This window comes from Bos mutus, chromosome 15 (genome assembly GCF_027580195.1).
Source record: "Bos mutus isolate GX-2022 chromosome 15, NWIPB_WYAK_1.1, whole genome shotgun sequence".
NCBI classification, from domain to species: Eukaryota; Metazoa; Chordata; class Mammalia; order Artiodactyla; family Bovidae; genus Bos; species Bos mutus.
Window position 1 is genome coordinate 64,516,105 of NC_091631.1, and position 72,089 is coordinate 64,588,193.

Genomic DNA, 72,089 nt, shown 5'->3' on the forward strand with positions numbered 1-72,089 from the left:
CCTCTAACACAAAGGCAATTATTGAGCTTTTCTCAGTCTTTTATGAGCCTTTGCATATGTTCACACAATATGATCATACCATGCATAATATTTTCATTTACTTTTCTAATTATTCTTTATATTATAAATATATTAGTAGAACTTAATCTTTCATTTTCCTGGAAATTAAAAAAGCCTTTCATAATATAAAGGCAATATACATATTTGTTCTAGTTAAATAAAACAGTACACGTGAAAAATTCTCCATTTTTCCTGGAAATTAAAAAAGCTTTTCATAATACAAAGGCAATATACATATTTGTTCTAGTTAAATAAAACAGTACAGGTAAAAATACACGGATTATTCAAAATGACGAAAATTTAAAATGTGGAAGTTTAAAACAGAATGTTCTGCTTTCTCCCATTTACAGTTGAATACATTTTAAAAAGGAATATGTACTCAGCAAGAAACGAAAATCCAGGGAAGCTCCTTTTGATCCCCTGTTTAAATATATAAAATTCACTCATGTCTGTGTGTCTGTCATCTGAATAAACTCCTTTTGTAGCCCATACATTGAACTGAATTAAGGTTCTGTAATCAATTTAGGGGACTTTCCTGGTGGCTCAGTGATGAAGGATCTGCCTGCCAATGGAAGAGATGTGGGTTCAATCCCTGGGTTGGGAAATCCCCTGGCAACCCATTACAGTGGCCATTCTTACCTGGGGAATTTCAGGGACAGAGAAACCTGTCAGGTTATAGTCCATGGGGTCACCAAAGAGTCGGACACGGCTTAGTGACTAAACAACAAAAGCAACTTAGGAGACTGGTTGCTTATAGAACCAGTCTCCAGGGTTCATTAGAGCATCACTGGAAATTTGATGATATTTTTTAAAAAAATGTGTAGTGAATCTTCTCTTTGATATAGTGTAGTCTGTGACTGGAAAGCAAGACTCCTGGGGAAGTGTAACCCAATAGTCACTGTCCTCCTAAGAAGGGTGGTTGGTTAACCTAGGGTGTTAGATTTGTTCCCTGGTGTATGCAGGCTCGGGATGAGAACTGGATTTCTGAGCTTCATCATCAGAGATCCTATTTCTCTGCTATGTCCAGGGCAGCACTCTCTCTAATAAAGGAGTAGGAGAAGAATATCCATCTAAAGAGGCATCAAATTTTTAGCCTGCCCAAGGTACCCACATCTCAGTGGGTCTCAGTAATATCACCTTTCTGATCTTGGGTAAGATAAAGGGAAGGGTACCAGATGCCTCTTCCAACTCCAAGTCTGGTATTAAGAGCAGCTTCTGTCTTTTCTTGGAAATGGGTCAGTCATGTTACTATTTGCCATTGCTATTTGAACATTTTTTAAAAATGAGCTTAATGTTGGCATTGATGAGGTCAGAAGAGCTATATACGCATTTTATCTCTATATCATCTAGTAAATATTAATTTAGTACTGTCCATGTGTATGTATTCGGAGAAGGCAATGGCACCCCACTCCAGTACTTTTGCCTGGAAAATCCCATGGACGGAGAAGCCTGGTAGGCTGCAGTCCATGGGGTCGCTAGAGTTGGACACGACTGAGCGATTTCACTTTAACTTTTCATTTTCATGCATTGGAGAAGGAAATGGCAATCCACTCCAGTGTTCTTGCCTGGAGAATCCCAGGGACGGGAGCCTGGTGGGCTGCCATCTATGGGGTTGCACAGAATCGGACACGACTGAAGCGACTTAGCAGCAGCAGCAGCACGTGTATGTATATTCCTAGGTTGTTTGTATCCTTCATGTTCATCACATTTAACATGTCACTGACTATAAGATGCACCATTATTTTTCACACCACTGAAGTAATGATACTATGCCACGCTATCAACAGTAAATTGCACCTCAATTTCAGAGATGTTAAAATGTGAAAAATACATGTCTTAGGATCAATGAAACATAGTATATAAACACATTTCATACTTAAACAACTCTAGGAGGTAGGTTCTATCATTATCCTCATTTTGTAGATGAGGAAACTGAAGCATAAAGAGTTCCCACAATTTGTTCAAGATCACTCTGCCTTGGCCGGCAGACAGTCCAACTCCAGGGTTGAAGTTCATAACCATTACACTTTTCTCTCTGCAGATATAAAAAGTCAAAAAAGAAGAGGAGGTTTCAGAAATGTTATTTAAATATTTCTCTTCATGAGGTTCTCAAAGTTATTTCTGTCTGGAGTTGTCCCCTAACAGTCTATTAGTTCAATTCAGTCTCTCAGTTGTGTCTGACTCTTTGTGACCCCATGGACTGTAGCACCCCAGGCCTCCTTGTCCATCACCAACTCCTGGAGCTTACTCAAACTCACCTCCACAGAGTTGGTGATGCCATCCAACCATCTCATCCTCTTTTGTCCCCTTCTCCTCCCACCTTCAATCTTTCCCAGCATCAGGATCTTTTCAATTGAGTCAGTTCTTCACATCAGGTGGCCAAACTGTTGGACTTTCAGCTTCAGTATCGGTCCTTCCAATGAATACTCAGGACTGATTTCCTTTAGGATGGACTGGTTGGATCTCCTTGCTGTTCAAGGGACTCTCAAGAGTCTTCTCCAACACCACAGTTCAAAAGCATCAATACTTCAGCGCTCAGCTTTCTTTACAGTCCAACTCTTATATCCATACATGACTACTGGAAAATCATAGCTTTGACTAGATGGACCTTTTTTGGTAAAGTAATGTCTCTGCTTTTTAATATGCTGTCTAGGTTGGTCATAACTTTTCTTCCAAGGAGCATGTGTCTTTTAATTTCATGGTTGCAATCACCATCTGCAGTGATTTGGGAGCCCCAAAAAATAAAGTCTCTCACTGTTTCCATTGTTTCCCCATCTATTTGCCATGAAGTGATGGGACCAGATGCCATGACCATAGTTTTTTGAATGTTGAGTTTTAAGCCAACTTTTTCACTCTCCTCTTTCACTTTCATCAAGAAGCTCTTTAGTTCTTTCAGTTCAGTTCAGTTCAGTTGCTCAGTCATGTCCGACTTTTTGCAACCCCATGAATGGCAGCACACCAGGCCTCCCTGTCCATCACCAACTCCCGGAGTTTACTCAAACTCATGTCCATCGAGTCAGTGAAGCCATCCAGCCATCTCATCCTCTGTCGGCCCCTTCTCCTCCTGCCCCCAATCCCTCCAGCATCAGAGTTTTTCCAATGAGTCAACTCTTCACATGAGGTGGCCAAAGTACTGGAGTTTCAGCTTTAGCATCAGTCCTTCCAATGAACACCCAGGACTGATCTCCTTTAGAATGGACTGGTTGGATCTCCTTGCAGTCCAAGGGACTCTCAAGAGTCTTCTCCAACACCACAGTTCAAAAGCAGCAATTCTTTAGCACTGAGCTTTCTTCACAGTCCAACTCTCACATCCATACATGACCACAGGAAAAACCATAGCCTTGACTAGACAGACCTGTGTTGGCAAAGTAATGTCTCTGCTTTTGAATATGCTGTCTAGGTTGGTCATAACTTTCCTTCCAAGGTGTAAGCGTCTTTTAATTTCATGGCTGCAGTCACCATCTGCAGTGATTTTGGAGCTCCAAAAAATAAAGTCTGACACTGTTTCCACTGTTTACCCATCTATTTGCCATGAAATGATGGGACCAGATGCCATGATCTTCGTTTTCTGAACATTGAGCTTTAAGCCAACTTTTTCACTCTCCTCTTTCACTTTCATCAAGAGGCTTTTGAGTTCCTCTTCACTTTCTGCCATAAGGGTGGTGTCATCTGCATATCTGAGGTTATTGATATTTCTCCCAGCAATCTTGATTCCAGCTTGTGCTTCTTCCAGCCCAGCATTTTGCATGATGTACTCTGCATACAAGTTAAATAAGCAGGGTGACAGTATATAGCTTTGATGTACTCCTTTCCCAATTTGGAAACAATCTGTTGTTCCATGTCCAGTTCTAACTGTTGCTTCTTGACCTGCATACAGATTTCTCAAGAGGCAGGTCAGGTGGTCTGGTATTTCCGTCTCTTTAAGAATTTTCCACAGTTTATTGTGATCCACACAGTCCAAGGCTTTGGCATAGTCAATAAAGCAAAAGTAGGTATTTTTCTGAAACTCTCTTGCTTTTTCCATGATCCATCAGATGTTGGCAATTTGATCTCTTGTTCCTCTGCCTTTTCTAAATCCAGCTTGAACATCTGGAAGTTCATGGTTCACATACTGTTGAAACCTCGCTTGGAGAATTTTGAGCGTTACTTTGCTGGCATGTGAGATGCATTCAATTGTGTGGTAGTTTGAGCATTCTTTGGCATTGCCTTTCTTTGGGATTGGAATGAAAACTGACCTTTTTCAGTCTTGTGGCCACTGCTGAGTTTTCCAAATTTGCTGGCATATTGAGTGCAGCACTTTCACAGCACCATCTTTTAGGATTTGAAGTAGTTCAACTGGAATTCCATCCCCTCCACGAGCTTTGTTTGTAGTGAAGCTTCCTAAGGCCCACTTGACTTCGCACTCCAAGATATCTGGCTCTAGGTGAGTGATCACACTATCATGATTATCTGGGTCGTGAAGATGTTTTTTGTATAGTTCTTCTATGTATTTTTTCCACCTCTTCTTAATATCTTCCATACCATCTCTGCTATAGGTCCATAAATGGTCCATACCATTTCTGTCCTTTATTGTGCTCATCTTTGCATGAAGTGTTCCCTTGGTATCTCTAATTTTCTATTCCAGTATCCAAAAGATGGCTAAGCAATCTGGAAGTGCTCAGAGTTCTATGGACCATGTGTCTTTTTTTTACTTCAGGCTCATGGGGTGAGAGCATGCATGTGGACACATGGCTTCTTCCTTAAGGTTGTCTAGTGTTATTTCAAACCTCATCCAAGGTTTAACTTTGCTAGAAAGAAGACTGTCGGCCCACAGTTTCAGGAGAGCATGACTCAGCCTCTGACTGGCTTGGGTGTTAACCGCTTTTGACTCTGAGTCCTTTTAACTCTCAACTTGAGGGTTGAGCGGGGAATGCTTTCTTACATTTAGTGATGATTAGGAAAATAACTCATGCATTCTCACCCAAATAGGAGCTACACCTCAGCCTCATCACTTCTCTTTGCAATCCAAATGGGATTAAATTTCTTATTACTTGTCAATTTCATACATGTGTTGGACAATCAGCAGAGACGAGAGTTGAAGAAGTAGCTTCAGGGAACCAGAAATTTAGTTATTATTCTAATTTATGAGCCATGGCTTCAACACATCTCCTCAAGTAAGATTTTATACCGTTGCTACTGTCTTTACGGAGGTGCTTCTCCCAGATTAGCTTCAGTGACCCTTCTCTGCCCTCATAGCACACAGCTCTCTTAAAGAGCACCTCTCACACTGTATTGTAATTGCTTGTCTGTCTTTCTGTCTTCCCTACCTACTTTGAGTTCTGTGGTGCAAAGATCTGTGTCAGTCTTGCCCTGGACTTGAGCTGACCCAGCGTGGAGTCTACATTACAGAACTCATTAGTGGCATGAAAGGTCCCCAGCACTGCCTTCCCTGTCTAAAGCAGAGCATCACTTACCTTCTGCCTTCTGCTCTGGTTACCCATGGAGCCCTGTGTGGTGCTAGTGTGAGAGGAGGGACCAAGGTTAAGTTTGTTCCTCCATGAATTCTCGTCATCTAGCCAGTTCTCATAGCAGATTTTTTAAAAATTAATTATTTTACTTGGAGGATAATTACTTTACAGTATTGTGATGGCTTTTGCCATACATCAATATGAACTGGATGTAGGTAGACATGTGTCCCCTCCTCCTGACCCCTCCTCCCAGCTCCCTCCCCGCCTTACCCCTCCAGGCTGTCACAGAGCACCAGCTTTGCGTGCCCCGCCTCATAGATCATGCTCACACTGCTCATCTATTTTACATATGGCAGTATATACGTTTCAGTGCTATTCTCTCAAATCATCCCACCCTCTCCTTCTCCCACTGAGTCCAGAAGCCTGTGTCTTCTTTACATCTGTGTTTCCTTTGCTGCCTTGCACTTAGGATAGTCAGCACCATCTTCCTAGATTCCATTTGTATGTGTTAATATACGGTGTTTGTCTTCTCTTTCTGACTTACTTCATTCTGTATAATAGTCTCTAATAGGTTCATCCACCTCATTAGAACTGACTCAAATGTGTTCCTTTTTACAGCTGAGTAATATTCCATTGTGTGTATGTACCACAACTTCCTTATCCATTCATCTTAATGACAGATATTTTAAAAACCGTTTGAAAATGAATGAATGAATTAGAGCCACGAGACTTCAAATGGAATTTCATGGAGGGATTTTTCCTCTTTCATTTACTCACTTATTGTATTGAATACCTACTGTATAGCAGGCACTGTATTTATGGCTGAGTGGGGAGGTAGCAGTTAGAGACAGGGGGAAAAACTAGATTTAAGAGGCACAATCAGGGAATTTCCTGGTGGTCCAGTCGTTAGGATTCTGAGCTTCCACTGCAGGGTTCAGTCCCTGGTTGGGAACTAAGATTCTGCAAGCTGTGTGGTGTGGCCAAAAAAGAAAAGGCACGATCAGAAAAGGCCTGTAACTGGGCATAGTGCAGGAGGAGGGCAAGGGGTGAGGACACGCATGTTAGAAAGATGGATGACTTGAGGAACTAATGTTTAGCTGGGCTGTGTTAAAAAAAAAAAAAAAAGCTGAATGAAAGAGATGAAGGGATGGGAATATAAGGTGAGAATTCCAGACCAAGGGAAGTATTTTATGATGCAAAGTCTCAGGGAGAAGAGAGAGGAACTCTGCTGTGGGAACTGCAAGAAGCTGAATTGTACTGCTCCCAGCACAGAGGGCCAGGTGGCTACTGTCAGAGGTGAGACCTAAGGGGGGCAGATCTCAGTGGTCTAAGTTGTCAGGTAGGGAGTCAGGCTTTACCCCAAGGCAGATGGAGAGTGATTGATGGGCTGTGAGAGTGGGATAACATCATCAGGTTTATTTTTAGGAAGCCACTCCAGCTGCAGAATGAATTAGGGGAGGTGAAGAGATTAAAGACTGGGTATGAGAGGTAAGGTGGTAGGGGCTGCAAAGTTGGAGAAGGGTCTAGTGTGGCTTATGGTTTCAGACAGTCTGGAACAGAATCGACCGAGCCACTGAAGTCCAAGTAGCATGTCGTTTTATTTCACATCAATCATTATTCTTCCTCTTTGGGCATTTCTGGAGGATATTGACAGGGCTTCCCTCGTGACTCACGTGGTAAAGAACCTGCCTGCAATGCAGGAGACCCAGGTTCAATCCCTGGATTGGGAAGATCCCCTGGAGAAGGGCATGGCAACCCACTCCAGTACTCTTGCCTGGAGAATTCCATGGACAAAAGAGCCTGATGGGCTACAGTCCATGGAGTTGTAAAAAGTCGGACATGACTGAGCAACTAACACGCATTGACAGATGCTGGATTGGCACGGGTGTGAGTGCTGAGGTCTAAGACGGTCTGCTGTGAAACCTCATGCCAGTGAGAAGAGTCAGTGGCAAAGAAAAGGGACCTCCAGTGGAGAGAATGAATTATCACTCATAAAGATGCTGTGAAAGACAGTCTTCCCTTGGAATGTGCTGTCAGCAAAACCTTTGATTAGACCAAGGTACTCCCACGATGTAGTATGTTCCAGAATCTTGGCATGTGGACATTTGTAATTTGCAAAAGTAAATTTAATATCATAGTATACTTTATCTTTGGAAAGCAGGCAAACAAAAAGAAGCTCTCTTGTTTATACTATAAAAGTAAAAGATACTAAAGTAGACAGAATTACCCCAGCTATGGGATATGCAAATATTCTGTGTATATGTGTGTTGGTTCCTGACCGGGGCCTGGAGGAAAACTAGAATCTTCTGTAGGGTGTGGAGGAGTAGTGGTAGAGACAGTTATGCTTGGGGGGGGGGGGTAGGGGGAAGGATCAAGAAAGTTTGAGAAACAGTGAATTAAGGTCATATATATGCCTTAGTCATAAAACTGAGAATTTATTTTTATATTCTGCATTTATTCAAATACAACAAAATCACATATAACATCTATTATTCCAGACTCTCTGGTAGCCAGTGAGACCCAAAGACTAAGAAGGGACAAGCCTGTCCCCAGGAGTACCTGACTAGTAGAGAAGACAGACTCGGGAATGATTAATACCCTAACATCTGGGGTCCCCAACCTCTGGGATCTAATCCCTGATGATCAGAGGTGGAGCTGATGTAATGATAATAGAACCCGTCTGCCAATGCAGGAGATGTAAGAGATGCGGGTTTGATCCCTGGGTCAGGAAGATCCCATGGAGAGGGCATGGCAACCCAATCCAGTATTCTCGCCTGGAGAATCCCATGAACAGAGGGGCCTAATGGACTACGGTCCATAGGGTCACAAAGAGTCGCACGTGGCTGAAGTGACTTCGGAGGCATGCATGCATGCACAATAAAAGTAACGCACTTGAATCATCCTGAAACTAATGCCCCAACCCCATGGAAAATTTGTCTTCCGCAAAACCGGTCCCTGGTGCCAAAAGTTGGGGACAGCTGGTCTAATGTGATAAGTAGCATAGTGAGCAGGTACAGAGGACACAGAGAGGAGAGGGACTGATTTCTAGTTGTTTAATTGTGTTTAGAGTTGACAACACGAATCGCCATTGGGGAACATGTATAATCCTATATACTAATATAAATATTAAAAAATCCCACGAAGCCTATTATCCTCACAGCCTCCCGTGGAGGGCATGGTAGAGGTGTACAAGGACAAGACGACCTGGCTGAGGGACAAGCCCCATTTGACCAGAGTCATCAACTCCGTATCAAAGGGGATTTTGAGTCTAGCCATTTCTGCGACATCACATTATAGGCGTTTGTCTTTTTTTTTTTTTTAAAGTAAGAAACAAGTTTAGGTTTCATTTCAGGGACCACCCCTAGTTAACATTTTGAGATATTGAAGCCCATAAGGAATTTGTTAAGAACAACAGCTTAAGAAGCTTCAAAATGTGTTCTCCTGACAATCTGTCTCCTATTTTACAGGCTCACTTTACCAATGTGCTGAGGAAAGGCCAGGCTTAGGAAGCAAACAGGCCTGGATCAAACCTGTCTCCACACTCACTGAGTCATAGGCAAGCATTAGAACACTCTGGTCCAGTTCCCCATGTGTCACACTTAGGAACTAAGATTAAACAGTAAGATGTGACTGAAGGCGCCCTAGTAGGCATTCTGACTCTGTCTCTAGAAGCACCCCAGTCCCAGCTACCGTCTCTCATCTGTGTGCTTAGTCACTCAGTCATGTCCGACTCTTTGCTACCCCATGGACTGCAGCACGCCAGCCTCTGCTGTCCATGGGGATTCTCCAGCCAAGGATACTGGAGCAGGTTACCATGCCTTCCTCCAGGAGATCTTCTTGACCCAGAGATCGAACCCAGGTCTCCTGCACTGGAAGCACATTCTTTACCATCTGAGCCACCAGGGAAGTCCCAGCTTTTTTTTTCTCAATATGAGTCCTGTCGGAAAACAGTTGACAGCCTCCAGCCTATGACACTCTGAATGCTATGTCCCCTGCCTCCTTTAACCCTATTTCTCATAATCTAGTTCACTGTTCTCTATGCACACCTGCCGTCCTTAAATCCCTCCAACATATCCCTTCTGCTGGGAGACTCCCTTAGCACATGGTACTTTCATCTTTGCCTAGCTCCTAACAACCTCTTTGCCAACAAAGGTCCGGCTAGTCAAGGCTATGGTTTTTCCAGTGGTCATGTATGGATGTGAGAGTTGGACTGTGAAGAAGGTTGAGCGCCGAAGAATTGATGCTTTTGAACTGTGGTGTTGGAGAAGACTCTTGAGAGTCCCTTGGACTGCAAGGAGATCCAACCAGTCCATTCTGAAGGAGATCAGCCCTGGGATTTCTTTGGAAGGAATGATGCTAAAGCTGAAACTCCAGTAATTTGGCCACCTCATGTGAAGAGTTGACTCATTGGAAAAGACTCTGATGCTGGGAGGGATTGGGGGCAGGAGGAGAAGGGGACCACAAAGGATGAGATGGCTGGATGGCATCACTGACTCGATGGACGTGAGTCTCAGTGAACTCCGGGAGTTGGTGATGGACAGGGAGGCCTGGCGTGCTGGGATTCATGGGGTCGCAAAGAGTCGGACACGACTGAGCGACTGAACTGAACTGAACTGAACATCCTCTTGATCTCACTTCAGACAACACTCTTCAGGCAAACACACCCTCACTCCCAGAGGGGCAGTTTCTCACAGCTCCACGCTCTGTGTTTCATTATTCCTTTAATAGACTGCTTCTTTGATTAACGACAAGCTTTCCCACTAGGTTTCGTCATCCGGACCGCAGGGATCCTATTCTTGTTTACCATTGTACGCTGTCACCGAACCCAGCTTAGCACATAGACACTCAAAAGAGAATAATGAACCAACCGACCTACCAACCGGTGAAATCAGCCGGTCTTGTTCCTTTCTTGGTTTTGGTTTTGATTCCAAGTAAACCACAGAGCTGAACTGTCTACCTAGGTTAGGAATTTCCTACAACAAGATTCCTTAACTTGGGTATCCCCGCTTCTGACCTGCTAAAACTTCATCTCTGAGTTATGTCCATGTGCGGGCGGATGGGAAGACTTCCACTGGGAAGGCGGGAGACTGATTTGCATCGGATTTCACCGGGGGGCTCTCTGCCCATTCGCCCCGAAGAGCCACAGTTGCTGTGGGCATCTCACGCCGCCTCTTGGCATCCTTGAGGATCCCTGGGGCGCGCTGTCTCCGGAGGCTTCAGGCTCGCGCCCCGGGGACGGTCCCCGCTTCCCCGGATGAAGCCGACCTGGTTCAGCCCTTTCCGCCGGGGCAGCGCGCGTCCCGGAGCCTGTGAACTCGGACGGCAGAGTCCAGGCGGTGCCAGGTGCGGGGCCGCCCCGGGGGAACAGGGCTGGCATCCCCGCACCCGCGCGCCCAGCCCGAGGCGGGCTGGAGCCGGCGTCTTCGGAGAGGCGGGCACGAGGGGGGCGCGGCCTCGGGACGCGGGCCCGCCCCCGCCGCCGGGGCCGCCCACCCCGGTCGGCCGAGCTCGCCCCACCCGCGCCGCGCCCGGCTTCCGACTTCCCGGCTGCGAAGCTGTGCGGCCTCGCGCTCCGCCCGCCCGGCCCGCAGACGCGCCATGGGCCCCGAGCGCTGCCTGGCGCTGGGCGGCCTCCTCGCCCTGGCCGGGCTGCTGGAGGGCCGGCTGGTGCGCCAGGAAGAGGCCGGCTTCGGCGAGTGCGACCGCTTCTTCTACGCAGGGACCCCGCCTGCGGGGCCGGCGGCCGCTGCCCACGTGAGGATCTGTCAGCGTTCCGAGGGCGCCGAGCGCTTCGCCACCCTGTACAGCACCCAGCACCGCATCCCGGTGTACTCGGCGTTCCGCGCCGCGCGCCCGGCGCCCCTGGGCGCGGAGCCGCGCGGGCTGGTGGAGCCGCAGGTAAGCCAGGCGCTTCCCGAGCCGGGTCGCCGGACTGGCCTCGCAGGGTGCTTGGCAGCTCTCGCGAGCGGTCGGGGGCGTGGGGGGAACGGCGGCCCCGGGCTTCGATGCCGGGATCTGGAGACCCGGGTTTCCGACCTTCCCCGCCGCGCCCCCGGAATTACAGCCTGCTTAGTCCCCTGTCAACACCGCGGGCCGGAGCTCGGCCATCTGCGAGCCTGAGATGAAGCTACAAGGGTCCGAGGTTCCCAGTAGGCAGTGGTTCTACAGCGTAGACATCTGCAGTGTCTCATTCATTTCCTGAACTGTGAGGAGCGTGAGACGGTGACCCAGGAGGTCAGTCGGATCTGCAGGACGCGGGGGCTGGGAGCTCACAAGTTGTTGCCACGATTCTGCGGGATGGGTGGGTAGATGAAGGCTCAGAGAGGCCGCCAAACTGGCGGAAAGATGGGGTCCGTCTTCCTTCTAGGGAAAAGCTTTTCTTCTGCAGAAGCCACCTGAGCCGGAAAAGCCTTCCGTTCTGCACAAGACATTGAGTAAATCCCATCTGAAGTTGTGTTGGCTTGTGCCATGCGCTCAGTCCTGTCCGACCCGCCAGGCTCCTCTGTCCATGAAATTTTCCCAGGCAAGAATACTGGAGTGGGTTGTCATTTCCTTCGCCAGGGGATCTTCCCGACCCAGGGATGGAACCCGCGTCACCTGTGCCGCCTGCAATGCAGGCGGATTCTTCACCCTCTGAGCTTAGGACAGTGAAATAAAGATACAGATGTTTTAGAAATGGGATGTGATAGTTACAAGTAGTAGGCAACCATTGACTGCCTCCAGCTAATGGGAGGGACAAACCAGTTTTTCCTGACTCTTTTTATTTATATCTACTGATATATTATCAGACTGCTTGGAAAATCAGGTGGTCTCTCAGGGGGTTTGGGTTCTGTCTGATGAGAGTGACCCAACATTCCCAGAGGTCCCCAGAGGTCCTGCTGAACCTGCCTTAACACATTCTGCCCTAGTCAGCTCAGCCAGCCTCTGTCTAGAAGTCCGGGTCAGGCTCCCCTGCCCAGCAACCAAGGGCACTTCATCCATGGAGGGAGGGGGTAGCTGAACACGCGGCCCACCCTTTTTTTTTTTTCTTTTAAAGAAATGGCTGACCTTGATCTTTTTCTTTTTTCCAATGTTTTCATTGAAGTACAGTTGATTTACATCAGCCTACCCCTTCTTGATGGCCACAGCTGCCCAGGACCACACCATGAGCAGGGGACTGGCTTTCTGTTGTTTTATTCAGAGCCCTGGGTTGTAATTTCTATCATCTCACTCAGCTATTTCTAGCTCTAAGACCTTGACCAGATCTCAGGCCATCTGCACCTCTGTCCTCTTTACATTCTCCACATCCAGCTGATGAACTCAGGCTTGTGAAAAAGCCTTGGTAAATTAGATACTCTAAGGCATACACTGGGGCTTCCCTGATGGCTCAGATGGTAAAGAATCTGCCTGCAAGGCCGGAGACCTGGGTTCGGGAAGATCCCCTGGAGAAGGGAATAGCTACCCATTGCAATATTCTTGCCTGGAGAATTCCATGCACAGAGGAGCCTGGCAGGCTCCAGTCCATGGGTCACAAAGAGTCAGACACGATTGAGTGACTAACACTTTCACTCTTCAAGGCATACCTTAGTCCAAAGTTAGTTTGCCCCCATCTTCACCCCTAGAGCTCTCTGAGGATCCCCCAACTCCCCATTACGCTTCTGATGGCAGGCCTGTGAAGAAAATAGATGACCTGGTCCTGTCTCCCTAAGGATCTTGTGGATGGCCCGTCCTGTCTCCCTAAGGATCTTGTGGATGGCTTGGGGGGCCAGAACATACATGCGAGGAAGGTACCAGGATGCATGCTGAACAAATTTCAGTTAAACCCAGAACTCTCACATTTAGTAGTCACCCACTGTGTGCCAGGGGAACAGAGTGAGACTCCAAGATTCAAAGGCTTCCTGGGTGGGAGAGGTGGCTTTGCTTCTCATTAGAGCCTCAGTTTAAGCCTCAGTTCTCCCACTGGCTCACTATAAACTTGGGCAGGTTGACTTAGAGGTAATAACAGGGTGATTCTGAGAATTAAATGAGTTACTCTGTACAAGGTTCTCTGAGGAGTGCCTGATACATCAGCCCTAGCTGTTATTATAAGATAAGCCAAACACCCTCTGTTTAAAAAAGTAAGCAAAGTCCTATTAGATTTAATCTGTCTTGGAGGTGAGAGGAGAGAGCCTTTGGGTCAGGGTGACATTTGCGCTGTGCCCAAAAGGATGTTCGGAAGGGAGACAGTGATGAGGACATTCCCAGCAGAGGGAATATGCTTAGTGGGAAGTTTGTGGCTGATTCAGGGATTCGTGTGGAGGGAGTGGTCGGAGCAGCTGAACCAGTACCAGGGGGCAGATGACGGTCAACTTGTGCTCAGACTGAAGGGGAGTGGTGGAAGGGAGGGGTTGGGAATGGAGTGATCAAGGAAGTTTGAGGGGTGGGGGGCATTTAGGCACTAATTGAAGGAGCCCAAAGGAGCATGACTCATTCAGGAGAGAAGAGATGGACAGGATTTTCAGGGAGGCAGTGGAGACTCTGGGCCCTGGGTAGTGAGGAATAGGTCTGGGGGATAAAATAGGATGGGGAAAGAGGAAGGAGCTGGTGGGGTGGGAGGTTTTTGTTGTTTAGTCATGAAGTCGTGTCCAACTCTTAGCAGCTCCGTGAACTGGAGCCCATTAGGCTCCTCTGTCCTTGGGATTTCACAGGCAAGAATATTGGAGTAGGTTGCCATTCCCTTCTCCAGGGGAATCTGCCTGACTCAGGGATGGAACTCACATCTCCTGCATTGGCAGGCAGATTCTTTACCTGCAGAGACATCGGGAAGCCCAGGGTTGGGGAGGGGGCAGCTTGAGAGGTAGGAGGTGCAGCAGTTCAGAAAAGCCCAGGAGGCCAGTGTCCCCTCCTGGGGAGATGGGAGTGGTCTGGTGGCTGATCCAGCCAAAAGGATGCTTTCATCTACAAGGCGGGCTTGTGCTGCCCGACCCTTCCCAACGGTGTCTGGCCAAGTCAGCCAGCAGCCAGTGGGTATTAAGTAGAAGGCAAGGAAGGCGAGAGGGGGGAGAAGCTGCCAGATCACAAGGCTGGCGGGCCCTGAAGCTCACTGCAGCAAACCTGCCTCCCCGCCAGCGTGCCTGCTGCAGAAAGATGCTCAGGGTTCAACGTGGACTTCGGCCGCTTCCAAGCCCTCTGTAACGCTGAGTCACCTAGTGCCCATGTCACTTTTTTGTGAGGTCAGCATTACCAACAGGCCCAGGAGACAGAAGAGGAAGAGGCAGGGACCAAAGGAACTGGGTGTTTGCCTTCGGTGGTGAGTCAAGAGGGCTGTTCTGACCCTGGGGCTCCCGGAGTTCAAGGCAGCAGTTCTCAAAGCTGTCCTGCAGTCTCCCTTTGGGAAAAGAAAAGAAAACCTCCTAAATCCAAGGTGATGGAAATTCAGTCACCTGTGTACTTAGAACCTTTAGGGTGTTGGCTGCCCATTGCCTCCAGGACAAAGTTCATGCTGCAGAATGCAGGTTACAAGGCCCGCATTCCCCAGGTTCCTGTCTGCAGCTCCAGCCTGTCTCCCACCCTCCCCACTCCTGTGGACTGTTCTAGCATTATCCAGCTGCCTGGAGGACCTCCCCTACACCATTCTGTTGGTCACGGTTGTTCCTTTGCTCACGCTCAGTCCTTTTGCCCTGAACACCCGTCCTATACTGCCCCCATCTCGCCCTCCACTGCTTCCCCTACTCCATCCTTTAACACTATCCAGTGTCATCTCCTCCAGAAAGAACAGCCCACCTGAGTGAGGGCCACCTCCTGAGTTAGACCACCCCGCAGCATTCCCTATAATTTCTCTATTTTTGTACTTACCACATTGTTTTATAAAGGGCTTCCTAGGTGGCTCGGGCTTCCTTTGTGGCTCAACTGGTAAAAATCACCTGCAATGCAGGAGACCTGGGCTTGATCTCTGGGTTGGGAAGATCCCCTGGAGAAGGGAAAGGCTATCCACTCCAGTATTCTGGCCTGGAGAATTCCAGGGACTTTATAGTCCATGGGGTCTCAAAGAGTAGGACATGACTGAGGGACTTTCACTTTCCCTGGTGGCTCGGTGGGAAAGAATTCACCTGCTAATGTAGGAGACACAGGTTCGATCCCTGGGTTGAGAAGATCCCCTGGAGAAGGAAATGACAACCCACTCAGTATTCTTGCCTAGAGAATCCCATGGACAGAGGAGCCTGAGGGGCTACAGTCCTTAGGGTTGCAAAGAGTTGGACATGGCTGAGCGTGCGTGTGTGCACACACACGCACATACACATGCTTTATAACTACCTGCTCATGAGTTTGTCTCTCCAGTGTGAGCTTTTGAGAGCTGAGGGCCGCATTTTACTCATACTTGCATTTCTAATGCCTAGGACATTAGAAAGCACTCAGTAAGTTCTGGATGAAATCATGTGATGTTCGGGGGTTCAGTCAAGCAGCAGGAGGTGAGATATCCTGCTGAGCTTTTTTGGTGGAGAGCTGCCTGGTTTAGAAGCTTGCCTCCCAGCTGGCCAGCCGCCACTGTTCCAAGCATATTCCATACGCAGAGCTGGAACCTTCCTCTAAATCCACCCCACCAGTTCTAGCTCTGGTGTTTGGAACTACCTCAAATGATTTAGCTCTCTTTAGCATCATGTAACTGGCGAAGGAAATGGCAACCCACTCCAGTATTCTTGCCTGGGATAAGAGGAGCCTGGCGGACTACAGTTGACGGGGTCCCAGTGACTGGGACAAGATTTAGTGACTAAATTACCACGACCACTGGTGTCATATAACAGGGCCCCACATTTGAGGGGCCTTCTGAGGGACATAATGAGAACTTCAAAAGGAAGCAGAGACGACATAGGGGTGTTGCGGGTATTATGTGAAATATGGTCCCCTTTAAATTGAGAATGGGGAGAAGGCAAGAAAGAGATGGGATAGCGTGTGTGCCTATTAGCAGGATGGAAATGATCTGAAGGGTTTGCAGTCAGAACTGAGGACTGGGTTCTGGTTTAGTACAGGGAACCTCGACCTTTTAGCCGCTCAACTTATTTCCATTTAATGGAAGAATTTTTGTATAACGTACTAGTGATGTCTTTGCAAAGGATCTTGTCAATTTACACTAGAAGCCAATGTATAAGATCCTGTCATTTTCTTTTTAAAACATTTTTTTTTTGGACATGAGACATGTGGGATCTTAGTTCCCTGACCAGGGATTGAACCCATGAACCACTGGACCATCAGGGAAGTCCCCAAGCCCTTGACATTTTACAAATGTGACTGTTGGAAGGAATTGGCTTTATAGTCTGCCTAAACTTATTTAGTCTTACAAAAATACTGTGAGGTAGATATTATTCTCTTCATTGTAGATATGAAGCACTGGCTCAGAGGGGTTAATTAATTGTTGTGCCCAAGGTCACATAGCTTGGATTTGAACTCATGACTAGTTGCTCCTAGTCCGGAGCTCTTTTGTTTTACTGTGGAGATTTTTGACCTCCCGTGGTTTCCACTGCTTTAGTGGTCATAGGACTTTAATTCTCATCTTTCATGAAAAGTGGAAGTGTGGTTGCTCAGTTGTGTCTGACTCTTGCGACTCCGTGGACTGTAACCCGCCAGGCCCCTCTGTCCGTGGGATTGTCCAGGCAAGAATACTGGAGTGGGTAGCCATCCCTTCTCCAGGGGATCTTCCTGGCGCAGGGATCGAACCTGGGTCTCCTGCATTGCAGGCAGATTCTTTATTGTCTTGAGCCGCCAGTACCTCTTTCACATGGGAATCTTAATTTCTACCCCATTTCTCTTTCCCCACTGTCACAGAACAAGTGGAGCACATATCTGGCCATGTGAATGTTGTTTAGGTGTCAGTGACTCCAGAGTAAAGCAGATATTTTGGTCAGTGGCAAAAGTATTTTCCTAAAGGGCCCAGTGAAGTCATGTTTCAGATCTTAGTAAATGTACGTGAACAGTCGTCACAGCTAGAACCTCAGTTAAGTCTTTAATCTTTCACTTCCATCAGTACCTTTTTGCTGGTATCTTCTGAAGCTGTTAGATGCACTGTTTCATTCATTCTAACACCAGCCCTCTTTTTATTGTGTCAGAGAACAGATACAAAGAAGATATCATGCACTGACATCTCTGGGTAAGGGGCTCAGCAAACGGGATGTTGCTGATTCTTTCTTCCTCCTTACGAAACCTGACTTTGGATCCTTGCTCTGCCATTTACAAGCTGTGTAATCAAATTCTTCCAGTCCTATTTTTCTGATCTGTCCATTAAAGATAATAACAATGTTGACTTCATAAAGTAGTTGTGACAAACAAGATAACACATAAAAGCGTGTAGCATGGAACCTGTAATATGGTGAGGTCTTAATAGTAATGTGTACACTGTTAACGTCTTCCTCTAATAGGTGTTAGACTGACAGGCATATGCACACGCACACGAATGGAATGCTGGAGTAACTCCTGCAACCCTGCATGTCTGTCCTAAAACATCTATCTGTGTATCTTCTCAAATGCTTGGTGTGTGTCCCACAGTCACATAATAGGCGCTCAGAAGGTATCTGGTGAGAGACAGTGAATGGAAGATAGATGGATGGGTGGATGGATATAGGTGATTGGAAAAACCAAAACAAAACAGAGGCCAGAGATACCTCCACCCTCCCTGTCCTGAGCAACCAGAAGATGTATTGTCATAAAGCAAACAGTGAGCAATTGCATTCCAGGCTCCTGTGCCGAGCCCGAGGTGCCGGGCAGCGCCTGACTCACAGGGCTGGTTCCACAGTCAGGTGCTCACAATTTCTTCTTAGCAGGTAGTAAAAACAGGAGTCACACATTCTCCCCTTTGCTGCCTTTTTCTCCTTTTCTGGCTTTTTCTTCATCTTTGAATCTAGTGTCTTCATCGGATTCGTGGTCACTCTCAGGAGCAAGTTAGGGTACTTGCCCTGAACTGGCAGAACACTTGAGTGACTGTTTGTCCTGGAATTGTCCAGTGTGATGGATATGTACACCATTCTTTCAGTCCAGACTTAAATTTGGGCAGTTTAGGGAAAGGAACTATCATTTATTAATCCCTTACTGTGTGCAAGGATCTTCACAAATTAGCTCATTCATAGAACAACTCTAGGTCTTATGATCCATGGTTTGTGGTTTAGGAAACTGACGTTCAGAAGCATTAAATAGCTTATCCAAGGTTAAATTTGCCAGCTGCTTATGCTGCCTCACTCCAAAGCTCTTAGCTCTCTTTTTGCTATGTCATGCTGCTTTCCAATGACAATGTCAGTATTTTCTCTCCAGATTCTCAACGGACAGATGTGTTATTTTCATTTTACTGAATTAATCCACTTCTTTGGGTGTTGTCTGGCTGGGCTTCTAACACACTGTTCTGGAAATCTCAGTTACAATTCATGGTCATTGAATGGAGCTTGCCTTGAGGAATAAAGATTTTGTTTGTTGGGTTTCAAATTCCTCTTCCTTTCAAACTGACAACTCTACAAGTGGAAATATGAGAAGATAAATACTCCCACTTGCCAGTAGTATTCATTGCCAGGGATCTGGTCTTGCTCCCAGAATTCCTGTTTGGTCAACAGTGTCTTTTCCTTCAAGTTGCATATCATATCTTCTGAGTGGTCCCGTAGCCTGTTGGTTCCATAGAACCTGACACATATGAAGCAGTAATTCATTGCCTACTGACATAGCTATTTGGCCATTGAGAGGAAGGAGACATAAGAAAGAAACCAACTCTTCGAGTGAACCCAAAATAGAAGCACCATTTAGTATTCCAGTCATGCTTTTATTGACCCAGTGCCTGACAGACGTGTGGCTCATTTCAAAGGAGGTCAAATGAGGGCATTTTATATTTTTAATCAAAATTGAAAAATGAGTACTTCTCCTTTTTCAGAGTAAATAGATGACTGAACTAGGGCTTGAAGACATAAATTGCATGTTCCAGTTGACTTGCACCTTCATTTTAGGGGTGATTGAATTGACCAGGAGGCATGATGGAATAGGGACCATGTGAGGAAATGGCCACTATTTATGCATCTGAAAGACTCGGCATCTACCACAGTCTCAGAACACACAGGAAGCACAGAGAAAGGAAAACTTGGCTTATGAACCATAGAAAGATCTTTTCTCATTATTGAGTATTTCTGTTGTATCTGAAACCATGGAACCGTGATGACCTCGGATGCCTCCTTCACGGCCAGGTGGGACCATTTGGGATGGTTGATGGTCTTGCTTCTGCACCTCACTAGACAGACTTCACCCTTCTAAGTCCTACCATCTGTACCCCGAGGTTCAAGCTGCCACATCTTCATCCAGGTCTCTGTAAAACAGCTTCCCAACTGGCTGACCCATCCCGCCTGGGTCTCCTTTAGCCTTCCTCCATCTGGAAGTCAAAGTCTTTCAAAACATTCATCCTGTCTCCATTGACCTCACTGGAAACCTTTCAAGGTTTCCCCATTTCTCTTCAGATACAGTCCTTATCGAGGTCTCCAGAGTCCTGTGTGGTCGGCCTCCCAGTCCCCTCCCAGCCCCCTCCCAGCCTTATCTGCTGTCACACGTTGCCAGGCCTTAACCTCTGTCTGCTTTGGCTTCTTCCTGTTTTGTTTTTGTTGTTGTTTTTAATTTCTGTATTCCCTTGCATCATAGGGTCTTTGTACCTACTGGACATTTTTGTCTTCCATGACGTTCCCAACTACGTCAGCCGCCAATGAGATGCTAGTCACTCAGTCGTGTCCAATTCTTTGTGACCACATGGACTGTAGCCCGCCAGGCTTCTCTGTCCATGGGATTCTCCAGGCAAGAATACTGGAGTGGGTTGCCATTTCCTTCTCCAGGGGAATCTTCCCAACCCAGGGATCGAACCCAGATCTGCATTGCAGGCAGATTCTTTACCATCTGAGCCACCAGCGAAGCTGTCAGCTGTCAATAATACTCTCTAAAGGCACCAAACACAGCTTTCTTTGCTAGCGTGGCACAAATGTACATTTATTTGTATGACTGGGTGCCCCTGACTAGACTCTGAGTTCCATGCGTGCAGGATATGGGCCTGTTGCACTCACCATCCTAACACAGAGGCTGGTAATCTTTAATGTAAAGGGCCACAGAGTAAATAGTTTAGACTTTGGGGCCATTTGGTCTCTATTGCAACTATTCAACTCGGCTTTTCTAGCACAAAGCAGCCACAGACAATGCATAAATGAGTAAGCGTGGCTATGTTCCAAGAAAATTTTATTTATGAAACAGGTGGTGGGCTGGATTTGGTGCACAGGCTGTGGCTGGCCAACTCCTGGTCTAGCACGATGCCAGCCCCAAGTATGTGCTTATTAGTCAATGTTGGTGAATATTGAGCACTCAGCAGGTATGGATTGAGCGTTGGCAGTGAAATCTGAAAACTGTGCAGTCTTCTTCCTCTTAGGGCATGGCAGCCCCAGATTGAGACCTACAGTCAATTTCCAGGAACTTTTTTAATGTGTTGGTGGTGGTTCTTTATATTTAGGCCTTTTTAGGCCTGAGTGACTTCACTTTCACTTTTCACTTTCATGCATTGGAGAAGGAAATGGCAACCCACTCCAGTGTTCTTGCCTGGAGAATCCCAGGGACGGGGGAGCCTGGTGGGCTGCCGTCTATGGGGTCGCACAGAGTTGGACACGACTGAAGCGACTTAGCAGCAGCAGCAGCAGCAGCAGCAGGATGATAAAAGTAATCATGTGCTTATGGTTAAAAAAAAAAAAATTTCTGAGCATTTTGGAAGTATATAAAGAAAAAGACCCTGCTTCTAACAGATAGCCAGTCTTCACAGTTTGTGTGTATGGGTGTGTGTATGAGTGTGTGTGTAACATTCCAGAAATTTCCATCACATACAGAGAGACTGTGCAGTCTCACATCCTTTCTTCTGGTCAAGCATTAGCATCCATCCACAGAATCCATGTGGATTCTGTGAAGCCACGTCTAACCAGTCTCTCAAACAATCAGCACCCTCATGGAGTGGGAGAGGAAAGGGATTTTTGATGAGCAGATGTGCACAGAAGCATAAACAGTTTGTCTCATGAAGCATTTGCACGTAATAAATATTTAGAAGGCCTGGGGACTCGAAATGCAAAGTCTATTTTATCGCCTTCTTCTTTCACAACTTTAAAGTCATGTATAACTGACAGGTGGCCTGAAATACCTTCTTTGCCCTTCTGAGTAGAGGAAGTGTTATCCTCTACATTAAGAAGAGAGTGGGCCTGGGGCGACCCTGGGCTGCCTGAAGTCACAAGCTCTAAGTGACAGAGCTGAAGGGATCTCGTTTCCAACCTGGTGTTCTGTCACTGCTGCCGAACAGTCTCACCTTTAGAGGAGCTTGAAGAAAAGCACATTCACAAAAGCCTGGAAAGAAAAGAAAGTGAAGTCGCTCAGTCGTGTCGGACTCTTTGCAACCCCATGGACTGTAGCCCACCAGGCTCTTCCATCCATGGAATTTTCTACGCAAGAGTACTGGAGTGGGTTGCCATTTCCTTCTCCAGGGGATCTTCCCAACCCAGGGATTGAACCCAGGTCTCGCACATTGTGGGCAGACGCTTTACTGCCTGAGCCACCAGTTCAGTTCAGTTCAGTTCAGTTGCTCAGTCATGTCCGATTCTTTGCGACCCCATGAATTGCAGCACGCCAGGCCTCCCTGTCCATCACCAACTCCCGGAGTTCACCCAGACTCACGTCCATCAAGTCAGTGATGCCATCCAGCCATCTCATCCTCTGTCGTCCCCTTCTCCTTCTGCCCCCAATCCCTCCAAGCATCAGAGTCTTTTCCAATGAGTCAACTCTTTGCATGAGATGGCCAAAGTACTGGAGTTTCAGCTTTAGCATCATTCCTTCCAAAGAAATCCCAGGGCTGATCTCCTTCAGAATGGACTGGTTGGATCTCCTTGCAGTCCAAGGGACTCTCAAGAGTCTTCTCCAACATCACAGTTCAAAATCATCAATTCTTTGGCGCTCAGCCTTCTTCACAGTCCAACTCTCACATCCATACATGACCACAGGAAAAACCATAGCCTTGACTAGCCGGACCTTTGTTGGCAAAGTAATGTCTCTGCTTTTGAATATGCTATCTAGGTTGGACATAACTTTCCTTCCAAGGAGTAAGCGTCTTTTAATTTCATGGCTGCAATCACCATCTGCAGTGATTTTGGAGCCAAAAAAAATAAAGTCTGACACTTTTTCCACTGTTTCCCCATCTATTGCCCATGAAGTGATGGGACCGGATGCCCACAAAAGCCTGGAGGAGAGGTCAAAGAAAGGGAAATGATTTTGCCCGGGGGCAGACTTACTAGCCTCAGAGGCTGTTGGTGACACAACATGGAGAAGCAGATGCTGTCTTTTGTGCTAAAGACAAGAGGCCTTAAGCTTCAACAGGTTGAGGAGGATTGAGTAAGTGTTAGTGTTAGTTGCCCAGTGGTGCCCGACTCTTTGCGACCCCGTGGACTGCAGCCCACCAGGCTCTTCTGTCCATGAGATTTTCCAGGCAATGGTACTGGAGTGGGTTGACATTTCCTTCTCCATGAGGAGGATTGAGGTCAGATGCAAATAAATCATTTCTTGATATAAGACCTAGAGCCAGACATCCTGGAATGCAAAGCGAAGTGGGCCTTAGGAAGCATCTGTATGAACAAAGCTAGTGGAGGTGATGGAATTCCAGATGAGCTATTTCAAATCCTAAAAGATGATACTGTGAAGGTGCTGTACTTAATATGCCAATAAATTTGGAAAACACAGCAGTGGCCACAGGACTGGAAAAGGTCATTTTTCATTCCAATCCCAAAGGCAATGCCAAAGAATGCTCAAACTACTGCACAATTGCACTCATCTCACATGCTTGCAAAGTAATGCTCAAAATTCTCCAAGCCAGGCTTCAGCAGTACATGAACTTCCAGATGTTCAAGCTGGTTTTAGAAAAGCCAGAGGAACCAGAGATCAAATTGCCAACATCCGTTGGATCATCAAAAAAGCAGAAGTTCCAGAAAAACATCTATTTCTGCTTTATTGACTATGCCAAAGCCTTTGACTGTGTGGATCACAATAAACTGTGGAAAATTCTTCAAGAGATGGGAATACCAGACCACCTAACTTGCCTCCTGAGAAATCTGTATGCAGGTCAGGAAGCAACAGTTAGAACTGGACATGGAACAACAGACTGGTTCCAAATCAGGAAAGGAGTATGTCAAGGCTGTGTATTGTCACCCTGCTTATTTAACTTACATGCAGAGTACATCATGAGAAACGCTGGACTGGAGGAAACACAAGCTGGAATCAAGATTTCTGGAGAAATAGCAATAACCTCAAATATGCAGATGACACCACCTTCATGGCAGAAAGTGAAGAAGAACTAAAGAGCCTCTTGATGAAAGTGAAAGAGGAGAGTGAAAATGTTGGTTTAAAACTCAACATTCAGAAAACGAAGATCATGGCATTTGGTCCCATCACTTCATGGCAAATAGATGGGAAACAGTGGAAACAGTGAGAGGCTTTATTTTGGGGGGCTCCCAAATCACTGCAGATGGTGACTGCAGCCATGAAATTAAAAGACGCTTGCTCCTTGGAAAAAAAGCTATGACCAACCTAGACAGCACATTAAAAAGCAGAGACCTTACCTTGCCAACAAAGGTCTGTCTAGTTAAGGCTATGGTTTTTCCAGTGGTCATGTATGAAGGTGAGAGTTGGACCATAAAGAAAGCTGAGCACTGAAGAATTGATGCTTTTGAACTGTGGTGTTGGAGAAGACTCCTGAGAGTCCCTTGGACTACAAGGAGATCCAACCAGTCCATCCTAAAGGAAATCAGTCCTGAATATTCATTGGAAGGACTGATGCTGAAGCTGAAAGTCCAATACTTTGGCCACCTGATGTGAAGAACGGACTCATTTGCAAAGACCCTGATCCTGGAAAGACTGAGGGCAGGAGGATAAGGGGCAACAGAGGATGAGATGGTTGGATGGCATCACCAACTCAATGGATGTGAGTTTGAGTGAACTCTGGGAGTTGGTGATAGACAGGGAGGCCTGGCATACTGCAGTCCATGGGGTGGCAAAGAGTCGGACACAACTGAGTGACTGAACTGAACTGATGTGAGAGCAAAGGGCCCAAGGGCTATCAGGTCCCCCTCCCTCATGAACTTGAAGATAAAGATAGCACTTCGCCTGTTAGCTTTGGAGCAGGGCCATCTCATAGTTACAGTCTTGTGTGGAGACTGGCTGTGAGCCTTCCCCAGTTTTCAGATGAAGGTGACACATTATTGAGTTGACAGTGGGACCTTGCAGGCTGCAATTCTGCACCCGGGGAGCTCATTGACCCGGCTTATCACTGCTCTTGCTTTTTTGCTCTCAATATTGGGTGGCCTTCTGCCCCTCCATTCCTGTCCCAGGCCAATCAGAGCCTGGGAGTTTCCTCTCACTCATTTACATAATAAATATGGTCACAGCCAATCACGGATGAAAGATTATCTTCAGTTTGTTTTCTGTGAATGATTTGGGGTGTATATGGACAATGGGGGAGACCTGGGTCAGAAAGATCCCCTGGAGAAGGAAATGACAACCCACTGCAGTACTCTTGCCTAGAAAATCCGATGGATGGAGGAACCTCGTAGGCTACAGTCCATGAGGTCACAAAGAATCAGACGCCACTGAGTGACTTCACTTTCACTTTCTTTCAGTGGCAGAAACAAGCTCACCCTGTTTATCTGTACCTTCATCTCTTCATTCCTGGGCAGCAGGGGGAGAATGTTAGCATTCTGAAGGAAGAGTTCCCAGACATCAGGCTGCTGATTGATTCCTCTAGTAGTGTCTTTATTATTGTTGGTCACAACCATTTATTGAGTTTTGGGGTCTAAGCCCAGAAATAGGAGTCCATGACACAGGCCTGGGACGAGACTTAGTCCCTGCCCTCAGATGTCTTTTTACCTAGTGAAGAAGGTGGATCAGAGACAAGAAATGCCCCACTGGAAGGGGCAAGGACTGGGCATATGGAGTCATTCAGAAGATGGGTTTTGTAGTGAGATGATTTGGGCTGAGTCCCAGCTCTGTCCCAGCGTCACCAACTCAATGGACATGAACTTTGGCAAAGTCCAGGAGATGGGGGAGGGGGACAGAGAGGACTGGCATGCTGCTGTCCAGGGGGTGGCAAAGAGTCGGACACAACTGAGCAACACAGCTTAACAACAACTGACTCTGTTAGTTACTGACCGGGTGACTGAATCTCACAGAGCCCAGGTCCCCATCTGTGGCCCAGAGCTCATAAATCACCCCTAACCTATGGATGAGGGCCTCCCTGGTAGCTCAGTCAGTCAAGATCTGCCTGCAGTGCAGGAGATCCGGGTTCAATCCCTGGGTGGGGAAGATCCCCTGGAGAAGGAAATGGCAGCCCACTCCAGTATTCTTGCCTGGAGAATCCCATGGACAACGGAGCCTGGCCGGTTATGAGGTCACAGAGTTGGACACGACTGAGCGACTAAGACTCCCACCCTGTGGATGAGTTAGGGAGGTTCAGGATGACTCTGCGTAGTGTCTGCATACTCAATACACATGTGTTAAGCATGTGGGATGAATAAGAAACCTTTGCTTCCCAGACCATGCCTTCCTTGGAGATAACCAGGATGGGGGTTCCCATGTCCTTAGGTCTGACCCTGAGGTCAGACATTTCAGTAATACGTCTCCATGCTCCTGCTGAAATGCCCTTTCTCCCTCTGCCCTGCTTCATTGCCGCCTTGCCCAAGACTGGTCTCAGCTTTTCCTCTGGGTTCAGCTTCTCCTGCTCTGTCCTCTGTGTTCCTCTGCCCACTGATGCTCTCCTCTGTTGAAGAATTTAGTAGGAGTGCCTTCTCTCAGTCCCACAGGTACCCCTCTTATCCGTTCCCAGACTTCTGCAACCAAGGCATGTCTCTTCCTTTGTGCCCAAGACTTAATCCAGGTATCTAGAAAGTTCCTGGTCTGCAAGGTCCCTGCCTTGATTCTCTTGGGTTCTCATAAGAGTAGGACTCCCGAGGTTTCAGGCTTGTTGGTGCATGAGTCATAAACTTACCCAAGCTTATTCAAGGGAAGGCCAGAACTGTCGTTAGAAATCACTGGTAAATTCACAGGCATAGGAACAGAGGTGCACACAGGCCTCAAAGGATCCAGAACCGGAAAACTTCTGGAAAGTCAGTGGTCCCACAGAGCCTTCAGGATCTCTCTCCCACCCTCCTCTGGCTTTTCTCTCTTGACCAGCTCTTCCATTTTCCTGTGGGTCAGCCTGGCCTTCCTGAAGGCCATCTAGCAACCTCCCCACCCTGACAATGTCAGGCTCTGAACTTCTTGGATCGAGAATCCAAGAAAGCCATCTGGTAGGCTGCTGGTCAGATTGGCTATCGTTTCGTTATGCCTGCTAAGGAGGTGGGTAGGAGAGGTCATGTGAGGAGAAATAAGTGCTAGGTTAAGTTAGACGTAAGAGTTGAGTGTGGTGCATTGGCTGACATGGTTGGCAGAGCTAGTGGTTGAGTGTAGGGTGGGCAGCCAGATTAGACTACTTGAGGGACCCTCATTGCTCAACACAGCCTGGCCTGTGTACCAACCATGTGTGTGATTAATGCTCCAGAAGACCTTGAGGTGGGTGTGATCCCCCAGGACTATGTGTGTTGGGGTCTTGGGAAAGATATTACTGAGGCTGTATCAGCCAGGATCTGGGAAGGAAACAGACAGAACTTTCAAAGTAGTTTAAGAATTGAATGAAGAAACTGCAGAGAATTAAGGGAGTCAGTAGGGTGGCTGGTGGTCCCTGGTGGCTCAGATGGTAAAGAATCTGCCTGTAATTCAGGAGACCTGGGTTCAATCCCTGAGTCAGGAAGATCCCCTGGAGAAGGCAATGGCTACACACTCCAGTATTTTTGCCTGGGAAATTCCCTGGACAGATTAGCCTGGAAGGCTACAGTCTGTGGATCACAGAGTAAGACACGACTGAGCAACTAAGCATGCACACATGCACACAAGGAAGTCATTAAGATATGATCAAGTACCCAGGGCCTGGTTATTGCAGGAAGCTTTCACCATCCCAGGCCCCATAGGCCTGCAGGGAGCCTGGTAAGAGCTGTGACTGCAGAGAAACTCAGCTAGAGTCAGAACTGCACCAGCCAGGTGGGGAGGTTGTTGTTCAGTCACTCAGTCGTGTCCAGCTCCTTGCATCCCCATGGACTGCAGCAAGCCAGGCTTCTCTGTCCTTCAGTGTCTCCTGGAGTTTGGAGGGAGCAAGGGAATAAATCGTGTCTTCTCTCCTCCCATTGGCTGCTCCAGTCAGAAGCCAGAGGGCAGGAGAGCTCAGATGATGTGGTCCCTAGAAATCAGGTCTCTGGGACACAGAGCAGGGGATGGAAGAGAGTGGAGAATGGATCTGGGAGGCCAAAGAAGAGCACCCTGCACAGGAGCTGTGAGGTTAGAGGCAGTCCTGGGCCCCCAGGTGGGACACAGGTAGCAGAGAGGAGTGGTGAAGGCACCCCAGCCAGTGCTGACATGGGCCGCAGCACAGAGGTAAGCAGGGCAGCATTTCCATCCTAACCATGTAACTGACTCAGCTAGGGGACCAGAGTGTACTTTTCTGGTTGATGTATGAGAAGATTTGGCAGGAGGCATTGGAGGGGGCGGGTGGTCATGACTGTGCCAGTTTGTCATTTAACCTGCAAGTTCAGGATGCTCTTGAAGATGTTAGAAAGAGTACTTAGACATGATCCAAAGAGTACAAATAGCAAAAAGAGGCTTCTCACTTCACACGTGAGTAAGGCGGGAAATCCATGTGTATCCGGTTTTGTGATGAGAACGTTAGCTGTTCTAATGAGTGGAGGATCCTGTAGTCTCGGCTTTACCATCCCAGCTCTTGCAATTTGAAGATGACACCTCTCACAGAGTATTAATAGGGTGTGAAAAAATCAAGCCCAGCTGGGCCACCACCAGAGCTGACCTCATCAGCAGTTTGTGCCTCAAGAGTTGTCCATAGACCCCCGTCCCGGCATCAGCCTTACTGGGGGTGGTGGTTAAAAATGCAATCTTGAAACCACCAGAGGCCTTCTGAAAGCATCTCCAGTGTGGAGCACAGGAATCTGCATTTTTAACAAGATTAAGTTGCTTCTAATACAGGCTGAATTTTGAGAAGTATTTATTTCAGGGAACATCACTGATTTCCTATAGAAGCTGCGTAGGGGGGGCTTATTTCCACTGAAGACCAAACATGAATCTAAGAGTGATCTAGCGCAGGGGTTCTCCATTTAGAATCACCTGCTGCTGCTGCTGGAGAACTTAAAAAAAATCCTGAACCGATCTCCAAGCACCACCCTCCACTCAAGCTTTTTGAAGCTTCCAGGTGGCGCTAGTGGTAAAGAATCTGCTTGCCAATACCGGAGATGCGGTTCGATCTTGGGGTCAGGAAGATCCTCTGGAGACAGAGGTAGAAATGGCAACCCACTCCAGTCTTCTTGCCTGGGAAGTCCCATGGGCAGAGGAGCCTGGTGGGTTACAGTCCTTGGGGTTGAAAGGACTCGAACACAACTGAGTATACACACAGGTGATTCTAAGAACCTCTGATCTTGTCTGCACGCAGAAGGTGGAAAAAATTAGAAATGGGGATGTCTCAATTTAACTGACTTTTCTGAATTCTGTAGCACATAGTCAAGTGCTAAAAATAATTGCTCTGGAAAAGAAAGCAACAGTGGAGTGGAAAACTGGCTTCAGCGAGTAAGGAGGAATAGGACCAGGGGTGTTGTAATCTGAGAAGGTACCACAGGTCTAGAGAGGCCTTAAAGGCGCCGGGGGCTGTCTCAGGCTCCCCGGGAAGCGGTGGGAGACGTCCCACAGGAGTTTTCCTCAAGGTCTCCCTTGCCTGCACCCAATGCCAATTTAGGATTGTTTTTTTTTTTTTTTCTTTTTCTTTTTCTTCCACTTTCTCTTTTTTTCTTCTGCTTTGTCTTTCCTTTAAAAAAATTTTTTTTTTATTTTTAATTGATTGATGATTACAATATTGGTTTGATCTCTGTCACACATCAACATGAATTCAGCACCAGTGTACCTAGGTCCCCTCCCTCTTGAATCTCTCTTCCGACTTCCACCCTCTCCCGCCCCTCTAGATTATTACAGAGCGCCCCCCGTTTGAGTTCCCTGAGTCATACAGCAAATTCGGGATTGGATCATTTTTTTCACCCCGCCCCTTTCATTTGCATTTATCAGATTTTGAAGACAAAGGAAGGTCTCACATGCAAGGGCGCCATCCTTTCCTCCCCTCTCCTGTCCCACCGTCTTCTGACCTAGGAGGGGAGAACTCCTAGGTTGCCCGTGTCTTTGGGTCTGCACAGCTGCCCCAGTGCAGATGCGTGCCAGGCGCCTATGGTGTGCCAGTGCCGGGGCAGCTCCTCCCGAAGGCAGTGGGGAGTGTGGGCAGCCTGGAGGAAGGGTGACTCAGGGCAGGAAGGCTGTTCAGGAAAAGAAAAATCCTGCCTTTCTCATCCCCTGAAAAAAAAAAAGGAAAAAGCATCCTTCTGATTTTTCTAAAGCTGTTTCTACTCCCAAGAGGATAAAGAAGATTTTTTTATGCCAAGAAGGGAGGATTTCTTTCTTTTTTTTCCTCCAGTGGGTGTGTCAGAGCTGTTTATGCCTTTCCTGAGAGCTGAAAGGCCTTGCGGTTTATTCCTTCTCAAAAGTCCTTCCTCGCCTCTTGTGGCCCCACTGGCCTCCACTTCTTTTTTGAAACACGGCTTTTCTGAACCCCCAGCTGGGTGTTTTCCGTGGTGAGTCCTCAGATCTCGTTCATTCTGACGCCGGGAGTGTGCCGGGGGGCGGTCCGCAGCTTCAGCTCTGATAAGGTTATCTGATGTTCCGATGGTCAGCTGCAGTCTCAGTTTCTTGCGAGGGGGGCCCTCCCGCCCACCTGCTGATGGGCCATGGGGTGACCGCGTTTCTTTAATAACCATGTTTCCCGCTGTTCAACTCATCCAGGGACCTAACTCTGGTTGAAAAACAAAACAACCCCCAGAGGAAACATCCTGTCCCCGTGGCCACAGTTCGATAGGAGTTGGCGAGGTTGCTTGCGACCATAGCGTCTGGTGTGAATCATTATCAGCGCCTGCTTATGGAGACTCACTGAGCGGGGGAAGGAGACTCCAGCCTTCCTAGGGCGAATCAGTGCGGAGCTCTGACACCCGTTTGATCATCCTTTTCAACGACTAGCTTTCCCAGGGAGAAATCCTGGAGCAGAGATAGAGGCCCGTCTGTTCTCCCTGGAGCCCCTCTTTCCTCGTCTGCAAGGACATCGTATGTGCATCTGTGGCTCACACGGGAGATCATTCTTTCATCGTGTTGAAATTGTCTCCCCGGTATCCTGGGCTGACCCTTCCCCACTTTGTCCTTGGGGTTTGCCTGCCCAGCACCCGGTTCCCTCGGGTCCTGCACCCCTCAGCCCTGTCTGTACTCTGGTCAGCCCCCGTCAGCCGTGGACCCACCTGCCCCCTCCCCGTGCCAGCTGCCCCATCTCGGAGCCCATCCTGCTCCTCTGCTCCTGCTCTGTGCGCTCCCAGTGGCGGTGCCCTGAGGCTTGCCTGGACTTCGCAGCCCAGGAGTCCTCTGGGACAGGAGCCCTGCTCAGGGACCCCCTGCCCCTCTAGCCCATCGATTTGTAATCATCCCCTGAGATGCTCCCCAATGCTGCATGTCTGGAGACCTAGGCTGTCCCACCTTCCCAGTGCCCCTTCTTCTTGGGGGTTTGTGGGGGGCTGGTGCAGCATCTTTGCTCACCCCTGTAGGCCCTGCTTCTCCTGCTGAGACCATGTTCCTCTCCTGCCTTTATGTAAAGTCACTCAGTCGTGTCCAACTCCTTGTGACCCCGTGGACTGTGGCCCACCAGGCTCCTCTGTCCATGGGATTCTCCAGGCAAGAATACTGGAGTGGGTTGCCATTTCCTTCTCCAGGGGGTCTTCCCAACCCAGGGATCGAACCCAGGTCTCCTGCATTGTAGGCAGATACTTTACCCTCTGAGCCACTAGGGAAGACTGCTCAAATGCAGATCTGTCTGCAGCCTCTTCTTGCCCAAACCCAGCCACGTCCACCACCTGTCTTCCTTCCTGATCCCGCTGGGGAAATTGCCCTCTGAATCCTCATGAATAACTCTCTCATCATCACAGCCATCGGCCCTTGTCTCCATCCTTCCTTTTCCTTTTTGTGCAGGTGTCGTGCACTGCTGATCCTCCTCTAGCCAAAGCTCTGTCCTCCCTTGACTTCGACATGGTACTGGATGATTGATTCTCCCACGGCTCCATCAGTTTCCAGTTGCCCCTCCTGCCCACCCTCCACTCCATCCTCTAGTGCCTCCTTCCTCACTGCCCTCACCTAGAGGCTGGGCTGCTGCTGTGGTGGGGCTAGGACCTTTTGAATCTGAGAACGCCGGGCACAGCCTTGGCCGTGCCACTGACAAATTGAGTGGCCTCATACCTGCCCCTTACCCAAGTTTTAGTTTTTCTGTGTGTAAAGTGGACATGATGATACTAGTTACCTAGTGGGGTTTTGTGGAGAGTCAATGGGTTGATGACTCGTTTGAAAAGACCCTGAGGCTGGAAGGGATTGAGGGCAGGAGAAGGGGACGACAGAGGATGAGATGGTTGGATGGCATCACCGACTCAGTGGACATAGGTTTGGGTGGACTCTGGGAGTTGGTGATGGACAGAGAGGCCTGGCTTGCTGCGATTCATGGGGTCGCAAAGAGTCAGACACGGCTAAGTGACTGAACTGAACTGAATGCGTTGCTGCACTGCAGTGTTTTCTAAATAATAGTCATTTGCACCCCTGCTTCGCCAGAGTCCCGCTTGTACTGCTATTTTCTTGAGATTTGGTCTTTACATTGACTTTAAATCAAGTCATTGGAAAACAAATTTAGTCTTATCCTAAATAATCATATCCTTGAAATTGTGTGTAGGAATTATTGGTTATATCTTCCCAGGAGAAATTAAACATGAGTGCATAGCTATTAAAATAGAAGCATCCGTTGGTTCACTTCTCGCTGTCCACAAGAAACCACAGAGTTACAGGCACTGTCCTGCGAATCTTACATGAGTCATGCCCCAGTGCCCCGACCCTAGGATGCGTGTGCACCAGGATGAGCCTTTATCTCTCTGTGGCCAACCTTGCTTTCATGCCCAAGCTCCAGTCCTGTATCTCCAGCTGCTATAAAATGTTTCTGCCTGTCAGCTTGGTCCCTTTTAGAGGTCGGCCTGTTCACTTTCCCTCCATTGCTCTTTGTTTTCGGGTGACCTGGGCTCCAGAGTTGGACATCATCTTTCACCTTCTGGGGACCCTTCCGGGTCCACCTCCACATCCTGGGGCACCTTCTTTCCGGAGTTACGCACATGTCCTTTCCTTTCCATTCCCTCAGCTACCTCACGGTCTTTCCTGCCCAGTGTGGGTAGGTTTACATTTCCTGGAATTACACATTCCTAAGGAAGCAACAGTTAGAACTGGACATGGAACAACAGACTGGTTCCAAATAGGAAAAGGAGTACGTCAAGGCTGTATATTGTCACCCTGCTTATTTAACTTCTATGCAGAGTACATCAAGAGAAACGCTGGGCTGGAAGAAGCACAAGCTGGAATCAAGATTGCCAGGAGAAATATTAATAACCTCAGATATGCAGGTGACACCACCCTTATGGCAGAAAGTGAAGAGGAACTAAAAAGCCTCTTGATGAAAGTGAAAGTGGAGAGTGAAAACGTTGGCTTAAAGCTCAATATTCAGAAAATGAAGATCATGGCATCTGGTCCCATCACTTCATGGGAAATAGATGGGGAAACAGTGGAAACATTGTCAGACTTTATTTTTTGGTGGTCCAAAATCACTGCAGATGGTGACTGCAGCCATGAAATTAAAAGACGCTTACTCCTTGGAAGGAAAGTTATGTCCAACCTAGATAGCATATTCAAAAGCAGAGACATTACTTTGCCAACAAAGGTCCGGCTAGTCAAAGCTATGGTTTTTCCAGTGGTCATATATGGATGTGAGAGTTGGACTATAAAGAAAGCTGAGCACAGAGGAATTGATGCTTTTGAACTGTGGTGTTGGAGAAGACTCTTGAGAGTCACTTGGATTGCAAGGAGATCCAACCAGTCCATCTTAAAGGAGATCAGTCCTGGGTGTTCTTTGGAAGGACTGATGCTGAAGCTGAAACTCCAATACTTTGGCCACTTCATTCGAAGAGTTGACTCGTTGGAAAAGACCCTGATGCTGGGAGAAATTGGGGGCAGGAGGAGAAGGGGCCTACAGAGGATGAGATGGCTTGATGGCATCACCAACTCGATGGACATGAGTTTGAGTGGACTCTGGGAGTTGGTGATGGACAGGGAGGCCTAGTGTGCTGCGATTCATGGGGTCGCAAAGAGTCAGACACGACTGAGCGACTGAATTGATTGAATGATGCTCTGGCCTTAGGGAATGTACAGATCAAGTCCAGACTCGGAAACGCAGCATTGAAAGGAGGCAGAGAGCAGAGTGGAGCTGGAGAGCTTTATGGTTGCTGAAGTCAGACCACATGGGTTTGCAAACTCGGCCTCCCTCACCGACAGTGTGATATCCACATGCTACTCAGTGATTGAGCCTACATTACACTTTCTACAGAGGAGGTAGTAGGGATCCTGTTAGGATTAAAGAAGGTATGTCCTGTAACACACTTACATGGTGCCCACTACCTAGAGAGCACTCAGTGAGCTTTAGTTGTGATTATTCTATGACGAGTTATCTGTGTATCAGATCATTTATAATCTGGTCCCCTGCTATCCCTCCCAGCTAAAGCTTTTCCTTTCTCAGGTCCCATTTTCACAGACTCCCCATCTCTCAAGCCTTTGTGCAGATGTCTCCTTAAGCCATACTGACCTTTCTGTTTCTCTAAGTTTATCAAAACCTTGCCTATCCTTCTAACCCTGCCTCAACTTTTGTTTTCTCCAAAAGCTAAAGATATCTTATCTTCTCTGACTGTTTATGGTGTCCTTCCTTCCTCTGGAATCTGATTGCTCTTTTTCTTTATAACATTTATTTGGCAGTTAACTTTATCTGGTTTTTCCTTGGTTTCCTATTTAGTTTTGTATGTGTCTGTGTCTTGCTTCCCTAAGTAGATGGTGAGTTTCTTGATGCCATTTGGAGGTATGTGAAGCAGGGATTCAGAGCAGCAGCTGTGACATCACCACTCACCAACTATGTGACCTTGAGTATGCTACTTAATCTTCATGTGCCTCAGTTTCTCCACTTGTCAAAAAATGATAATAATAGTACCTAGTTTTTGTGGGTTTAGATGAGTGAGTACTTGGTGCAGCTACTTACTGATTTAGTACTGTGAAATTCTTAGAATAGTGCCTGCCATGTATTACTCACTGTGTTGCTGATTGTTATTATTACCATTCCTCCTGCTTTATCCTACAGTAGCACTCACACATAAATAGCCTCAATACATATTGTTGAATGGGCGCCTATTTCCCCTCCAGTTCTCCTTCTCAGTTTTCTCCTAATCTATTTTTCTTCCATGCATATTAGCAGGAAAATTGAAAGGCTCCTTTTGTTTAATTCCAAAGGAGGGGGAAAACAATCCCATGGGTTTAAGTAGCTTTGGCTGTCTGCTAAAGTAAACAGACCAACTCATTGAGAGAAACAGGTTTTTTTCTTGGCATTAAATTTGAAAAGGAATTTATTATAAAGTTGTTTATGGGGCAGGATGCTGGTGGATGCGGAGTGCTCATTCTTCTAAAACTTGTTGCGATTAGGGAAAAAAAATTCCATTAAACACAGGAGCTGTATCAAATAACACTGGCAGCCCAGGAGGACTAGGTCAATAGGGAGGTAGATTACACGGAAAGCTTTGTACCTGTCCCTTTATCCAGGGAGTCTGCTGAGAAACCAAAGAGAAAGATAAGTGGTACTTGCAAAAGGGCAAGAGCAGCCCCAAAACTGTAATCTGAAATTACTTCTTACATCATAGGTGTATTTTTGTCTTTAGGGAGCAGTGTTGTTGGTAATTTAGTGTAATTGCAGTAACCAGCTCATTAAACTGTGTCTGCAGAGAGCCTGGAAAAAACAAAAAGCACCTGCCCTTTATGTGACAGTGTCTCAAAGAATGCATTCGACTTTTAAATCAAATATTCTTATTGTTTTCAGTACAGTTTTCCATACACGAGTCACAGATTTTAGTTACACTCACACTTGGCTGTTCCTTCAGAAAGTGAGAACCTACTAAGACATAGTGGTTGTTTCATGGAGTTTCGTAAGCATGATGATGGGGGAAGCTGTTATAACTGATTTTATTTAGACTTTCAGATGATTCTTGAACAAATGACATTAGAACCACAGTCATCTTGAGATCAAAACAAAGTTTTGTCATAAGTTAAAAAAGCGGCTTTAAGACAGGAAGTAGAAATCGTGATGGACGTTTCTCCCAGTGGAGATCAGTTAGCAGACTGTTCTAAGGCCCTGGGATTTAATATGTTTTATGATGAGATGGTAGAGTGATTTCATAATGGAATATCCATTTTTAATGACTCCAAATTGCAAATACAAAATCAATGAAAATGAATTTGAATAAGACAGAAATACCTATATGAAGAAGATGAGAGAATTATAGCTAATAGATAAAGCAAAGGAATTAGTAAAAAATAAACAAAAACCAAACAGGTTGTTTGTAAGCTGGCTGGTGTGTTTTGGCAAAGGGCTGGGAGTCCTTCTGTCTTATTCTTAGAGAGTTCAGCCTGTAAAGTTCTTGACACATCAGAGAAAGGTCTTGGAAGGTACTGTTCTACTTACACCACACAGGAGGTGGCCTAAATATAAAAGAAGGAGATTTAAGCAAAGTAAGTAAATTTGGGGATGATAAATCTATAGTGAGTTATAAAAGTAAACAAGGCATGCTTTAGCAGAAACTTTATAACCTTAGACAAAGTTCCTGGGCAGGTGTGCAGTTCCTCTCCTTCCACTGCAATCACATAGAAATACTGAATTTTAAAATTATCTATATATTTAAATTAAATTCATATTTCAGCAAAAAAGTACGAAGAAATTTTCAGGTGTCAGAAATATATAAGAAATCAATAGCCAAAGCTGTGTGTGGGAGGACACGTAGATGCTAGGGGCTAGGGCTCTATACTGCCTGTGGACAGACGTCAAGGTTACATAACCTATTCATGACGTGGGTCTGGAGCTGAGCTCTCCAGGTAAAGCTGGGGGCTGGCAGACTGTTGCAGCTTTGGTGAACCGGGCAGGAAAGCTACTTGCAAGTTTTTATAGGAAGTAGCTGCCTACACCATGTCATTAGTGGAAACAGTCAACCTCCAGAAGTAAGCCTGAAGCTGTCATTTTTCCTTGTATGGGTCCAGATGTGCACTGCTTTCTCCATGTGGAAACCCTAACCTATGAAAAACTCAGAAGCTAGTCCAGAATCATTGAACTCTTTAGAGCTCCAGCAGAGGCAACTGCAAATGCAGTCCTATTAGATTTGGTTTTGTTTCCATTTTTGTTTTTTTTTTTTTTTTCAACAGACCATCATGGACCTTTTATGAAGACAAGCTCATGGGCAAAAATTACAGAGCACTTAAGTATACACACCACCCTAAAGTCAAGCAATAGGAGCAACAAAATAAATTGAAAAGCCAAATAAAATAGACAGATCTTAAAGGGAATTTAAGAATGTCTAAGAAAGATTAAAAAAAAAAAGAATTTCTCAAGAGAAAAAAACCAACAACAGAATTTTCAATAGAACCAAATAGAAATGCTAGGAAAGAAAGAAGGTCATTGAAATGAGAAACAAAAAGAAAAAAAGAAAAATACCTCAACAAAATAGGTATTAAACTAAACATAGCTAAGGAGAGACTTAGTGACTTGGAAGATAGATCTAGGGACTCACCTGGAATGCAATATAGAGAGATAATAAGATATAAATGGCTCATATGGTAAAAAATCTGCCTGCAATGCAAGAGACCCAGCTTCAGTCCCTGGGTTGGAAAGATCCTCTGGAGAAGGGAACGGCTACCCACTCCAGTCTTTTTGCCTGGAGGCGTCCATAGATGGAGGAGCCTGGAGGGCTACAGTACATGGGGTCTCAGAGTCAGACCTGACAGAACGACTAACGGACAACACTATGAAAAAGAACATAAGTCACAAAAAAGGATAGAAAGAGAGGCTTTGATGTGATTGGATCCTCAGAGGAGAGAATAGAGAGTTCACTGAAGATCAGTATATGGTCTCATAAATTGTTCCTTGGCATTTTGGTCAGAGATTTAAGACTGTGTTCCCTGGTGGCTCAGACGGTAAAGTGTCACCCTGCAACGCAGGAGACCTGGGTTCTATCCCTGGGTCAGGAAGATCGCCTGGAGAAGGAAATGGCAACCCACTCCAGTATTCTGGCCTGGAGAATCCCGTGGACAGAGGAGCCTGGCGGGCTACAGTCCATGGGGTTGCAAAGAGATGGACATGACTGAGCAACTTCCCTCATAAGACTGTGTTAGATAAGCCTTGAGAAATCTATTATTTATTTTCTGTTTTAATTTTGACTGGCAGCATCCACAGTGATTTATGTACAGTATATACATCACTGTATTGAACTGTGACCAGGCAAGACAGTCCTAGAATGCCTGACAGTTTTTCCCCGTGACGTTTCACTGTGCTTACTGTTCTCTGTTACTGCTGCTGGTGTAGAGAAAGAAAGCAAGTAGCCATGTAAGGTGCTAATAGAACCAACGTCTCTGGGAGACCAGCCAGCTGCCCACTTTCTAAGGGTAGTAGTATGCTTCCCTCAAAGCTCAGTCAGTAAAGAGTCTGACTGCAATGCAAGAGATGTGGGTTTGATCCCTGGGTCAGGAAGATCCCCTGGAGAAGGAAATGGCAACCCACTCCAGTATTCTGGCCTGGAGAATCCCGTGGACAGAGGAGCCTGGCGGGCTACAGTATATGGAGTCTCAAGAGTCAGGACATGACTGAGCGACTGAGTGCAAGCGTGCAAGCTGGAAACTACTCTGGCTGGCTGCTCCTGCCTGAGCTGCCACCTACCTTGGCTTGTGAAGCTGGCAGCTGAGCTTCCATGTGCTCTGGGCAAAGGCAGAAAGCAAGCCTGAGGGCCGGTCTGCACATGTGCCCATTTACCTTCCCCTTCCCACTCTCCCTTCTTTCTGGGGACCGCAACCCCAGGGCGCTCAGACATCGGCTTCTCTCCCTGTACGTTTAAGGAATTTCATTTATTCCATGTCATAGAGAGAAAAGGAGACTGTGATTTCTTTTTCTGTTTGGTTTTCTACTCTCTGTCATAGAAGACTGGTACAGCAGTGTCCGTTAATATGCAGAAAGCATGGCTTAGTCATAAAGAATGTATGCCTTAGAAATAAAATGACTGACCTCAGTTCAAATTCTGTCCTGCTAATTATTGGATGACTTTGGAAAAATTCACCTTTCTGTGTTTTAGTTTCCCCACCTGTAAAATCAGGTAGGGAAAAAAAAAAAAAACACCTTCTGTAACATTATATTGAAATCATTTAATTGGTAGTTGAGAAAAATTAGTCCTTGACCTCCTGCTGTATTGCTATATAGGTACCGGATGCAGACATTCTATCTTCATTTCCAGCACTATATTCTACCTTGTCATCAAACCATAGGGCCAATTTGGGGTTCATAACAATACAGTGACCATGGATGTGGGGTTCTGAAGAAGGCCAGGAAAAGGGAAAGGAAGATGTGTTCTCTCCTGCCTGTGCATCCTGACCACATCATTTAGTTTCTGCTTTGCCTGCAGAGGCTCAGAGCAGGGAGGTGCACAGGGCCCGCTGCGGAATTAGGTCCCAACCTCTGCAGTCACCTTGGGTCATCCTGGCCCGTTCCCATGTACCTGTGAGCTGTGGGCAGAAGAGACTCCGTTATGGCAGATATCTGGAGCCCATTGAACTCAAGTGGCCTGAGAGGACGTGGAAGCACCCGGCTTAGTCTCCTCTGACCTTAGCCACGGGAGACCATGCTCTGAAGTTTGAAAGTAAATCAACCCACAATCCTGGTTTCTGTCTAAAAGCAGGATGTTGTAGGCTGTCTCTTACACACAGGCACACACACACACACCCAATCTCGCTCTCTTCTTTTCTCCCCCCTCTCTTTTATCCCTCCCCTTTTCTTTCCCTGCCTGCCCTTTTTGGTTCCTTCCCCTTCTTTATCTAAGAATCTCTCTTCTCTGTTTGTGTTCCAGCCTGCCTTCTGTCCTTGAAGGCATTATTTCATTCCTGGGTGGCTCTTGGACAGAAGATGAACCAGTGTGTTGCCCTATGCTCTGTCACTGGCTACCAGTAAAAAAAAAAACCCAGCTCCAGGCTTTCTCTAGATGGGATAAAGAAGCTACACCAGGCTAAATGCAGACACAGTACCCTAGTAAGCAGGGAGAATAAACAGGCACCCTAAAATTCCACCTAAGCCTCTACAATCTTGGCTCGGCCGTACCTTGATCTCATGATTCAGGAATGAGGCAGATATTTCCATGGGTTGTTTCTTCTGGCCATAGGAGAGCAAGGGCAGCTTTACAAAATGGATGAGCTTCTTATCTCTGTCCTCTAGGGGTGCGGTGGGAGTGGGGACCATCCAGGATCATTTCTAATTCAAAGTCTGGGGGCAGGGACGGAACGACCTTGAAGGGTGAGGCTATGGAATACTCCATTAGCTTTCGTGACTATTCCTGCTTTCACACCACCTTGCTCATCCGTTGCCCTCACTAAAGCTACTCATGCGTGCATGAGCATGCCTACATTTGCTGTTGCAGAGCTGGAGAAAGGCAGAGTGGGTTGCCCTCCCCACGTGAGGTACAGCAATCCACATGGCCTTGGCCCTCTTGGGTTTAGCAAGTGGCACCAACTCTAGGGAATCAATTAGTCAGAATTTACTTCTTTTAAGTCATTTCTTTTTTTCCTTTTGCAAGTAACATATAAATCATTTGTGGGTTGATGTAGGTAAGAGGTGCACCAAGAGAAACAAGAAAACAAGGGAAAAAATGTATCACTTGTATCCTTGGGAGTCGATCAGCCATAATGGACATTTTCATGTGTTTCAGACTTTTTTCTTGCTCATTTTTAGGCTTAAATTAATTTAAGCCTATTTAATTTAATGTTATTTTATAATCTATTTAATTTAATAATCTGCCTTTTCCTTTCAAAATTATAGCACATATTTCCCTATCATTACAAGTGCTTTTTAATGGCTTTGAGATATTTCCTTGATGGATATAACACTATTTAACTGTTCCTAGTCAATGGCACCCCACTCCAGTACTCTTGCCTGGAAAATCCCATGGATGGAGGAGCCTGGTGGGCTGCACTCCACAGGGTCGCTAGGAGTCAGAAACGACTGAGCAACTTCACTTTCACTTTTCACTTTCAAGCATTGGAGAAGGAAATGGCAACCCACTCCAGTGTTCTTGCCTGGAGAATCCCAGGGACAGGGGAGCCTGTAGGGCTGCCGTCTATGGGGTCGCACAGAGTCGGACACGACTGAAGCGACTTCGAAGCAGCAGCAGCAGTTTTTGAAAATGTAGGTTGGTTCAGCTTCCTGCTATTATAAATACTGCAGTGATCAGTTAATACTGATCTCAGATTAACAAGAGTGCCTTGAGATTCTCAAGTAGTAACGAATCTGCCTGCCAATGCAGGACACATGGGTTCGATTCCTGGGTTGGGAAGATTCCCTGGAAAAGGAAATGGAAACTTATTCCAATATTCTTGCCTGGAAAATCCCATGGACAGAGGAGCTGGGCAGGCTACAGTCCATAGGTCACAAAGAGTTGGACATGACTTAGTGACTAAAAAACAACAACAAGGTGAGATGCTAGTATGTGTCAGTCCTTGACTGGGTCCTATGTACAGGGTCCATGGTGTCAAGAAATTTATAGTCTAATTTGGGAGCTAAAAACAGAGTTTTGGGTCAGTCCTGACCTCTTTCCTTTCATCTTTTCAGATTGGCAAAGTGAAGTATATATTATACTGCTGAATTTAAAATGAATAAGAGCAGAACTAAGAGGGATGTGTGTGTGTGTATATATATATATATATAATTATTGATATTTAGCACATAGTTCAATAGGCCTAGACAGAAAATACATTGTTAATAATAGCAAATATTATGAGGAGATGAAGTTTGAAGAGCAGCTGGTCAAATTTTATCTTGGCCTGGGAAGTATCTAATATAACTGACAATAATCTATACATGTCCCTCTATTTGATTTAAATTCTCTAGAGTTGATTGCTCTTTGTATATCCCAAAATATGCAAAATTCACTTAAGACTACGTTCTTTAAATTGCAGCTCATATTGGTGGCTGATTATCTGAATTCCAGTTCTGATTTTTACAAGCCTGCTGAGATTTACTTTTCCTCTTGCTTTCGTTTTTACAGTCAGTTTGAATCTCATGGAAAAACATTCCCGGAAAAGGGTATGACGTTTATAAAACCACAGCAGATTGAAAACCGGTGTTCTGATGGTGTATTTGTATGAGTGTGTGATAGGTGATTACTGTAGGTCGAGAGTGGAATAGACACAGAGAGTGGAAGAGGATATAGCTGACTTGAAAGATGCTTTCAGACACTAGGGTTGTGGGGTATTAGGACGAAGTGTGTGTGTACTTCCAGACCAAAGTGTTGGAAGTGTCTGTACAGTAGGGACTTCACTAGAGTCTGGGCAGAATGGTCCGAGGATCCTGGTCTGCTGTGAACAGGGACACATCTCAACCTTGCTCTCTCCTTTCAGATTGATGACCCCAACAGCAGCCTGGAGGAGGTGACGGATGAGGCCGAGGCTGTCAGGTCTGTGAACAAGCTGGGAAGCAGCCAAGCCTTGAATGAAGATTTCCTGGGCTCTGATTACCGGACCGGGCAGCTCTACCCGTTCTCCCTCAGCAGTGATCCCCACTCGGCCACCTTCACTCTCACAAACGCGGCTCCAATGACCCCGTCCTTCCAGGAAAGGTGGTACATGAATCTCAACAGCCTGATGGAGCGAGCTCTGACCCCGCAGTGTGGTGGTGGGGACGAGCTCTACATCATCACAGGCGCCGTGCCCTCGGACCTCAGGGTCAGAGACAGAGTGAGCATCCCGGAGTTTGTCTGGCTGGCGGCCTGCTGCGCGGTCCCTGCGGGAGGCTGGGCCATGGGCTTTGTCAAGCACACCCGCGACCGGGAGGTCATCGAGGATGTGATGCTGAGGGACCTGGAGAAGCTGCTTCCGTTCCACCTTCAGCTGTTCCAGAACAACTGTGGGGAAAGTGACCAAGACACAGAGAAAATGAAAAAAATCCTGGAGGTGGTTAACCAAGTCCAGGATGAGGAGCGGAGGCTGGACTCTGAGGGGGGCTCCGAGATGCTCTCCAGCGCGAGGGGAACCAGGTCTGCCCTGCCACCTCCGGAGACATCTGGGGAAGGGAGTAGCCTTCTGGGAGGCCTCCTGGGCTTTGTCGCTACCCCGTTCATCAAGCTTTGCCAGTTAATTTATTACCTTGCCTTCGGGATCCTGAAGTACACTGTGTATTTCCTCTGGTATGTCACCAAGCAGGTGATTAACGGTCTAGAAAGTTGCCTTTATCGCCTGGGGTCAGCCACCATCACCTACTTCTTGACCATCGGGGAGGAGCTGGGCAGCATTCCCTGGAAGGTCCTCAAAGTCACGGTCAGGATCACCAGGGCCGTGCTCCGGATCCTTTGTTGCCTGCTGAAGGTGGTCTGCCGCGTTGTGGGTGTCCCTGTCCGGGTGCTTGTGGACGTGGCCACGTTCCCCGTGTACACCATAGGCGCAGTTCCAATCGTCTGCAGGGACATTGCCATGGGCCTTGGTGGCATCCTCTCTCTGCTCTTTGACACAGCTTTTGGCACCATGGGTGGTCTATTTCAGGTCATCTTTACTGTCTGCAAGCGGGTTGGCTATAAGATTACTTTTGACAATCCTGGGGAGTTATAGAAAAAAAAATAATGAGTGCCCGGTCCCAGTGAATTTGATTTTTTTTTTTAATAGAGAAAGCTGGAATATTTTGTCTATACTATGGGTTTCTGTTCACTGTCAATTATATTTTGGCCTTTGGTGGGGGTGTCTGCCTGTTCCAACCTAACCCAAGAGACATGTTCAGGGTGGGATTATGTGTAGGTTGCCTGCTGGGATGTGGGTGAACTTCCAAGCCGTCCCCTTCAGTGAATCACTCTGATACAGGAGACCTTGTGAGAGATGCTGGTGTTCATTTGTGATCAGTAAAAATTACAGAAGGAGAATCTGGAAGAGGACCACTTTAAACCAAACTGTCTCTGAGAAAAGTAGAAAGGAATTTATTCCTGCTATCACTCTCTGAGACTCAAGACAAAACTGATATAAGTATTCCTGGCCAATTTGTTATCATTTTGCTTCTCTTTCTCCCCAGCTCAGCTGACTTGGTGAGGTGCAGACACTTCCTTGTTGAAATAGCTCTCTTAGGATATAGAATCTGTTACATCCCTTAGCTTTCCATGACTCCCGAGAATCTGTAAGGTGGTTTTGTTTCTCCAATGTTGAATTTTGCTGCATTTTTCCTTTGAGTTAATGGTAAGCATTATATGCAAATATGGCATAACAAATTCTGAATGCAAGGACTAAGATTGTTTGCCCCTTGAATGCTACCCAGGTATTAAAAAGGGGGTGCAAAAATCAGACCTCTGCTCTGAATAGGTGCCATAGGTCTGAGGATATCCTTAGCCAAGCTTGGATTAACTTGACATATATTAAATCTCTGGCTGAGAAAATGGAGCTCAAAGACCTACATGTTAAGCTAATATGAAAATTCATATCCTGCAAAATACTAGATCAGTCTTTCTTAAACTTCCAGCAAGTACCCAATAGAGTAAAATGCTCTGACTCTGTCCTTAAATGGTGGTTTTAGTATAAAGGTATTAAAAAAATAGTCAGAAAATTATAACTCTTCTGCCCATCTTGGCAAAAAAAAAAAAAAAATCATAGACACATATATCTAAGTTTATATGTACATAATCTTAATTCCGAATCATTATCTCAGGAAATTATTTTTATAGTGTGTTTGATGCTAGAAAACATAACTTTCCAATTAAAGCAAGTTATTTATGAGAGCTAATCTCCAATTTTTTGATCAAGCTCTTGTCATTTTAATTCTTGCACTGAAAAACGATAACAGGAGGAAGCCAAAGCTCCCAAACTTTGTTCTGCCTTCCAGAGCTGAGAGGGAATCACCTGGATTTTTCTGAGTGTTCTAGAGAGTTCCTGTGAGGTAGAATAGGACCCAGTGTAAACTACTGATTTGGGGGTGCAGGCCACCGTGCATCTGAAAGTTCAGTGCAGAGATCTGGGTCCAGAAAGGCAATGAGGGGAGAAGGATGGGCGAACCGTCGGCATCAAGTTGATGCCCAAGAAATGTGAGTGTGGTGAGAGTTACTTTTTTGCAGAAAAATAATGGAATTGGACCCGAAGTAGCAGGGCAGCCAGCAAGCTGCCATTCTGATCAGTTTGTTGCATGAGGTAGGGTAGTGGGACACCAGACCGTGAACCTGTCATAGGAAGTAATACACTAGATTATCTAAGACTCTTAAGCAGTATTTTACCAACACTTCTGTTGGTGACCGTAAAAATCTGTAGTCAGGCTTTCCTTCATTTCAGTAGTGTGAGGAGCCATGGAGGAGAAGAGTTTGCCTTGGTACTGATGGGTCAGGTAGAATCCTGCCAGATGAAAGAAAGGGAATTTCAGAGTGGACCAGAGAGATGGTCTGACCAGAGACAAGCTAGGCCTGACCAAAGCCACCTCTGATGAGGAAGCTGACGCCTGATGCTAACTGATGGTAGACCAGGAGCCAAGGTCTTCTGCTTGGATCCTATCTGAGGTGACATCCCACACCTTGGAGGTCAGATCTGTGTCTCCCTGGTCTACGGCGGGGTTTTCTCCATCATCCATCGAACAAACTGGACTCTGATGAATTAAATGGGTTTGGCCCATGTGATGAAGCAACTAGCCGTCCATGCGCACCAGTAGGGTTGTTGCCTCCTGTGGAATTAATGTCCCCTCAGAGTACCTATCTGCATACCGAAAGGCCCATGGGGGCCATCCATGGCAGCTGGAGCCCCTTGGCACCATGCAAGGAGCAGGGCATCTGAACTTTTCTTGAGAACCATTCGAAAATGTCTTCCTTTTCAGTTCTAGTTGTTTTGCGTCTTATTTATTTATTACGGTGTGGCCTTTTTTGAAATCTGGAAAGGGATAATAAAGGGAAAACTAATCCCCAAGGTTGGGTGGCTGAGAGCCTCCACTCTGGACTGTGGGTCTTTGTACCTGTGGCTCACCAGCCCCAGCAGGTGGCCAGACCGCTGGCCTGCCCCAGTGAGCTACTTTGGCCTTTGGGGTGGGATTTTGAATTGACGAGCCCCATCTCTGGCTGGAAGATTTTTCTGTGGCTCTGCTATGTTCTCAGGCCCTTGGCGAGGTCAGCCTTCTCTTCATCATTGCTGCGCTGACTTTCTAGTCTGGATCAGCCACGCCTTTGGACACTCCTCTGTTCCATTGTGCCTTTTGAGTGTTCGCTTCTCACTCAGCATCAGCACTTGCCCCTAAATGCAGATGAAGGGATCTGGAGAAGGAGCTAGAGTGAAACACTGGTCATTCATCCATCCAATGTCCATTTGAACATCTAAGTTGCAGAGATTGACAATACGTGCATCCCATCCTCGAGGAGTTCAGATATCTAGTGGGGAGGACGCGGTGAGCTGATCCATGTACCACATCGTGGTAAGCCTGCAATGGTACTAGCATCCCTGGAGCACAGCAGGAAAACCCACAAAACATGGACGTTGGGGAAGCCTTTATAAAGGGCGTGATGAGTCAATTTGACATTTTCAAGCTATGTACAATGCTGTGCACCTTGCAATGCTCAATAAAATAATTGTTGACAACTCATCAGCTGTTCTGGAAAATATATAAAGGGGGAGAATCTTGGAAGGAGGTTGGGGGTTATCTTTGATTTTTATTTTATTTTTTTCCATTTTCTTCTTGATTGACATTAACTCAAGCCATTTCCACTCCCACCTGGATTTTTTTCTTCTAATTTTTTAATCATACATGAGAAAACAGAGAGGTTAGACCAGTGAAACGGCCCTGGACCTTTTTTCCATGTTATTTCTCTGAAAAGCTATTTGAGACATGAAATATTTGAAGTACCCAGGAACCTACTGCTTCACTGATTCTGAATCACATAGGAAGTTATAGGAACACTCTAAATTTTTATTTTAGGAACACCACCCCCCGCCCCCCACCACAGTGTGAGATATGACACAGTCTCTGGAGGGAGGTGGTCTTCTGTGGCCTTTAGTAGGGCTTTCAACCCTGGGATGGTTGAGTGGTGGTCTTCTCAACACAGGTGGTCTTCTGTGGCCTTTGGTAGGACACTCAACCTTGGGATAGCTCTTGCCTTCCCACTGTGGGCTGGGTCTTATGTGTGATTTGATGTCTTGTTCAGCATTTCACCTAAACCTGTCACCCACTGAGGTTTCAAAATGTTACACTAGGAGCCGTGTAGTGTAGACTCCTTGGCCTTCATAAATGGGCTCTCAGAATTCTCACTCTTTCTCTCTCTAAGTATTTTCTCCCAGATCATGGCTTGATTTCTAATAATTACATTCCAAACTTTTTTTTTTTGATTTGGAGTATAGCTCATTAACAATGTTGTGATAGGGGGCTTGCCTGCTGGCTCAGTGGTAAAGAATCCACCTGCCAATGCAGGAGATATGAATTTGATCCCCGATCTGGGAAGATCCCACCTGCCAGGGAGCGACTAAGCCTGTGCACCACAACTTCTGAGCCTGCACTCTAGAGCCCAGAACCACAACTACTGAGCCCACTGCTGCAACCTCAGGCTCGCCCTAGAGCCTGTGCTGTGCACCAGGAGAAGCCCGCACACCTCAACTAGAGGGGAGCCCCTGCTGCTGCAACTAGAGATAAGCCCTCACAGCAACGAAGACCCAGCACAGCCAAAACAATTAAGTAAGTAAATTATACATAATATAACAATGTTGTGATAATTTCAGGTGGACAGCAAAGGGACTCAGCCATACATGTACACGTATCCATTCTCCCTTAAACTCCCCTCCCATCCAGGTTGTCACATACCACTGAGCAGAGTTCCCTGTGCTATGCAGTAGGTCCTCACTGGTAATCCATTTTAAATAAAATATTATTTTTAAGCTTAAATTTCAACACGGAAAACACTGAGACCACTTGTCTTTGTTGATTGTGTGCCATTCAGTTGGTGTTCATAAGGAGATGCTCTCAGCAGAGGATCAAGGTCACTCCTAGAGGGCGTGTTGCCTAATGTAAGAGCCCAGACCCTGGAGTCAGAATGACTTAGGTTCTAGTCCAGGCTTCACTTCTTAAAAAGCTTGTGATACTGGGGAAGGTCCCACCCAAAGCCTCAGCTTCCTCGTCTATACAATTGGGCTAATTATCACTACCCACCTCAGAGAATTGTTATGAGAATTCAGTGAGTTAATGAAGATGAAGCGTTATTCCCATGCCTGTCACATGGGAGCACCCAGTAAATGTTAATTGTTGTTGTAGAGCTATTGTTGGTCATAATATCCGTGCATCTTGAGTGAAATGAGTTGAGTTGCCTTAGACGTCAGGACGTTTCTGGATCAGAGCTGGAAAGGCGAGGGTTAAAGTACAGTCTGGAAGTTGAGGTCGGGAATGAAAATGAAGGAATCCAGAGCCTCATCGGTGGTATCAGTGTATCTGAAGAGACAGGCAAGGGCTGGAGCTAGATTCTAGAAAGAGGGATTCTGAGAACAAGAGCTCTACTTGTTTTCAGCACCTATTCAGAAAGCGATCCCCAGGTTGCTCAGTGGTAAAGAATCTGCCTGCCAATGCAGGAGACACAAGAGATGTGGGTTCCATCCCTGGGTTGGGAAGATCCCTTGGAGGAGGGCATGGCAACCCACTCCAGCATTCTTGCCTGGAAAATCCCATGGACAGAGAAGCCTGGCGGGCTGCAGTCCCTGGGGTCGCAGAGAGTCAGACACAATAGCGCATGCGCTCAGGAAGGGAGGCATGAGCATCTCTGGTCTCTGGAGTAGAGAAGTATTTCCCCTCCAGACCCTTCCTTGCTCAGTCCGTAGTTTTATAACAGATTCAGTTTCTCAGGAACCCCAGTATTTCAAAGAGAGTTAACTAGAGAATATGTACACATTAAGGCTGAAAAGGATGACCTTCCCTGTAAATAGTCAACCTTCTTTATAGTCAGTCTCGTGAGTTAAAGCATTATGAATTTGTCCCCAAAGATTAATTGATCCTGGAGCATTGATTAGGTAGGATCACTGGATCCCCTTAGTTAATCCTTAGATCTCACCCTAGAATGACCAGCCCTTCCCCCCACCAACTCTACACGAACCAGGAACAACCTCCAAGAGGTCCTGCCTCTCAGCTGCAGTGCCATCCTTGGGTGATCGAGTCCCATCCAAAGCAGATGCTGACAACACATTTGGACTTTGGAGGCTTGAGTAGGATATAAAACCACCTCCTATCACTGAAGATCGCATACCCTTTAAAAATAAGAGACTATTTTTATAAAGAAGAATCCATACTAATCAAATGAACCAAGAGATAATTTTGATGAATAACTAAGAAATTGTAAGAGGTCTACGTATCCTCTGTGTCCTAACTTGACCCTCTTAATGGATCACTCTGATTCAAACATTAAAATTAGTCATGCTGGTGGATACCCAGAGCTCGTGGGCTTAGCTCTTGAACGACCCTTTTCATTGGCAAGTCCCACACCCTCCTTCTTGACCACTTTGTCCAGCATCTGTTCATCCCTCTGCCTCCCACTGTAACTGAAGCACTGATTAGGTACCTTCCAGGTTTCTAAGATTTGACCCTTCAGGACAAGTTCTGCCTCTTTTAATCTTGATCTAGTTATATCCCCAGAGAGATCACTTTTCCAGCCAGAGCCACTTCCTCTGGACAGTTGCTCAGGCAGCTCCAGCTGGAGGGGACCAGCCTCGTGGGCACTTACACACGACCCAAAGGCTCCTGGGCAGTAGGACACGCTGGCCCAGAGTTATATGTGTCTAACTGGCCTGACAGACTTCTCCAGAGAAGACCTGTAAAACCTGAGCCAGAGGACTGCTGTACATTTGTTTACTGTGAAAGCAAGAGGAGAATGTGTGATGTACAGTGGAAATGTGTACAGAATAAAGCATGCTAAGTCACTTCAGTCGTGTCCGACTCTGTGTGACCCCATAGACGGCAGCCCACCAGGCTCCGCCATCCCTGGGATTCTCCAGGCAAGAACACTGGAGTGGGTTGCCATTTCCTTCTCCAATGCACGAAAGTGAAAAGTGAAAGTGAAGTCGCTCAGCCGTGTCTGACTCTTAGCGACCCCATGGACTGCAGCCTACCAGGCTCCTCTGCCCATGGGATTTTCCAGGCAAGAGTACTGGAGTGGGGTGCCATAGGCTTCTCTCTGGATCCTAACAAATCTACCTCTTATTGCTTTGTCTCTCAGTGAATTTTTGCAATGAGACATCAGAGCCTGAGTTTCATTAGTTTTGGCCGGGCTTGAGTCCCGGGAGAGAGCTGAAGGACAGGAGGAAAAAGCAGTGGGAAAAACATGCCAAGGAATCCCCTTTATAGCCCTCCGGAAAATTTGCTAAATATCTGACCGGTGCTCACAGTTTCATTGGTCTGACTTTTGGCACAGAGAAGAGAAAGGACAGAAGAGCCCCCACCGGCTTGTGTAACAGCTACTGGGGCTTAGCAGATAGCGCCTTTGGGACATGCTGAGGAGTAGCCTCTCCAGAGTCCCTCAGTTGTGCCCCTGCCTAAGCCTGTTTGCAGGAGGTTCGAGGAAACAAGAAACGAGAGATTTTAAAGGTCCCTCCAGCCATAGGAGCGAGGACCTCTTACCTTAACCGGAGGTCTTCCGGAATCTGAGACTGGGCCGCGTGAGCTTTCTGCTGAGTTCGTTTTTCGCTGTCCCAGTTTCCAGCACGATGGGCCTTCCCCTGCGCTGGGTTTCTTTGCCTTCTGCTTCTACAGCGGGAGCTTCGCTGAGCTGGGATCCTGCTGTGCTTGGCCTCTTCCGCGCGGAGGTTGTTTCAACCAGGTTAAATCCGAGTCACTGCACCATAGATGTCACGCGAGTGTATGTTCTTCAGTTCTAATTCATGCTTAATTCGCTTAGTTGTGTCTGACTCTTTGGTGACCCCATAGACTATACAGTCCATGGAATTCTCCAGGCCAGAATACTGGAGTGGGTAGCCTTTCCCTTCTCCCGGGGATCGTCCCAACCCAGGGATTGAACCCAGGTCTCCCACACTGCAGGCAGATTCTTTACCAGCTGAGCCACCAGAGAAGCCCTGGTGCTTAATAAAAAGGGTTATTGAGAATAAAGAAAATAATTTGTTGTGGGGGTATAATTTGTAGGCAAGATGATACCTAGAGGTATTTCAAACCAGTTCTCATTAAGATTCTCATATATGTCTATGTTCTTCCTAAATACAAGTATAGCTTGGACACTCCTTGCCCATCTGAACAAGTTTATTGGCTTTCTTTTCATCTGAAGGTGGGAAACACCCACATAGAACCCTAGAGTTTACAGAGTGCTTTCATCTGCAGGGATTCATCTGATCTTCCTAAACACTGCATACACCAGAGTACTGACAGGTATTTCCACAGTCATCTAGCCTTTGACAGCAGGAGTCTAGAGTCCCTTGGGGAATATTTCTTTATCTTCCAGATAAGGAATGGCATACTTGCTAAGGTGGACCGATTAACAGTTTAAAAAATTGCAGTTTTTGTTTGTTTGTTTGTTTAATTTTGTGGGTGCAAAGAGAAGTTCCATCCAGGACTGTACGGATCAGTGCTAATCTGATTTGGAACATCACTATTTAGAACCATCCTGAGGACTCTGTGTTATAGGAAAGGCTTTGTCCTTACAAGAGCCTCCAGGGTTTCAATCATCTTTGAAAGAGCAAAAAGGAGTTCAAATTTTCCTGAACTCTACACTGCAGTGCTTCTTCCGAGAGTTGCGGTATAGGGCTTGAGGGTTTTGTTTTCTGTTTGTAAACCTGCACTCTGGATTCTGTATACCTGGGTTCGATTTTTAGTCCACCCACGACACTTTAGGGAAAGTCTCCAAACCTCTGTGAACTTTAATTCCTTATCTGTGAAAGGTGGATAATAAAAATATCAACCTCAAAAAGTTTATGTAAGAATCAAATGAGGGGAATTCTCTGGTGGCCCAGTGGTTAGGACTTGGCAATTTCATTGTCCAGGGCCTGGGTTAAAACCCTGGGAACTAAGATAACCACAAGTTGCGTAGCAAGCCCCCCCCCCCGCCCCCCCAAAAAAAGATCAAATGAGATAATATGCTTTGTAAACTATTAAGTATTATAGAAATATAAAGATGTATTATTACAGAACTCTCCAGAGTTGGTTCTTTTTATCTTAAAAATAAGTACATAGTTCTTTTTTGTAAGAAGGTGAATAAACATTCATGAAAAATAAAGCAGTTATCCAGGAAGTGTAAATGGCTTAGCCAAAGCTTGAGTTTGACAATAAGTGTTGAACACCATACCTTGAAAAGTCTCTTATCTCCAGGGCCTCAGAATTCTACCTCTTGTCTGTCTTTAAGTCCTGTGTTCTTTCTTTTTTTTTTTTTTCGAGATACAGACGTCCTTTTTATTTTTTAGTTACTTCTTGTTGAAATATAGTTGCTTTACAAAGTTGTGTTACTCTACTGTACAGCAAAGTGAATCAACTATATGTTTACAGGTACCCCAGCACTGAGCAGAGTTCCCTGTGCTCCACAGTAGGTTCTTACTGGTTATCTATTTTATACATAGTGTTGTATGCATGTCAATTCCAATTAAATCCGATATCTTTTTTTTTTTAATGTGGACCATTTTTAAAGTCTAACACTGCTTCTGTGTTTTGGCCACAAATCATGTGGGCTCTTTGCTTCCCCACCAGGGATCGAACTCACACCCCTTGCATTGAAAGTCGAAGTCTTAGCCACTGGATCACCAGGGAAGTCCCAAGTCCTGTGTTCTTAAACTCAATGAATCCCATCTTCAGTACAGGACTCTGAACTCACCTCAAGCCAGTTTGCTTTCCTCCTGGTATGAATCAGCAGAGTCCCTAATGTACTAGGCATTAAAAAGAAAATGCCATATGAGTCATAAGCAATAAGAGCTGAACAAGAAACAGGTGCCAGAGAGTGAAAAGTCCCAGAGGAGCCTCTGAGAAATGATAGGAGCTCCCAGACCTCCCCTGGCAGCCTGCCAACGGGAGGCCAGTCTGGGTCTGCCCCTGAGTCACTGTCCCGGACAACACCCGCCAGCCACTCCTGGGTTTATGATTCCGGAGGTTGTCTCCAGTCTCTGATTCCCCAACCTATTTGTGGACGAGGCATATCCAGGTGTATCCTGTTCATGACATCCAGAAGGAAACTTCCAGGGAGGTGAAAGTTCCAGGAGTGAGGAATCAGCATGCTGGTCAAAGGAGAGGATGCTTGTGGTCCCCAGGAGACCCGAGTTTGCTCCCTCTGAGTCACTGCGCCTTTTCTGGATGCTATCACAGGACAGTCTTTAGAATCTTGTCAAATCGTGGGTAATACATCTTTGCTCTTCAACAAGCACTTTCACATCAGTGCCCCACAGAGATTAAGTTCCAGCCATTTCTCTCTACTCTTTGAGCTTTCCCCCAAAGTCAGAGAAATCTCCTGGGACATTATGGGACCGACGGCAGACAGACATTAACATTGATATCATTGTTATCACCATCACCATTGTTATTCTTGTCATCAGTTCTTCCCAGACTTGCAAAATTGATGAGCAGGGTAACCATTAGGTGGCAACCAACCTGAGAGCACTTAAGTAATTAGCCTCCAATTAAAATAAATTAATTAATTAAAAAAAAGAAATAAAACACTCATTGTTCCCAAATAACACCTCCCTCCCCCCAGAAGCCTGCAGTTTTGCCAGAAATCTCACCCCTTGACTTTCTTCCCTTCAGCTGTCTGCTTTCATGAAAATACAAACAGCCCAAGGAGATTTAGCCCATTGTGTTACTATTAGCAACTTAGAATAGATGATCCTGTGAAATCCTTCCTACCAGCTGGATGGAGTCCCACACACAGGACTTGTTCTGCCAGGTGAGAGGTGTGGTGGGAACTCTGCTGGAGGATCAGGAGGTTGCTTAGACCAGTTTCCTACGGGGCTGGAGCTTGGCCCAGGCAAGCCCTGTGTTTCCAGGTCTGGGGACAGAGTGTGCTGCCCCTCTGAGGTCTGGGAAATAATACAACAAATTGCTCTCTACTTGTCACATAGACGATCAGCCCATAGTAGATCAAAGTAGGAATATACACTTGAAAGAAGCAACAAGGCTCATCACCTGCAGTGTGCTAGTTAATGTTGAACAACCAGCTTGCTGAGGGCGGAGACCACCTTGATGTGGAATATTTGCCAATTTCTCCAGTATAAGCATGCCCACGGTGCCTGATTTCCAGCTGCCTGTGTAACGCCATCATGAAAAGCACAGTTGGGAACAATACAATCTGCTCTCCTTAGCTGGGCACATGGCTTCCCTGGTGGCTCACACGGTAAAGAATCTGACTGCCAATGCAGGAGACTTGGGTTCAGTCCCTGGGTAGGGAAGACCCCCTGGAGAAGGGGATGGCTACCTACTCCAGTATTCTGGCCTGGAGAATCCCATGGACAGAGGAGCCTAGTGGGGCTACAGCCCATGGGGTCACAAGAAGCTGGACATGACTGAGCGACCAGCATGTACTCACTCAAGCTGGCCACACACACCACAACTCCAGAATCTAATTGAGGTTCTTACAACACATATAGGAAAAGTGTTTTCCAGCACAAAAAGGAGGCGTTCAGCCATCGTATACCAGGAAAAGGAAAATCACCGAGACAGACACTGACCGCACCCAGAGGAGTGCTCACCAGGAGAGAGGAAGGCCTTGCAACTTGAACTTTGAATATTTCCAAATTCAAAGGCTCCATCACCTGCCCTGAGTAAATGCATCATTATTTTCGGCTCAATGCTGTTAAACGTCAACCTACTAACACTTCTTTTTCTATCCCATTGCAACCAAAGAAACTTTGTGATAGAGTTTCTGATGTTGTTTTGCCTTTAAGGTGAATGTACACTGAACATAGATTTCAACCTCCTTCGACAATGCTTTATCTTAGCAAATTTTAACAAGTGAGTAAGTAAGTGTTAATCTCTCAGTCATGTCTGACTCTTTGTGACTCCACAGACTGTAGCCCACCAGGCTCCTCTGTCCATGTTATTCCCCAGGCAAGAATCCTGGAGTGGATAGCCTATCCTTTCTCAGGGGATCTTCTCGCCCCAGGGACTGAACCCAGGTCTCCTACACTGTAGGCAGATTCTTTACTGTTTAAGCCACCAGAGAAACCCAGATTTTAACAAAGTGGCTTTCAATATGTTTTGGTTTCCCTTGTAGCTTAAGAACATACTGTATTAAGATGCTGATGGAAGTGTTCCAGTCTACAAATCAGTTCTATTTTTCAGTTAACCTTAATAATCATAGTGTTGTTCCCCTCAATCTCTCATGTGTTCTAGTATAAATCCCTTTCTGGAAAGCTATCACTTCCAGAAGCTCATCAGAGCCTGCATGCTGCTGCTGCTGCTGCTAAGTCGCTTCAGTCATGTCTGACTCTGTGCGACCCCATAGACGGCAGCCCACCAGGCTACCCCGTCCCTGGGATTCTCCAGGCAAGAACACTGGAGTGGGTTGCCATTTCCTTCTCCAATGCTTGAAAGTGAAAAGTGAAAGTGAAGTCTCTCAGTCGTGTCCGACTCCTAGCGACCCCATGGACTGCAGCCCACCAGGCCCCTCCATCCATGGGATTTTCCAGGCAAGAGTACTGGAGTGGGGTGCCATTGCCTTCTCCGCAGAGCCTGCATATGTACTTTTAAATATGAGAAAATACCTCAGGATGTACTGTCCAAACCAACAGAGAATTCTACACAGCCCTGGTTAGCTTCCCCTAAACACCTTGGTCACCTTTCCATCTCCTCGTTCAAGACTTACTTCTTCATTCTGTGACCTCTCTCCATGAATCAGATATCATGAGGGTGCCCTAAAAATCAGCGAAAACTCATCTGCTGCCATTGTACTTCAAGATGGCAAAATGCATTTGTCAGGATTTCTTTGGTTGCATGCAACAGAAACCCCTTTGAAGCTAGCCCAGTCCCACATTTACTGGATCACGTAACAGAAGCTTGGAGAGAGTCTTTGGATGTTAGGGACTCACATGATGGCAGAACTCTATGACATCTTGTTGTCCTCTGTTGTCCCCTAGAGTAGATAGTCTTTCCTCATACAGCATGGTCACAGGCAGCTTGGGATATTCATCCTTATGGCCTCAGGTCTAGAGAGGAAGGGAAGCTTTTTAGCTCTGGCTAGGAAAATTCCCAGGGAATTAATTTTTTTTCTACTTTTTTGCCCAGTTGAGTACAGTCTATCTTGGGTCAATCCCTGTGGCCAGGAAGATACGATAAGATGATTGACCCAGTCTGGGTCATGGAGCCGTGTGATGGTGGTGGTGTCATAAGAAAGATGAAGAAGGTGGTGCAAGATAAATACATACAATAGACCCTCATGGACTGACTCACAGCTTGATTTAAAACATAGTGATGCCCTTTCAACATATGAGGTGCATTGTGATTTATAAAGCCCTTTCACATTTATTGGTGGACATATGAACACCACCTATTTTGGAATCTGACTGCTCTTAGAAAAATAGAAGCTCTGGTAACTCTGGGCCAGCATTTTTCTAAGGCCATAATCATCTAGAACTGAGTAAACAGTTTATCATGGGCCCCATCGTTTTTTGATCATCTCTCTGAACCACTTGGCTCATTTAAGTTACTTGCTTTATCTCTTGTAGCCACCTGGGTTTGCTAATCCCTAACATTAGCTCTCCTTGGAAGGAAAGTTATAACCAACCTAGATAGCATATTCAAAAGCAGAGACACTACTTTGCCAACAAAGGTCCATCTAGTCAAAGCTATGGTTTTTCCTGTGGTCATGTATGGATGTGAGAGTTGGACTGTGAAGAAAGCTGAGCACTGAAGAATTGATGCTTTTGAACTGTGGTGTGGGAGAAGACTCTTGGGAGTCCCTTGGACTGCAAGGAGATCCAATCAGTCCATTTTGAAGGAGATCAGTCCTGGGTGTTCATTGGTAGGACTGATGCTGAAGCTGAAACTCCAATACTTTGGCCACCTCATGCGAAGAGTTGACTCATTGGAAAAGACTCTGATGCTGGGAGGGATTGGGGCGGGAGAAGGGGACGACAGATGATGAGATGGCTGGATGGCATCACCGACTTGATAGACATGAATTTGAGTAAACTCTGGGAGTTGGTGATGGACAGGGAGGCCTGGGGTGCTGCAATTCATGGGGTCACAAAGAGTAGGACACGACTGAGTGACTGAACTGAACTGAACATTAGCTCATTTCCTTTCTGTCTATTCCTGTGAGTACTAATTATCCAAATTGTACAAATTTTAAAGCAATATTCAGAGATTCAACTGACTTAACTAAGATGACACAGTTAGAAGGTGAGACTCAGAACCTAGATCTTAGAGTTTAAGACTATTCAAGGTCAACTTACGAGGTTGTACAGACTATGCCCTGCACATCATGTCTGTGTGAATGGAGTCCTCTAGAGTTTTATAGTTAGCACTACATGTGGAAGCCTATTTTCCCTTCCCTTTCACCAGTTATAAAACTGCTACAAATTTGGTTAAAAGAAGTCAATTATCAATTCCTTCAAATGTTTATTATAGAACAAATACTCAGATGACTAAGAGAAATGATGAGTGATCAGGTTGGAACAAAGACCAGCAAGTGTTAACACAAAATAGATACCTTGTCTACCTTACGGTAATGATGCCCTTATGTCTGCAATGAAGAACTTGCTCCCAAATGGTCACAATTGTGCTAAGGATGATTTTGCTGTCTTTCCATTTCCTTTGCTTTACAAATAATCCAATCTCTCCCTAGATTTCAGTTTCCACACAATTAACATGAGAGGTTTGCCCTCAATTTTCCAGTAAGATGGTAGTGCTTAATCCTGACTAAGCACTGGAATCACCAGAGAGATTTTATTTTCAACAGATGCTTAGGTCCAGTCCCCAAAGATATGAACAGAAGCTTGACCAAAAAAGATATGCATATGTCAAAAAAAAGAAGAAGGCACATGAAAAGATGCTCAACATCATCAATCATTATGGAAATTCAAATTCAAATCACAGTGAAAGGTACTACACACACCCCCCCTGCAAGAAGCATGAGGATGTGGAACAATTGCAACTCTTTATTTTCTGTTGATGGAAATGTAGAATGTGCCAGCACTTGCAAAACTATTTGGCACAATCTTAAAATGTTAAATATATACTGCTGTCTGATTCAGTCATTCCTCTCCTAGGTATTTATCCAAGAGAAAAGAAAACATGCATCCATACAAAGACTTGTGCATGCATGTTCAGAGCAGCTTTGTTTGTAACGATCCCAAACTGGAAACAACTCAAATGTCAGTGACAGATGAATAAAAAAATTTCAGTATATCCATGCAGTGGAATGGAATACCACTCAGCAGTGAAAGGGAATTGGCACACAACCACATGGGCAAATCTCAAAATAATTCTGAGTGAATGAAGTCAGAAAAAGAAAACAGTATGTGATTCAATTTTTATAAAAGTCTAGAAAACGGAAACTAATTTATAGCAGATCAATATTTGCCTGGGTGATGGGATGGGGAAGGGAGAGAAGGATTACAAAGGGCATGAGAAAACTTTAGGAGGTGATGTCTGTGTTCATTATCTTGATTATGGTGATGAATCAGGATGTAAATTTATGCTGACAAATTTTTTTAAAATATGACTGTCGTTGTTCAGTTGCTAAGTTGTGTCTGACTCTTTGCAACCCCATGGACTTCAGTACACAGGCTTCCCTGCCCTTCACTATCTTCTGTTTATTGTCTATCAATTATATAATGTATACAATATGATGTATATCAATGCAACTATAAAAATACTGATGCCTGGATCTCAGGTGTAAGATTCTGATTGAATTGGTCTGGGCATCAGTATTTATAAAACCTTCATATAGAATTCAGTTGTATATCCAGGGTTGGCTCTATGATTTTAGGTCATTACAGTTGCCCTGGGCCAGGTTCTTTAGGAGAGCCTTTCCCTACTTTGTGGACTAGAGCAGAAAGGAATGGTCCCACAGCAGCTGTTTCTCATGCAAAAGGAAGCAAGGTGCTCAAATCCATTGTCTCAGTGCCCAGGGGTCAGGTCTGGATGCTTTAAAGCTGGAGCCGCCTTGACCTTTCAGAGAACGGAAACACTTCACCCCTGATGTTTATCCATCTCCTCCAGCCAGGCTGATGTCTTCTTGGGACTTCCTTTCCTTTCAAAGTTGCCTTGGGTAAGAATGTTGATGATACTCAAAGAAGACAAAGATGTCAGGTGGGAGAGTTCGTGTGTGTAGCAACAGTGTGATTTGCCCCAGCGAAGGCGCCTCCTAGTAACACCCATCATCAGTACAGTTTCAGGCAAGCTGAGAGACTGATACCAGATGCTTAGGCTTCAGAATGAAGGCAGCCAAGTATGAATCACAGGAAGAGGAGGAGAAATCCTCCCCATCCTGGTGCTCCCAGTGATGGCAGGAAATCTTGGCCAGTGGCATATGGCAGGGAACATGGCAGTCCGGAACTCAAACGAGGCGGGTGGTCTTTTTACCAAGACACTCTCTACTCATCCCAGAGACACAGTGAGGAAGATATTGCTTCAAGTCCCAGTGTACCTATTATTAGTTTGGGAAAGTCATTGAACCTCTGTTTACCTCACCTGTAAAATGGAGCTACAAGGTCGTTTTCCTTTGTTTTCACAGAGTTGTTGTGGGGGGTCACACAGGGAAGCAGATGTGATCATGTCTTATAAACACAAAGGGGTTGTTATTTACCGTGATTATCTTAGAGTTTCACAGAACGGCGACACAGAGGGGGAGACTCAGTTGGCAGGAGACTGCATAACCCTGAGGAAGGACATGACCGCACAGTCTCCAGAAGCCGGATTTGCTGTGTGCGTGATGTGGGTGGTACCATAATCATAATATAACAATAGCAGCTACAATTCATTGAACACTTTTGCTCTAGACATTCTGCTGAAGTGCACATCTATTTTTTTACAAAGGAATTTTACAAAGGAAGGCATCGGGGATTAGGAAGGTTGACGCCTTGTCCAAGGTCACACAGCCACGAATGAACTCGGGTCTTGACGTGCCGCAACCCAGAGCCTATAGTTATAACCACCTAAGCTTTCTCCTCTAAGGAGGTCTCTCTCCACTCAATGTTTTAGTAAATGCTTCGGGTGTTCTCTGCAGGTGTTCTCTCTCAACCCCCAAGCAGGCAGGGCTCTGTCAGGAACCTTTGTTCTAGAATTTTCTCTGCTATCTGGAGATGAAACTGGTGTTTGTGACCAATTTTTCAATACAAATATTGTCCCTTGGCATCTGAAACTAAGCCTAATGAAATAAGCTTAGGGTTTTCAGATGGGTTACAAAATGTAGGATGATCTGCCTTTAGAGTTTCGAATTAATATTCATTTGTCTAATACTTCATGTCCTCCAGGCTGCTTAGTAGGCTCAGATGGTAGACCAAAGATACATTGTGTATTTATACACCTTACAGTACAAGTTGGATGGGGGTGGGGGAGAGTGACACATATAACATGGCAGACAAACAGCAAACACCCTTAGTATATACATATTAGAAAAATGCCTAAGAAGAACATTGTTGCAATTTTCTGTTACATAAAGTCACAGTTTGTCTTTTTAAAGGAATAAGTTCATGGAAAGGAAGATTAGGAATGCAATTTTCCCAAATGACATCTTTTATTGATACGTAATTATACTGTCAAAAGTTTTTTTTTAAATGGGCAAAGGATCTCAAAGTAACATAAGTTCCTATTTTGAAAAGCAAAATGATTTTTTTAATGCAAAATCATTACCAAACAACTTATTTTTAAGAAGGGGCTGATTTATAAATGTCTTTAACCACTCTGACTAGAGGTGAGGTTGTAGAATGGGGTTCTACCCATTTCAGTTTCCTGGTGTGAAACCCCCATCTTTGTGGACAGGTGCTTAACTCCTACCTTTTTCTCTGAGCAATTCCAGCCCCTACATTTGAGTTGTTTGATTTCCAAAGACCATAAAGAGTCCTCTGCAGGAAAACCAAGGTTGAGTATCTCTGATCATAAGTATTGTGGGGACCCTAAATTTATTAGAAGTGGGTTCCATTAAAAGAGAGACTGCCCAGGTCGTCTTGGGGCAAGAGATTTGCCAGACATGTGCCCAGGACTGGGCTCATAGCCTTGCCAATTTGCAGCAAAATGGTACAGATGGAAAATTCAGAGAAACTGGAGAAAAATCCAGTCTCCCTTTGAGAAGGACTAAGGACTTGGCTCAACGGCAGCCTGTGTTGCCTCCTAAGCCCCTTTGGTCCCCTTCAGCCTGGAGGCATGTTTAACCTGCCCAGAAACTGTCCTCTGAGTCTTCGAGTGTTGTGGTCTGCAGGGATTAAACTGAGTCAGATGAGGGACTTCCCTGGTGGTCCAATGATTCAGAATCCACCTTCCAATGCAGGGAATGTGGGTTCCATCCCTGGTCAGGAAACTAAGATGCCACACGCCAAGGGGCAGCTAAGCCCACGCACACCACAGCTAGGGAGCCCTCGTGCCATAACTAAGACACCACACAGGCAAAAAAAAAAAAAAAAGAAAAGAAAAGAAAAGAAAAAAAAGAATTGCTTTCTTTAAAAAAAAAAAAAAATTGAATCAGATGAGGAATTCATCCTCAAAGAACTCACAGTTGGGTTGATTGATCAGTTCATCAAGAGCCCTTGCCTCCTAGCCTGTTTACTTATGTGTTACCAGAACAACGTGACCCTGGAAATTTATTCATTTACTACCGCCTAGTATTGCGTCATAAGAGTGAGAAAATGGATGAAAAGTGCTCAACCCATTGCTGGGCACATAGAAAGGGTTTCCAAAACAGCCTCTGCTATGCCAGAGGAGTTGTGAGCAATTGTGTCCTCCTTCCTAACTCCATGGTAGGCACTTCCCGGTGTGAAGTATAGCTTTGGAGTCCTGTTGCAAGTGGTCACACGCCACAGACCTTGAGCCATGTTCTTCCTGGGAGAGGCGTTTCAGGCTACTCCATACAGGGCTCCAACTTCCAGATGCTGGATTGAATAAAGAAGATAAAGAAGGTGATCCAACCATCAACATACATCTCTCTCCAGTGCACTTACCTAAGGACTAAATTTCAGAATCACTCATTTTGAGAAATTCAGTATTCTGTAGAAGTTTCTCCAAATGCTAACATTATGTAAGGACACACCATTGCTTTCTTTGGAAAGCAGAGTTAAAAACAACTTTCGGGGGTTGGTTTAGGCGGAGTCAGTGAAAAGAGCAAAGAAGAAAGCAACTTTCAATAATGAGAAACTGTGTCTATCCCCAGGAGGGAGCTAGTGTTTTAATGAAAATGCAAACTGATCAGTGAAGAAACCGTCACAGCCTATCTGGATTTAATTATTGAACAATGTAAGCAGATTTTATCCCTGAAAACTATTTTACTCCTAACCCTCATCACACAAACATTCTTTTTCTTGAATGAGTATCTCAGTCAACTGGACAATGACAAATACCTAGTCAGGCTTAGCTGGATGTAAGTAAATACTGTAATGATGGCTAAGCTTCTTTTTAAATGGAAGTTTAGTTGATTTACAATGTGGTGTTAATTTCTGCTGTGCAACAAAGTGATGAACTTATATATGCACATGTATACTGACACACACATTCTTTCCTTACATTCTTTTCCATTATGGCTTATCATAGGATATTGAATATAGTTCCCTGTGCCATATGGGAGGCTTTCCTGGTGGCTCAGAAGGTGAAGAATCTGCTTGCAGTACAGGAGACCCAGGTTTGATCTCTTGGTCAGAAAGATCCCTTGGAGATGGGACTGCCACCCACTTCAGTATTATTACCTGGAGAATTCCATGACAGAGGAGCCTGGTGGGCTACAGTCCATGGGGTCGCTAAGAGTCTGACATGACTGAGGGACTCACTCACTCACTGTGCTACATAGTATGACCTTGTTTATCCCTTCTACATGTAATGGCTTACATCTGCTAATTCCAAATTCCCAGTCCATCTGTTCCCTCGAGCCCTGCCTCCTTGGCAACCACAAACCTGTTCTCTATGTCTGTGAGCCTGTTTCTCTTTCGTAAATAGATTCATTTCGATCAAGACTACGCTTGATCTTAGCAACCCAGGGAATGAACCTGGGTCTCTTTACCAGGCTGATTCTTTACCATCTGAGCCAACAGGGAAGCCCAAGCAAGAATGCAGGTCTGACTTTTCACAGGCTTTCTTGCCATGACTCCATGGATCCATCTCTCTAGCGGGGGTGCCTCGGTTTCCCAGTTCCTTCCAATTCTAGGAGGCCTTAGAAAAAGTATCTCAGACCCATCTGCCTCAAAGGGGGTCCACCAGGGCCCTCCAAACACATCTCTGTCTGAGAGGGGTCTTGACTCCTCAGAAACAGTGCGAACTGGGAGAATGTATCAACATTCCCAGATGCCTCTCTTCCCAGGAGAGCTAATGGTGACTTCCCAGGTCCATCTCTTTCTCCAGAAGGACCCATCCTACTATCCAGACACGTCTCAATCCAGGAAGGTTCGTGACTCTTCAGACACTTCCTTGCAAGTCAAGGGGATCTACCATGATTCCCCAGTTTTGACTTTTCATGTCCATCACTTCCTGCCCCAAACCAAAGGTGGTGAGATACTAGAAAGAGCCTCTAGCAAGTCCTTTCCACACTGAAAGAGCCAAGGACTCTCTCATCAGTCACTTTCAAAGGACAGTAAATATAAATACAATAGCACTTCCCAGGTGGCACTAAGGAAAGAACCCAGCTGCCAATGCAGGAGGCCCAAGAGACATGGATTTGATCCCTGGGTCAGGAAAATCCCTTGGAGGAGGGCATGACCACCCATCCAGTACTCTTGCCTGGAGAATCCCATGGACAGAGGAGCCTGCCAGGCTATAGTCCATAGGGTTGCAAAGAGTCCGGCACAGCTAGAACAACTTACCACAGCACATAGCACCCTGGTTGCTCAGTGGTAAAGAATACATCCGCAATGCAGGAGACACGGGAGACATGGGTTCAGTCCCTGGGTCAGGAAGATCCCCTGGAGGAGGAAATGGCAACCTGCTCCAGTATTCTTGCTTGGAAAATCCCACAGAGAGAGGAGCCTTGCGGGCTACAGTACATAGGGTCACAAGGAGTTGGATACAACTGAGCAACTGAGCATGAGTTCCATGGGGGAAAAGAGTAAGCAAAATCCTAATCTGCTTCCCACCATAATGAGAGCAGGATGGCCTCTGACCCAGACCCCTCTCCAACGTGCAATAGAGCTTAACTATGGAGCTTTGATTCTGACTCCAAGAGGAAACAGAAGACCAGCTCTTCTGATTCCAGTTGGACCTCCTTCACTCCAAATGGGTCCACCTCCTGGGCACAGGTTTTCTGGGGCCCAAATAGACTTGGTGTTAACTGACACACAAGGAGACTCAGAAATGGAAGAAGCAAGATGAAGAAAGCGTGGGGTTTGAAGCTGAATTCTAAAATGCCAGAGTCTAAGATAAGCCCAGACAGATGAGGGACTTGAAACTGGATTGTTTGTATTAAAAAAGGGAAGCAGAGAAGATGGGGCGTTTGCCACGTGGGGAAAGGGGCCAATCAGAATGAAAGAATGCAGAGGGAAAAATGATGGAGGTGCAGAAGCCACTGGAATGTTCTTTTGATTGGATGCTCAGGGGAAAAGAGGGGGATCCGTGGCCAAATTCATTGAGAAGAGTAAGACCAAGGAGAACAGGAATAGGGACTGGAAGCTTGGTAACAGTGGCTTGACACCTCTTCCCAAAAGATTTGAAATCTAGCCTGGGTACCACAGAATAGAGTTGACAGATCCAGTGCATTTGAACTAAAGCATTTTGCAAGCTTGTAAGCAAGAAGGTCAGGAAGATGCCTTGGAGAAAGAAATGGCAACCTATTCCAGTATTCTTGCCTCGAAAACCCCATGGACAGAAGGAGCCTGGAAGGCTACTATCCATGGGGTTGCAAAGAGTTGGACATGACTTAGCAACTGAACAACAATAGCAACAAGCAAGAAGGTAGTGGAAGAATTTGGCGGTAAGGGGAGCGTTCAGTTCAGTCGCTCAGTTGTGTCCGACTCTTTGTGACTCCATGGACTGCAGCATACCAGGCCTCCCTGGAGCTTACTTAAACTCATGTCCATTGAGTCAGTGATGCCATCCAACCATCTCATCCTCTGTCCTCCCCTTCTCCTCCTGCCTTCAATCTTTTCCAGCATCAGGGTCTTTTCAAATGAGTCAGCTCTTCCCATCAGGTGGCCAAAGTATTGGACTTTCAGCTTCAGCATCAGACCTTCCAATGAATATTCAGGACTGATTTCCTTTAGGACTGACTGGTTGAGTCTCCTTACAGTCCAAGGGACTCTCAAGAGTCTTCTCCAACACCACAGTTCAAAAGCATCAATTTTTCGGTGCTCAGCTTTCTTTATAGTCCAACTCTCACATCCATACATGACTACTGGAAAAACCATAGCCTTGACTAGATGGACTTTTGTTGGCAAGGTAAGGTCTCTGCTTTTTAATGTGCTGTCTAGGTTGATCATAGCTTTTCTTCCAAGGAACAAGCATCTTTTAATTTCATGGCTGCAGTCGCCATCTGCAGTGGTTTTGAAGCCCCCCAAAATAAAGTCTCTCACTATTTCCATTATTTCCCCATCTATTTGCCATGAAGTGATGGGACCGGATGCCATGATCTTAGTTTTCTGAATGTTGAGTTTTAAGCCAACTTTTTCACCCTCCTCTTTTACTTTCATCAAGAGGCTCTTTAGTTCTTCACTTTCTGCCATGAAGGTGGTATGTGTTGAGGATATGTAACTCTTGTGGCAGAAGGTATGGTCATAGGGACGTAGATACCCAGCTGCTACATCTGCCTCAGCTAACAATCAGGGGTCTCTGGAACCAGCAGCAACTTCTTGGGCATCTAGTTCTTCTACAGACTGCTCTAACTAGGGGCACCCTCAGCTTTTCAGGTACTTCAGTATAGAGGAAACACTGATTTTTCAATAGGACATCTAGAATTTGTTATGGTTAGAGTTTTTCTCTCCTTTACTGTTCTTAACTAAACAAATGCACATTTATAAGAGAAAATAATCACAAAGGCCCTCAACTTGTGCTTCTGGCATCAGTGAGGAGCTAGACTCAAAACCAGAATTTGGAGCTGTCCTCCTCCTTAGAGAGCAACCAGCAGCACAGAGAATGTATCTGGAAGTTCGCTATAAAGAGCATTGATATTAAACAAGTTCCACATTTTATGAACAATTAACTTGGGCTCATATGAATGCAAACTTGATTGGGCCCTTTATAACAAAAAGGTGAGTTACCTAATATATCAGGAAAAAGCAAACCAAACTGGTATAGAGATTAGCCAAGAGATCTGCAGCTCAGCTAGTGCTGAACAAGGTCAAGGTGATGAAGAAGTTAATGAAAATCAGCACTTTGGGCTATAAAATAACCACACAGAGAAGTTTAATCGTGTTGCAGTCTCCTCTTCCAGATTGACTATCTAGAGCTTGCCACGGGCACCATACTCGGTCGTTGCTTCATTTTGCTAAGGAACAGAGGATTGAACCCCCAGAAGGGTACCAAAAGCACCCACGGATAAGGTCTCACAAGACCATCACCTTCAAGGTGTTGAGCAGAGAGAGGCGGACTAGGCAAGTTTTGGACACTCTGGCACCATTTTCCTTCCACTCCCCCTTTAAGAGGGAGGGGCCACCATTGGCCCTCCTGGCCTGAAGTGGCCCTGCTTCTGCTGATAAACAGGTTTCCCCCTTGGCCATGGCTGCACCCATGCTCTCCGCCACCGCTGGACTACTCTGTTACTGCTGCAGCTCCCTGGATCTAATCTTGGCATCAGGAATTCACCGCCAACTTCTGGGATCTCTTCCCAGGTCCTGGGTGCATCCTTCATCTGCTAGTGTTCACACCCAGGCCCCCAAATCCATCCACCGATTCCTGCAGTGCACTCCCAGGCCCTAGAAGTCCATCAGCTTTTGGGGTTTATCCTGGGCTTCTGTGGGTCACCCCAGCCTCTTAGAGGGCATCCCACTGACCTCAGACTACAAAATGATTACCAGCTCTCCAACCAGCAGGTCCTCACTGCTCTCTGAAGGAGGAAACATTCCTATCCTTCTTCCTAATGAGAAGTTTTGCCCTTCCCTCACCCCAAACTTTCATTCTCTTCTGATTTCCTGTGTTTTCCTCCACAGGAAAGTTTTGGTGATTTTTGTAGCAGAGACTGCATTATCAACAGAGCTGAGGATACAGATTCTAACACCCCATAACTCCCACCAGGATATGAATACATTGTAGCAAGAAAAATAGAATAAGTTGCTAAGTAAAAGAGGCCTGTGGTATGTTTTATGTAAAACAGAATTACAGCCATGCAGAGACATAATACAAAGAAGTACAGACGGCTAACAAACACATGAAAAGATGCTCAACATCACTCATTATCAGAGAAATGCAAATCAAAACCACTATGAGGTACCATCTCACGCCGGTCAGAATGGCTGCTATGAAAAAGTCTACAAACAGTAAACATGGAGAGGGTGTGGAGAAAAGGGATCCCTCTTACCCTGTTGGTGGGAATGCAAACGAGTACAGCCACTGTGGAGAACAGTGTGGAGATTCCCTAAAACACTGGAAATAGAACTGCCTTATGACCCAGCAATCCCACTGCTGGGCATACACACCAAGGAAACCAGAATTGAAAGAGACGCGTGTACCCCAATGTTCATCGCAGCACTGTTTACAGTAGCCAGGACATGGAAGCAACCTAGCTGTCATCGGCAGATGAATGGATAAGAAAGCTGTGGTACATACACACAATGGAATATTACTTAGCTATTAAAAAGAATGCATTTGAATCAGTTCTAATTAGGTGGATGAAACTGGAGCCTTACTTTACAGAGTGAAGTCAGAAAGAAAAACGCCAATGCAGTAAATTAACACATATATATGGAATTTAGAAAGATGGTAACGATGACCCTATATGCGAAACAGCAAAAGAGACACAGAGGTAAAGAACAGACTTTTGCACTCTGTGGGAGAAGGCAAGGGTGGGATGATTTGAGAGAATAGCATTGAAACATGTATATTACCATATGTGAAATGGATCGCCAATCCAGGTTTGATGCATGAGACAGGGTGCTCGGGGCTGGTGCACTGGGATGACCCAGAGGGATGGGATGGGGAGGGAGGTGGGAGAGGGGTTCAGGATGGGGAACACATGTACACCTGTGGTGGATTCATGTCGATGTATGGCAAAAAACCTCTACAATATTGTAAAGTAATTAGCTTCCAATTAAAATAAATAGATTAAGTTTAAAAATATGTCAAGAAACAAGTAATAACATTTTCAACTAAGGAGGGAGCTAGTGAGCAGGAGAAGGAGTATGACTTAGGCTGAACGGAAACGATAAAGCCGTGAGACAAACTGCTTCACTGGTCTGCTGGTGTACTCATGCCCAGGGTATGGGTTCCCCATACCTGGGAGGTGTGGGCAGGGCTCTCAGCAGATGAGTTAGGCTGGGAAGAGAAGGCCCAGTCAGGCGGCTGTGCGCTCCGCCCTGGTTAATATAGTGCTCTCTTCCTGTTCCTCAAGAGACAACAACATTCTCTGCTGTGTGTGACACAGAACTTGTATTTTTTTATGATTCAAAACAAATTCTAAGCCGCATATTTGTGTAAAGTTCCTGGCTGGTAAAGCATTGTCTAAAGATAATTTTAAGAAGCCATAAAACAGGGCTGTGTGTGGGAAACAATGACAGCTCATAAATTGCAGCAGCTATTAACTACCTTGTTGGAATAAACTCAAAGTGAACTTTTTTGGAGTTTTCAGAAACTGGTTTCACCTGACTGTTAAAGCCCCAGCCTATTAAAAATGTAGACGCACTTGTGAAGCCTGAGAAAGCAGCTTATACTGGTAATTCTCCCTGATGTTCTTGCTTGAAATGAGCTTGAATTAAAGGAATTTTTGGCATGTTTCTCAACCCACACATAACAGGATACATTTTGGTTTGTTTTGGCTTTGTTTTATTTTCTCCCCTTCCTTCTCCTCCCCTTCCCCCCTCCTCTTTCTTCTTCCCTGGTCATTCTAGGAGCTGGGGCCCCAGCGATGAACAAGACCCAGGCACTGCCCTCAAGGAGCCCACACTGGTGTTCAAGTGCCAGGCAAGTCCTTCCTTCCTTGATGAGAGTCAGCGTGCGCAGAGGTGAGTAAATGGGTGTGTAAATAGTCGACCTCAGGATATGAGGAAAGAAGGCAAAGAGTCTGAGAACTGCTGTTCAAACCACAGACTGAGATACAGAAAATACAGCAGCAGAGCCAGCACGCAGGGAAGTGCGATCAACGTGGGGAATGCATCCTGCATCTTTGCAGGTGGTACCCTGTGCACAAGCTGCCCACGTGTTTGCTTCTGGCCCTGCGCTGAGTGTTCCGTATCTCTGTCCGACTTCCCAGCATTACCATCTTCCGCCCTTCCTGGCCAGGACCAGGCGTTAATAAATGCTGGGTTAAGCAAACATTCAAGAAGGAATGTCCCACTCAGTGGGAGGTGGAGCTAGAAGATTCCGTCCTACTCCAAGTTTCTCTGCTTATAGAGAGGGCCTGGCATGTGGCAGGTGCCCACTAAATATTGAGTCACATGATGCCTGCCTAGGATTGAGTTCATTTGCACTGTGTTTTACCTCTCCATGTAAATCAGCTTACTCTTTCTGTAAGTGTAGGAATCCTTTAACAAGCACTGCGCTAATCACCTTGCATGCATTACGTCATTTACTTTTCACAACAACCCTAGGAGACAGGGCTTTGTTGCCATATAACAAACTGCCCCATAATTTAAACAACAGTTTATTATTATCCATCATGGTTTGTGGGTTGACTGGGCTCAGTGGGGCCATTCTATTTGGGGGTGAGGGGGTCACAGTCAGATGTTGACTGGGACCACATTCATTTGAAGGTCCAGTGGGGGCTGGACGTCCAAGATGGCTCATTAACTTGGCTGGCAGAGATGCTGGCTGTTGCTGGGATATGGTGAGCAGATGCCTACGTCATGACCTCTCCAAGGGCTTGGGCTCCTCACAGTATGCTGGCTGGGTTCCTACCGGGCACATTATAGGGGACCCAGATGTAATGACTTACTCTCATATGCTCTAGCCTTGGAAGTCCTAGAAATTGGTTCTTTTCACATTCTCATGGTCCAGCAAGTCCCTGAGGCCAGCCTGGAGGCAAGGGCATGAGAAGTAGACTTCATTTTTTGATGGCAAGATCATTTCAGAAGAGCAGGGGGGATGGTCAACACTGTTGTAGGAATTTAAGAAAGATACATCTGCCCTTTGGTGTTATTGTTCAGTCACTCAGTTGTGTCCAACTCTTTGTGACCCCATGGACTGCAGCACACATTCCTTGTCCATCACCAATTCCTGGAGTTTGCTCAAATTCATGTCCACTGAGTCAGTGATGCCATCCAACCATCTCATCCTCTGTCATCCCCTTCTCCTTCTGCCTTCCATCTTTCCCAGCATCAGGATCTTTTCTAATGAGTCAGCGTTTCCCATCAGGTGGCCAAAGTGTTGGAGCTTCAGCTTCAGCATCAGTCCTTCTAATGAATATTCAGGATTGATTTCCTTCAGAATTGATTGGTTTGATCTCCTTGCAGTCCAAGGGACTCTCAAGAGTCTTCTCCAACACCACAGTGCAAAAGGATCAATGCTTTGGTGTTCACCCTTTTTCATGGTCCAACTCTCACATCCATTGGAAAAATGGACTACTGGAAAAAGCATAGCTTTGACTATACAGACTTTTGTTGGCAAAGTTAATGTCTTTGCAGTTTAATATGTTGTCTATGTTTTGCCATAGCTTTTCTTCCAAGGAGCAAGTGTCTTTTAATTTCACATCTGCAGTCACGATCTGCAGTGATTTTGGAGCCCAATAAAATAGTCTTTCACTGTATTCATTGCTTCCCCATCTATTTTCCATGAAGTGATGGGACTGGATGCCATGATCTTCATTTTTTGAATGTTGAATTTGTAGCCAGCTTTTTCATTCTCTTCTTTCACTTTCATCAAGAGGCTCTTTAGTTCTTCTTTCTTTCTGCCATAAGGGTGGTGTCATCCACATATCTGAGCTTATTGATATTTCTCCCAGCAATCTTGATTCCAGCTTGTGCTTCACCCAGCCTGGCATTTCTCATGATGTACTCTGCATAGAAGTTAAATAAGCAGGATGACAATATACAGCCTTGATGTACTCCTTTCCCAATTTGGAACTGGTCTATTGTTCCATGTCCTATTCTAACTGTTGCTTCTTGACCTGCATACAGATTTCTCAGGAAGCAGGGCAGGTGGTCTGGTATTCCCATCTCTCAGAATTTTCCAATTTGTTGTGATCCATACAGTCAAAGGCTTTAGTGTAGTCAATGAAGCAGATGTTTTTCTGGAATTTTCTTGCTTTTTCAATGATCCAACAGATGTTGGCAATTTGATCTCTGGCTCCTCTGCCTTTTCTAAATCCAGCTGGAACATCTTGAAGTTCTCAGTTCACGTATTGTTGAAGCCTCGCTTGGAGAATTTTGAGCATTACTTTGCTAGCATGTGAGATGAGTGCAATTGTGCAGTAGTTTGAATATTCTTTGGCATTGCCTTTCTTTGGGATTGGAATGAAAACTGACCTTTTCCAGTCCTGTGGCCACTGCTGAGTTTTCCAAACTTGCTGGCATATTGAGTGTAGCACTTTAACAGCATCATCTTTTAGGATTTGAAATAGCTCATCTGGAATTCCATCCCCTCCACTAGCTTTGTTTATAGTGATGCTTCCTAAAGCCCACTTGCCTTCGCATTCCAGGATGTCTGGCTCTAGGTGACTGATCACACCATTGTGGTTATCTGGGTAATGAAGATCTTTTTTGTATAGTTCTTCTGTGTATCCTTTCCACCTCTTCTTAATATCTTCTGCTTCTGTTAGGTCCATACCATTTATGTCCTTTATTGTTCCCATCTTTGCATGAAATGTTCCCTTGGTATCTCTAATTTTCTTGAAGAGAACTCTAGTGTTTGCCATGTATTCTGTTCCTCTGTATCTTTGCATTGATCGCTGAGGAAGGCTTTCTTTTCTCTCCTTGCTATTCTTTGGAACCCTGCATTCATATGGGTATATCTTTCCTTTTCTCCTTTGCCTTTAGCTTCTCTTCTTTTCTCAGCTCTTTGTAAGGTCTCCTCAGACAGCTATTTTGCCTTTTTGCATTTCTTTTTCTTGGGGATGGTTTTGATCACCGCCTCCAGTACAATGTCACAAACTTCTGTCC

General features: G+C 45.9%; 1 protein-coding gene across 1 annotated transcript; it reads left to right on the forward strand.

Moving 5' to 3' along the window:
• Positions 1-10,907: 10,907 nt before the first annotated feature.
• Positions 10,908-46,413, forward strand: ENDOD1 (endonuclease domain containing 1). Its single transcript, XM_070384299.1, has 2 exons — positions 10,908-11,405; positions 42,231-46,413. Exons 1-2 carry the CDS (start codon positions 11,106-11,108, stop codon positions 43,431-43,433), a joined length of 1,503 nt encoding a protein of 500 aa, XP_070240400.1. The 5' UTR covers positions 10,908-11,105; the 3' UTR covers positions 43,434-46,413.
• Positions 46,414-72,089: the final 25,676 nt, after the last annotated feature.

Excerpts from the sequence above, each read along its gene's own strand:
- ENDOD1 (XM_070384299.1), top strand. The coding sequence starts at position 11,106 with ATGGGCCCCGAGCGCTGCCTGGCGCTGGGCGGCCTCCTCGCCCTGGCC. Across the intron at positions 11,406-42,230 it reads GCGGGCTGGTGGAGCCGCAG|ATTGATGACCCCAACAGCAG; the intron begins GTAAGCCAGGCG and ends CTCTCCTTTCAG.